This window comes from Eschrichtius robustus, chromosome 20 (genome assembly GCF_028021215.1).
Source record: "Eschrichtius robustus isolate mEscRob2 chromosome 20, mEscRob2.pri, whole genome shotgun sequence".
NCBI lineage: Eukaryota > Metazoa > Chordata > Mammalia > Artiodactyla > Eschrichtiidae > Eschrichtius > Eschrichtius robustus.
This window is the reverse complement of record NC_090843.1, coordinates 30,800,195-30,872,283: the sequence shown is the minus strand read 5'-3', so window position 1 is coordinate 30,872,283 and position 72,089 is coordinate 30,800,195.

The window sequence follows — 72,089 nt, the reverse complement described above, 5'->3', positions numbered from 1 at the left end:
TCAAACCTCACTCATGATCCCAGGCCACATATTTCCACACTGAAACCTCAGTCATTTTCCCAGGCCACAGGTATCCAGAATCAAACCTCAGTCATATTCCCAGGACCCATGGTTCCAGAATCAAACCTCACTCATGTTCCCCCGCCACAGGGTTCCACATTCAAACCTCAGTCATGTTCCCAGGACACAGGTTTCCAGAATCAAACCGATTTCATGTTCCCAGGCAACAGGGTACCAGAATCCAAACCGATGTCATGTTCCTAGGCCACAGGATTCCACAATCTAACATCAGTCATGTTCCCAGACCAATGGTTTCCAGAATCAAACCTCAATGATGTTCCCAGGACACAAGTTTCCAGAATCAAACCAATGTCAAGTTCCCAGGCCATGGGTTTCCAGTACCAGGCCACAGTCATATTTCCAGGGCACAGGGTTCCACAATCAAATCTCAGTCATGTTCACAGGACACAGGTGTCCAGAATCAAACCTCAGTCATGTTCCCAGGGAACAGGGTTCCAGAACCAAACCTCAGTCATGTTCCCAGTCCACAGGGTTTCAGAATCATCCACTGTCATGTTCCCAGGCCAGAGTGTTCCACCATCAAACCTCACTCATGATCCCAGGCCACATATTTCCACAACGAAACCTCAGTCATTTTCCCAGGCCACAGGTATCCAGAATCAAACCTCAGTCATATTCCCAGGACCCATGGTTCCAGAATCAAACCTCACTCATGTTCCCCCGCCACAGGGTTCCACATTCAAACCTCAGTCATGTTCCCAGGACACAGGTTTCCAGAATCAAAACGATTTCATTTTCCCAGGCAACAGGGTATCAGTATCAAAAACGATGTCATGTTCCCAGGCCACTGGGTCCCACCATCAAACCTCAGTCCTGTTGCCAGGCCACAGCGTTCTACCATCAATCCTCAGTCATGTTCCCAAGCCTGAGGGTTCCACAGTCAAACCTCTGTCAAGTTGCCAGGACACAGGGTTCAACCATCAAACCTCAGTCATGTTCCCAGGAAACAGGGTTCTAGCATCAAACCAATGTCATGTTCCCAGGCCACGGGCTTCCAGTATCAGGCCTCAGTCATGTTCCCAGTGCACAGGGTTCCACCATCAAACCTCAGTCCTGTTGCCAGTCCACAGGTTTCTGCGATGAAATCAGAGTCAAGTTCCCAGGCCACAGGGTTCCTCCATGAAACCTCAGTCATGTTCCCAGGCCACAGGGTTCCTCCATCAAACCTCAGTCATGTTCCCAGGCCACAGGTTCCACAATCTAACATCAGTCATATTCCCAGACCAATGGTTTCCAGAATCAAACCTCAAACATGTTCCCAGGACACAGGGTTCCAGAATCAAACCAATGTCAACTTCCCAGACCATGGGTTTCCAGTACCAGGCCACAGTCATGTTTCCAGGGCACAGGGTTCCACAATCAAACCTCAGTCATGTTGCCAGTCCACAGGTTTCTGCCATCAAACCTCAGTCAAGTTCCCAGGCCACAGGGTTCCAGAAGGAAGCCTCAGTCATTTTGCCAGGCCAGAGTGTTCCACCATCAAACCTCACTCATGATCCCAGGCCACATATTTCCACAACGAAAACCTCAGTTATTTTCCCTGGTCACAGATTTCCACAATCAAACCTCAGTCATATTCCCAGGACACATGGTTCCAGAATCAAACCTCAGTCATGTTCGCAGGCCACAGGGTTCCACTATCAACCCTCAGTCATGTTCCCAGGACAAAGGTGTGCAGAATCAAACCTCAGTCATGTTCCCAGGGAAAAGGATTCCAGAAACAAACCTCAGTCATGTTGCCAGGCCACAGGATTCCACCATCAAACCTCAGACATGTTCCCAGGCCACAGGGTTCCAGAATCAAACCGTTCTCATGTTCCCAGGCCACAGGGTTCCAGAATCCACTGATGTCATGATTCCAGGCCCCAGGGTTCCAGACTCAATCCTCAGTTATGTTCCCAGGCCAAAGGGTTCCAGAACAAAGCCTCAGTCAGGTTGCCAGGGCACAGTATTCCACAATCTAAACAGATTTCATGTTCCCAGGTCACAGGTTTCCAGAATCACGCCTCAGTCATGTTCCCAGGCCACAGGAAACCAGAATCAAACCTCAGTCATGTTGCCAGGCCATAGGGTACCACCATCAAACCTCAGTCCTATTCGCAGACCACAGGTTTCCAGAATCAAACTAATTTCATGTTCCCAGGCAACAGGGTACCAGAATCCAAACCGATGTCATGTTCGCAGGCCACAGGATTCCACAATCTAACATCAGTCATATTCCCAGGCCAATGTTTCCAGAATCAAACCTCATCATATTCCCAGGACCCATGGTTCCAGAATCAAACCTCAGTCATGTTCCCAGGACACAGGGTTCCAGAATAAAACCTCAGTCATGTTCCCTGGAAACAGGTTTCAAAAAAAAACCCCGTCATGTTCCCAGGACACAGGGTACCTGAATCAAGTCTCACTCATATTCCCAGGCCACAGGCTTCCAGAATTAAACCTCAGACACAGTCCCAGGCCACAGGTTTCCAAAATCAAACCTCAGTACTGTTGCCAGGCCACGGTTCCACCATCAAGCCTCAGTCATGTTCCCAGGCCAGAGTGTTCCACAATCAAACCTAAGTCATCTTTCCAGGCCACAGGATTCCACCATCAAACCTCAGTCCTTTTGACAGGCCACAGGGTTCCACCATCAAGCCTCAGTCATGTTCCCAAGCCTGAGGGTTCCACAATCAAACCTCTGTCATGTTGCCAGGCCACAGGGTTCAACCATCAAACCTCAGTAACGTTCCCAGGAAACAGGGTTCCAGAATCAAACCAATGTCATGTTCCCAGGCCACGGGGTTCCAGTATCAGGCCTCAGTCATATTCCCAGTGCACAGGGTTCCACCATCAAACCGCAGTCATGTTGCCAGGCCACAGGTTTCTGCGATCAAATCAGAGTCAAGCTCCCAGGCCACAGGGTTCCAGAATCAAGCCTCAGTCATGTTGCCAGGCCACAGGGTACCACCATCAAACCTCAGTCATGTTCCCAGGCCACAGTGTTCCTCCATCAAACCTCAGTCATGTTCCCAGGCCACAGGATCCACAGTCTAACATCAGTCATGTTCCCAGACCAATGGTTTCCAGAATCAAACCTCCATCATGTTCCCAGGACACAGGGTTCCAGAATCAACCAATGTCAAGTTCCCAGGCCATGGGTTTCCAGTACCAGGCCACAGTCATGTTTCCAGGGCACAGGGTTCCACAATCAAACCACAGTCATGTTTCCACTCCACAGGTTTCTGCCACCAAACCTCAGTCAAGTTCCCAGGCCACAGGGTTCCAGAATCAAGCCTCAGTCATTTTGCCAGGCCAGAGTGTTCCACCATCAAACCTCACTCATGATCCCAGGCCACATATTTCCACAACGAAACCTCAGTCATTTTCCCAGGCCACAGTTATCCAGAATCAAACCTCAGTCATATTCCCAGGACCCATGGTTCCAGAATGAAACCTCACTCATGTTCCCCCGCCACAGGGTTCCACATTCAAACCTCAGTCAGGTTCCCAGGACACAGGTTTCCAGAATCAAACCGATTTCATGTTCCCAGGCAACAGGGTACCAGAATCCAAACCGATGTCATGTTCCCAGGCCACAGGATTCCACAATCTAACATCAGTCATGTTCCCAGACCAATGGTTTCCAGAATCAAACCTCAATGATGTTCCCAGGACACAAGGTTCCAGAATCAAACCAATGTCAAGTTCCCAGGCCATGGGTTTCCAGTACCAGGCCACAGTCATATTTCCAGGGCACAGCGTTCCACAATCAAATCTCAGTCATGTTCACAGGACACAGGTGTCCAGAATCAAACCTCAGTCATGTTCCCAGGGAACAGGGTTCCAGAACCAAACCTCAGTCATGTTCCCAGGCCACAGGGTTCCAGAATCAATCCTCAGTTATGTTCCCAGGCCAAAGGGTTCCAGAACCAAGCCTCAGTCAGGTTGCCAGGGCACAGTATTGCACAATCTAAACAGATTTCATGTTCCCAGGTCACAGGTTTCCAGAATCACGCCTCAGTCATGTTCCCAGGCCACAGGAAACCAGAATCAAACCTCAGTCATGTTGCCAGGCCATAGGGTACCACCATCAAACCTCAGTCATATTCGCAGACCACAGGTTTCCAGAATCAAACTAATTTCATGTTCCCAGGCAACAGGGTACCAGAATCCAAACCGATGTCATGTTCGCAGGCCACAGGATTCCACAATCTAACATCAGTCATATTCCCAGGCCAATGGTTTCCAGAATCAAACCTCATCATATTCCCAGGCCCCATGGCTCCTGAATCAAACCTCAGTCATGTTCCCAGGACACAGGGTTCCAGATTAAAACCTCAGTCATGTTCCCTGGAAACAGGTTTCAAAAAAAAACCCCCAGTCATGTTCCCAGGACACAGGGTACCTGAATCAAGTCTCACTCATATTCCCAGGCCACAGGCTTCCAGAATTAAACCTCAGACACAGTCCCAGGCCACAGGTTTCCAAAATCAAACCTCAGTACAGTTGCCAGGCCACGGTTCCACCATCAAGCCTCAGTCATGTTCCCAGGCCAGAGTGTTCCACAATCAAACCTAAGTCATCTTTCCAGGCCACAGGATTCCACCATCAAACCTCAGTCCTTTTGCCAGGCCACAGGGTTCCACCATCAAGCCTCAGTCATGTTCCCAAGCCTGAGGGTTCCACAATCAAAACTCTGTCATGTTGCCAGGCCACAGGGTTCAACCATCAAACCTCAGTCACGTTCCCAGGAAACAGGGTTCCAGAATCAAACCAATGTCATGTTCCCAGGCCACGGGGTTCCAGTATCAGGCCTCAGTCATATTCCCAGTGCACAGGGTTCCACCATCAAACCGCAGTCATGTTGCCAGGCCACAGGTTTCTGCGATCAAATCAGAGTCAAGTTCCCAGGCCACAGGGTTCCAGAATCAAGCCTCAGTCATGTTGCCAGGCCACAGGGTACCACCATCAAACCTCAGTCATGTTCCCAGGTCACAGTGTTCCTCCATCAAACCTCAGTCATGTTCCCAGGCCACAGGATCCACAGTCTAACATCAGTCATGTTCCCAGACCAATGGTTTCCAGAATCAAACCTCCATCATGTTCCCAGGACACAGGGTTCCAGAATCAACCAATGTCAAGTTCCCAGGCCATGGGTTTCCAGTACCAGGCCACAGTCATGTTTCCAGGGCACAGGGTTCCACAATCAAACCTCATTCATATTGCCAGTCCACAGGTTTCTGCCATCAAACCTCAGTCAAGTTCCCAGGCCACAGGGTTCCAGAATCAAGCCTCAGTCATTTTGCCAGGCCAGAGTGCTGCACCATCAAACCTCACTCATGATCCCAGGCCACATATTTCCACAACGAAACCTCAGTCATTTTCCCAGGCCACAGGTATCCAGAATCAAACCTCAGTCATATTCCCAGGACCCATGGTTCCAGAATGAAACCTCACTCATGTTCCCCCGCCACAGGGTTCCACATTCAAACCTCAGTCATGTTCCCAGGACACAGGTTTCCAGAATCAAAACGATTTCATGTTCCCAGGCAACAGGGTATCAGAATCAAAAACGATGTCATGTTCCCAGGCCACTGGGTCCCACCATCAAACCTCAGTCCTGTTGCCAGGCCACAGCGTTCTACCATCAATCCTCAGTCATGTTCCCAAGCCTGAGGGTTCCACAGTCAAACCTCTGTCAAGTTGCCAGGACACAGGGTTCAACCATCAAACCTCAGTCATGTTCCCAGGAAACAGGGTTCTAGAATCAAACCAATGTCATGTTCCCAGGCCACGGGGTTCCAGTATCAGGCCTCAGTCATGTTCCCAGTGCACAGGGTTCCACCATCAAACCTCAGTCCTGTTGCCAGTCCACAGGTTTCTGCGATGAAATCAGAGTCAAGTTCCCAGGCCACAGGGTTCCTCCATGAAACCTCAGTCATTTTCCCAGGCCACAGGTTTCCTCCATCAAACCTCAGTCATGTTCCCAGGCCACAGGTTCCACAATCTAACATCAGTCATATTCCCAGACCAATGGTTTCCAGAATCAAACCTCAAACATGTTCCCAGGACACAGGGTTCCAGAATCAAACCAATGTCAAATTCCCAGACCATGGGTTTCCAGTACCAGGCCACAGTCATGTTTCCAGGGCACAGGTTTCCACAATCAAACCTCAGTCATGTTGCCAGTCCACAGGTTTCTGCCATCAAACCTCAGTCAAGTTCCCAGGCCACAGGGTTCCAGAATGAAGCCTCAGTCATTTTGCCAGGCCAGAGTGTTCCACCATCAAACCTCACTCATGATCCCAGGCCACATATTTCCACAACGAAAACCTCAGTTATTTTCCCTGGTCACAGATTTCCACAATTAAAACCTCAGTCATATTCCCAGGACACATGGTTCCAGAATCAAACCTCAGTCATGTTCGCAGGCCACAGGGTTCCACTATCAAACCTCAGTCATGTTCCCAGGACAAAAGTGTGCAGAATCAAACCTCAGTCATGTTCCCAGGGAAAAGAATTCCAGAAACAAACCGCAGTCATTTTGCCAGGCCACAGGATTCCACCATCAAACGTCAGACATGTTCCCAGGCCACAGGGTTCCAGAATCAAACCGTTCTCATGTTCCCAGGCCACAGGGTTCCAGAATCCACTGATGTCATGATTCCAGGCCCCAGGGTTCCAGAATCAATCCTCAGTTATGTTCCCAGGCCAAAGGGTTCCAGAACCAAGCCTCAGTCAGGTTGCCAGGGCACAGTATTGCACAATCTAAACAGATTTCATGTTCCCAGGTCACAGGTTTCCAGAATCACGCCTCAGTCATGTTCCCAGGCCACAGGAAACCAGAATCAAACCTCAGTCATGTTGCCAGGCCGTAGGGTACCACCATCAAACCTCAGTCATATTCGCAGACCACAGGTTTCCAGAATCAAACTAATTTCATGTTCCCAGGCAACAGGGTACCAGAATCCAAACCGATGTCATGTACGCAGGCCAAAGAATTCCACAATATAACATCAGTCATGTTCCCAGGCCAATGGTTGCCAGAATCAAACCTCAGTCATATTCCCAGGCCCCATGGTTCCAGAATCAAACGTCAGTCATGTTCCCAGGACACAGGGTTCCTGAATCAAGTCTCACTCATATTCCCAGGCTACAGGCTTCCAGAATTAAACCTCAGACATATTCCCAGGACCCATGGTTCCAGAATCAAACCTCAGTCATGTTCCCAGGACACAGGGTTCCAGAATAAAACCTCAGTCATGTTCCCTGGAAACAGGTTTCAAAATAAAACCCCCAGTCATGTTCCCAGGACACAGGGTACCTGAATCAAGTCTCACTCATATTCCCAGGCCACAGGCTTCCAGAATTAAACCTCAGACACAGTCCCAGGCCACAGGTTTCCAAAATCAAACCTCAGTACTGTTGCCAGGCCACGGTTCCACCATCAAGCCTCAGTCATGTTCCCAGGCCAGAGTGTTCCACAATCAAACCTAAGTCATCTTTCCAGGCCACAGGATTCCACCATCAAACCTCAGTCCTTTTGACAGGCCACAGGGTTCCACCATCAAGCCTCAGTCATGTTCCCAAGCCTGAGGGTTCCACAATCAAACCTCTGTCATGTTGCCAGGCCACAGGGTTCAACCATCAAACCTCAGTAACGTTCCCAGGAAACAGGGTTCCAGAATCAAACCAATGTCATGTTCCCAGGCCACGGGGTTCCAGTATCAGGCCTCAGTCATATTCCCAGTGCACAGGGTTCCACCATCAAACCGCAGTCATGTTGCCAGGCCACAGGTTTCTGCGATCAAATCAGAGTCAAGCTCCCAGGCCACAGGGTTCCAGAATCAAGCCTCAGTCATGTTGCCAGGCCACAGGGTACCACCATCAAACCTCAGTCATGTTCCCAGGCCACAGTGTTCCTCCATCAAACCTCAGTCATGTTCCCAGGCCACAGGATCCACAGTCTAACATCAGTCATGTTCCCAGACCAATGGTTTCCAGAATCAAACCTCCATCATGTTCCCAGGACACAGGGTTCCAGAATCAACCAATGTCAAGTTCCCAGGCCATGGGTTTCCAGTACCAGGCCACAGTCATGTTTCCAGGGCACAGGGTTCCACAATCAAACCACAGTCATGTTTCCACTCCACAGGTTTCTGCCACCAAACCTCAGTCAAGTTCCCAGGCCACAGGGTTCCAGAATCAAGCCTCAGTCATTTTGCCAGGCCAGAGTGTTCCACCATCAAACCTCACTCATGATCCCAGGCCACATATTTCCACAACGAAACCTCAGTCATTTTCCCAGGCCACAGTTATCCAGAATCAAACCTCAGTCATATTCCCAGGACCCATGGTTCCAGAATGAAACCTCACTCATGTTCCCCCGCCACAGGGTTCCACATTCAAACCTCAGTCAGGTTCCCAGGACACAGGTTTCCAGAATCAAACCGATTTCATGTTCCCAGGCAACAGGGTACCAGAATCCAAACCGATGTCATGTTCCCAGGCCACAGGATTCCACAATCTAACATCAGTCATGTTCCCAGACCAATGGTTTCCAGAATCAAACCTCAATGATGTTCCCAGGACACAAGGTTCCAGAATCAAACCAATGTCAAGTTCCCAGGCCATGGGTTTCCAGTACCAGGCCACAGTCATATTTCCAGGGCACAGCGTTCCACAATCAAATCTCAGTCATGTTCACAGGACACAGGTGTCCAGAATCAAACCTCAGTCATGTTCCCAGGGAACAGGGTTCCAGAACCAAACCTCAGTCATGTTCCCAGGCCACAGGGTTCCAGAATCAATCCTCAGTTATGTTCCCAGGCCAAAGGGTTCCAGAACCAAGCCTCAGTCAGGTTGCCAGGGCACAGTATTGCACAATCTAAACAGATTTCATGTTCCCAGGTCACAGGTTTCCAGAATCACGCCTCAGTCATGTTCCCAGGCCACAGGAAACCAGAATCAAACCTCAGTCATGTTGCCAGGCCATAGGGTACCACCATCAAACCTCAGTCATATTCGCAGACCACAGGTTTCCAGAATCAAACTAATTTCATGTTCCCAGGCAACAGGGTACCAGAATCCAAACCGATGTCATGTTCGCAGGCCACAGGATTCCACAATCTAACATCAGTCATATTCCCAGGCCAATGGTTTCCAGAATCAAACCTCATCATATTCCCAGGCCCCATGGCTCCTGAATCAAACCTCAGTCATGTTCCCAGGACACAGGGTTCCAGATTAAAACCTCAGTCATGTTCCCTGGAAACAGGTTTCAAAAAAAAACCCCCAGTCATGTTCCCAGGACACAGGGTACCTGAATCAAGTCTCACTCATATTCCCAGGCCACAGGCTTCCAGAATTAAACCTCAGACACAGTCCCAGGCCACAGGTTTCCAAAATCAAACCTCAGTACAGTTGCCAGGCCACGGTTCCACCATCAAGCCTCAGTCATGTTCCCAGGCCAGAGTGTTCCACAATCAAACCTAAGTCATCTTTCCAGGCCACAGGATTCCACCATCAAACCTCAGTCCTTTTGCCAGGCCACAGGGTTCCACCATCAAGCCTCAGTCATGTTCCCAAGCCTGAGGGTTCCACAATCAAAACTCTGTCATGTTGCCAGGCCACAGGGTTCAACCATCAAACCTCAGTCACGTTCCCAGGAAACAGGGTTCCAGAATCAAACCAATGTCATGTTCCCAGGCCACGGGGTTCCAGTATCAGGCCTCAGTCATATTCCCAGTGCACAGGGTTCCACCATCAAACCGCAGTCATGTTGCCAGGCCACAGGTTTCTGCGATCAAATCAGAGTCAAGTTCCCAGGCCACAGGGTTCCAGAATCAAGCCTCAGTCATGTTGCCAGGCCACAGGGTACCACCATCAAACCTCAGTCATGTTCCCAGGTCACAGTGTTCCTCCATCAAACCTCAGTCATGTTCCCAGGCCACAGGATCCACAGTCTAACATCAGTCATGTTCCCAGACCAATGGTTTCCAGAATCAAACCTCCATCATGTTCCCAGGACACAGGGTTCCAGAATCAACCAATGTCAAGTTCCCAGGCCATGGGTTTCCAGTACCAGGCCACAGTCATGTTTCCAGGGCACAGGGTTCCACAATCAAACCTCATTCATATTGCCAGTCCACAGGTTTCTGCCATCAAACCTCAGTCAAGTTCCCAGGCCACAGGGTTCCAGAATCAAGCCTCAGTCATTTTGCCAGGCCAGAGTGCTGCACCATCAAACCTCACTCATGATCCCAGGCCACATATTTCCACAACGAAACCTCAGTCATTTTCCCAGGCCACAGGTATCCAGAATCAAACCTCAGTCATATTCCCAGGACCCATGGTTCCAGAATGAAACCTCACTCATGTTCCCCCGCCACAGGGTTCCACATTCAAACCTCAGTCATGTTCCCAGGACACAGGTTTCCAGAATCAAAACGATTTCATGTTCCCAGGCAACAGGGTATCAGAATCAAAAACGATGTCATGTTCCCAGGCCACTGGGTCCCACCATCAAACCTCAGTCCTGTTGCCAGGCCACAGCGTTCTACCATCAATCCTCAGTCATGTTCCCAAGCCTGAGGGTTCCACAGTCAAACCTCTGTCAAGTTGCCAGGACACAGGGTTCAACCATCAAACCTCAGTCATGTTCCCAGGAAACAGGGTTCTAGAATCAAACCAATGTCATGTTCCCAGGCCACGGGGTTCCAGTATCAGGCCTCAGTCATGTTCCCAGTGCACAGGGTTCCACCATCAAACCTCAGTCCTGTTGCCAGTCCACAGGTTTCTGCGATGAAATCAGAGTCAAGTTCCCAGGCCACAGGGTTCCTCCATGAAACCTCAGTCATTTTCCCAGGCCACAGGTTTCCTCCATCAAACCTCAGTCATGTTCCCAGGCCACAGGTTCCACAATCTAACATCAGTCATATTCCCAGACCAATGGTTTCCAGAATCAAACCTCAAACATGTTCCCAGGACACAGGGTTCCAGAATCAAACCAATGTCAAATTCCCAGACCATGGGTTTCCAGTACCAGGCCACAGTCATGTTTCCAGGGCACAGGTTTCCACAATCAAACCTCAGTCATGTTGCCAGTCCACAGGTTTCTGCCATCAAACCTCAGTCAAGTTCCCAGGCCACAGGGTTCCAGAATGAAGCCTCAGTCATTTTGCCAGGCCAGAGTGTTCCACCATCAAACCTCACTCATGATCCCAGGCCACATATTTCCACAACGAAAACCTCAGTTATTTTCCCTGGTCACAGATTTCCACAATTAAAACCTCAGTCATATTCCCAGGACACATGGTTCCAGAATCAAACCTCAGTCATGTTCGCAGGCCACAGGGTTCCACTATCAAACCTCAGTCATGTTCCCAGGACAAAAGTGTGCAGAATCAAACCTCAGTCATGTTCCCAGGGAAAAGAATTCCAGAAACAAACCGCAGTCATTTTGCCAGGCCACAGGATTCCACCATCAAACGTCAGACATGTTCCCAGGCCACAGGGTTCCAGAATCAAACCGTTCTCATGTTCCCAGGCCACAGGGTTCCAGAATCCACTGATGTCATGATTCCAGGCCCCAGGGTTCCAGAATCAATCCTCAGTTATGTTCCCAGGCCAAAGGGTTCCAGAACCAAGCCTCAGTCAGGTTGCCAGGGCACAGTATTGCACAATCTAAACAGATTTCATGTTCCCAGGTCACAGGTTTCCAGAATCACGCCTCAGTCATGTTCCCAGGCCACAGGAAACCAGAATCAAACCTCAGTCATGTTGCCAGGCCGTAGGGTACCACCATCAAACCTCAGTCATATTCGCAGACCACAGGTTTCCAGAATCAAACTAATTTCATGTTCCCAGGCAACAGGGTACCAGAATCCAAACCGATGTCATGTACGCAGGCCAAAGAATTCCACAATATAACATCAGTCATGTTCCCAGGCCAATGGTTGCCAGAATCAAACCTCAGTCATATTCCCAGGCCCCATGGTTCCAGAATCAAACGTCAGTCATGTTCCCAGGACACAGGGTTCCTGAATCAAGTCTCACTCATATTCCCAGGCTACAGGCTTCCAGAATTAAACCTCAGACATATTCCCAGGACCCATGGTTCCAGAATCAAACCTCAGTCATGTTCCCAGGACACAGGGTTCCAGAATAAAACCTCAGTCATGTTCCCTGGAAACAGGTTTCAAAATAAAACCCCCAGTCATGTTCCCAGGACACAGGGTACCTGAATCAAGTCTCACTCATATTCCCAGGCCACAGGCTTCCAGAATTAAACCTCAGACACAGTCCCAGGCCACAGGTTTCCAAAATCAAACCTCAGTACTGTTGCCAGGCCACGGTTCCACCATCAAGCCTCAGTCATGTTCCCAGGCCAGAGTGTTCCACAATCAAACCTAAGTCATCTTTCCAGGCCACAGGATTCCACCATCAAACCTCAGTCCTTTTGCCAGGCCACAGGGTTCCACCATCAAGCCTCAGTCATGTTCCCAAGCCTGAGGGTTCCACAATCAAACCTCTGTCATGTTGCCAGGCCACAGGGTTCAACCATCAAACCTCAGTCACGTTCCCAGGAAACAGGGTTCCAGAATCAAACCAATGTCATGTTCCCAGGCCACGGGGTTCCAGTATCAGGCCTCAGTTATATTCCCAGTGCACAGGGTTCCACCATCAAACCTCAGTCCTGTTGCCAGTCCACAGGTTTCTGCGATGAAATCAGAGTCAAGTTCCCAGGACACAGGGTTCCTCCATGAAACCTCAGTCATGTTCCCAGGCCACAGGGTTCCTCCATCAAACCTCAGTCATGTTCCCAGGCCACAGGTTCCACAATCTAACATCAGTCATATTCCCAGACCAATGGTTTCCAGAATCAAACCTCAAACATGTTCCCAGGACACAGGGTTCCAGAATCAAACCAATGTCAACTTCCCAGACCATGGGTTTCCAGTACCAGGCCACAGTCATGTTTCCAGGGCACAGGGTTCCACAATCAAACCTCAGTCATGTTGCCAGTCCACAGGTTTCTGCCATCAAACCTCAGTCAAGTTCCCAGGCCACAGGGTTCCAGAATGAAGCCTCAGTCATTTTGCCAGGCCAGAGTGTTCCATCATCAAACCTCACTCATGATCCCAGGCCACATATTTCCACAACGAAAACCTCAGTCATTTTCCCTGGTCACAGATTTCCACAATCAAACCTCTGTCATATTCCCAGGACACATGGTTCCAGAATCAAACCTCAGTCATGTTCGCAGGCCACAGGGTTCCACTGTCAAACCTCAGTCATGTTCCCAGGACAAAGGTGTGCAGAATCAAACCTCAGTCATGTTCCCAGGGAAAAGGATTCCAGAAACAAACCTCAGTCATGTTGCCAGGCCACAGGATTCCACCATCAAACCTCAGACATGTTCCCAGGCCACAGGGTTCCAGAATCAAACCGTTCTCATGTTCCCAGGCCACAGGGTTCCAGAATCCACTGATGTCATGATTCCAGGCCTCAGGGTTCCAGAATCAATCCTCATTTATGTTCCCAGGCCAAAGGGTTCCAGAACCAAGCCTCAGTCAGGTTGCCAGGGCACAGTATTCCAAAATCTAAACAGATTTCATGTTCCCAGGTCACAGGTTTCCAGAATCACGCCTCAGTCATGTTCCCAGGCCACAGGAAACCAGAATCAAACCTCAGTCATGTTGCCAGGCCATAGGGTACCACCATCAAACCTCAGTCATATTCGCAGACCACAGGTTTCCAGAATCAAACTAATTTCATGTTCCCAGGCAACAGGGTACCAGAATCCAAACCGATGTCATGTTCGCAGGCCACACGATTCCACAATCTAACATCAGTCATGTTCCCAGGCCAATGGTTTCCAGAATCAAACCTCAGTCATATTCCCAGGCCCCATGGTTCCAGAATCAAACCTCAGTCATGTTCCCAGGACACAGGGTTCCAGAATAAAACCTCAGTCATGTTCCCTGGAAACAGGTTTCAAAAAAAAACCCCCAGTCATGTTCCCAGGACACAGGGTACCTGAATCAAGTCTCACTCATATTCCCAGGCCACAGGCTTCCAGAATTAAACCTCAGACACAGTCCCAGGCCACAGGTTTCCAAAATCAAACCTCAGTACTGTTGCCAGGCCACGGTTCCACCATCAAGCCTCAGTCATGTTCCCAGGCCAGAGTGTTCCACAATCAAACCTAAGTCATCTTTCCAGGCCACAGGATTCCACCATCAAACCTCAGTCCTTTTGCCAGGCCACAGGGTTCCACCATCAAGCCTCAGTCATGTTCCCAAGCCTGAGGGTTCCACAATCAAACCTCTGTCATGTTGCCAGGCCACAGGGTTCAACCATCAAACCTCAGTCATGTTCCCAGGAAACAGGGTTCCAGAATCAAACCAATGTCATGTTCCCAGGCCACGGGGTTCCAGTATCAGGCCTCAGTCATATTCCCAGTGCACAGGGTTCCACCATCAAACCGCAGTCATGTTGCCAGGCCACAGGTTTCTGCGATCAAATCAGAGTCAAGTTCCCAGGCCACAGGGTTCCAGAATCAAGCCTCAGTCATGTTGCCAGGCCACAGGGTACCACCATCAAACCTCAGTCATGTTCCCAGGTCACAGTGTTCCTCCATCAAACCTCAGTCATGTTCCCAGGCCACAGGATCCACAGTCTAACATCAGTCATGTTCCCAGACCAATGGTTTCCAGAATCAAACCTCAATCATGTTCCCAGGACACAGGGTTCCAGAATCAACCAATGTCAAGTTCCCAGGCCATGGGTTTCCAGTATCAGGCCACAGTCATGTTTCCAGGGCACAGGGTTCCACAATCAAACCTCATTCATGTTGCCAGTCCACAGGTTTCTGCCATCAAACCTCAGTCAAGTTCCCAGGCCACAGGGTTCCAGAATCAAGACTCAGTCATTTTGCCAGGCCAGAGTGTTCCACCATCAAACCTCACTCAGGATCCCAGGCCACATATTTCCACAACGAAACCTCAGTCATTTTCCCAGGCCACAGGTATCCAGAATCAAACCTCAGTCATATTCCCAGGACCCATGGTTCCACAATGAAACCTCACTCATGTTCCCCCGCCACAGGGTTCCACATTCAAACCTCAGTCATGTTCCCAGGACACAGGTTTCCAGAATCAAAACGATTTCATGTTCCCAGGCAACAGTGTATCAGAATCAAAAACGATGTCATGTTCCCAGGCCACTGGGTCCCACCATCAAACCTCAGTCCTGTTGCCAGACCACAGCGTTTCACCATCAATCCTCAGTCATATTCCCAAGCCTGAGGGTTCCACAGTCAAACCTCTGTCAAGTTGCCAGGACACAGGGTTCAACCATCAAACCTCAGTCATGTTCCCAGGAAACAGGATTCTAGAATCAAACCAATGTCATGTTCCCAGGCCACGGGGTTCCAGTATCAGGCCTCAGTCATGTTCCCAGTGCACAGGGTTCCACCATCAAACCTCAGTCCTGTTGCCAGTCCACAGGTTTCTGCGATGAAATCAGAGTCAAGTTCCCAGGCCACAGGGTTCCTCCATGAAACCTCAGTCATGTTCCCAGGCCACAGGGTTCCTCCATCAAACCTCAGTCATGTTCCCAGGCCACAGGTTCCACAATCTAACATCAGTCATATTCCCAGACCAATGGTTTCCAGAATCAAACCTCAAACATGTTCCCAGGACACAGGGTTCCAGAATCAAACCAATGTCAACTTCCCAGACCATGGGTTTCCAGTACCAGGCCACAGTCATGTTTCCAGGGCACAGGGTTCCACAATCAAACCTCAGTCATGTTGCCAGTCCACAGGTTTCTGCCACCAAACCTCAGTGAAGTTCCCAGGCCACAGGGTTCCAGAATCAAGCCTCAGTCATTTTGCCAGGCCAGAGTGTTCCACCATCAAACCTCACTCATGATCCCAGGCCACATATTTCCACAACGAAACCTCAGTCATTTTCCCAGGCCACAGGTATCCAGAATCAAACCTCAGTCATATTCCCAGGACCCATGGTTCCAGAATCAAACCTCACTCATGTTCCCCCGCCACAGGGTTCCACAATCAAACCTCAGTCATGTTGCCAGTCCACAGGTTTCTGCCATCAAACCTCAGTCAAGTTCCCAGGCCACAGGGTTCCAGAATGAAGCCTCAGTCATTTTGCCAGGCCAGAGTGTTCCATCATCAAACCTCACTCATGATCCCAGGCCACATATTTCCACAACGAAAACCTCAGTCATTTTCCCTGGTCACAGATTTCCACAATCAAACCTCTGTCATATTCCCAGGACACATGGTTCCAGAATCAAACCTCAGTCATGTTCGCAGGCCACAGGGTTCCACTGTCAAACCTCAGTCATGTTCCCAGGACAAAGGTGTGCAGAATCAAACCTCAGTCATGTTCCCAGGAAAAAGGATTCCAGAAACAAACCTCAGTCATGTTGCCAGGCCACAGGATTCCACCATCAAACCTCAGACATGTTCCCAGGCCACAGGGTTCCAGAATCAAACCGTTCTCATGTTCCCAGGCCACAGGGTTCCAGAATCCACTGATGTCATGATTCCAGGCCTCAGGGTTCCAGAATCAATCCTCATTTATGTTCCCAGGCCAAAGGGTTCCAGAACCAAGCCTCAGTCAGGTTGCCAGGGCACAGTATTCCAAAATCTAAACAGATATCATGTTCCCAGGTCACAGGTTTCCAGAATCACGCCTCAGTCATGTTCCCAGGCCACAGGAAACCAGAATCAAACCTCAGTCATGTTGCCAGGCCATAGGGTACCACCATCAAACCTCAGTCATATTCGCAGACCACAGGTTTCCAGAATCAAACTAATTTCATGTTCCCAGGCAACAGGGTACCAGAATCCAAACCGATGTCATGTTCGCAGGCCACAGGATTCCACAATCTAACATCAGTCATGTTCCCAGGCCAATGGTTTCCAGAATCAAACCTCAGTCATATTCCCAGGCCCCATGGTTCCAGAATCAAACCTCAGTCATGTTCCCAGGACACAGGGTTCCAGAATAAAACCTCAGTCATATTCCCTGGAAACAGGTTTCAAAAAAAAACCCCCAGTCATGTTCCCAGGACACAGGGTATCTGAATCAAGTCTCACTCATATTCCCAGGCCACAGGCTTCCAGAATTAAACCTCAGACACAGTCCCAGGCCACAGTTTTCCAAAATCAAACCTCAGTACTGTTGCCAGGCCACGGTTCCACCATCAAGCCTCAGTCATGTTCCCAGGCCAGAGTGTTCCACAATCTAACATCAGTCATATTCCCAGACCAATGGTTTCCAGAATCAAACCTCAAACATGTTCCCAGGACACAGGGTTCCAGAATCAAACCAATGTCAACTTCCCAGACCATGGGTTTCCAGTACCAGGCCACAGTCATGTTTCCAGGGCACAGGGTTCCACAATCAAACCTCAGTCATGTTGCCAGTCCACAGGGTTCAACCATCAAACCTCAGTCATGTTCCCAGGAAACAGGATTCTAGAATCAAACCAATGTCATGTTCCCAGGCCACGGAGTTCCAGTATCAGGCCTCAGTCATGTTCCCAGTGCACAGGGTTCCACCATCAAACCTCAGTCCTGTTGCCAGTCCACAGGTTTCTGCGATGAAATCAGAGTCAATTTCCCAGGCCACAGGTTTCCTCCATGAAACCTCAGTCATGTTCCCAGGCCACAGGGTTCCTCCATCAAACCTCAGTCATGTTCCCAGGCCACAGGTTCCACAATCTAACATCAGTCATATTCCCAGACCAATGGTTTCCAGAATCAAACCTCAAACATGTTCCCAGGACACAGGGTTCCAGAATCAAACCAATGTCAACTTCCCAGACCATGGGTTTCCAGTACCAGGCCACAGTCATGTTTCCAGGGCACAGCGTTCCACAATCAAACCTCAGTTATGTTGCCAATCCACAGGTTTCTGCCATCAAACCTCAGTCAAGTTCCCAGGCCACAGGGTTCCAGAATGAAGCCTCAGTCATTTTGCCAGGCCAGAGTGTTCCACCATCAAACCTCACTCATGATCCCAGGCCACATATTTCCACAACGAAAACCTCAGTTATTTTCCCTGGTCACAGATTTCCACAATCAAACCTCAGTCATATTCCCAGGACACATGGTTCCAGAATCAAACCTCAGTCATGTTCGCAGGCCACAGGATTCCACTATCAAACCTCAGTCATGTTCCCAGGACAAAGGTGTGCAGAATCAAACCTCAGTCATGTTCCCAGGGAAAAGGATTCCAGAAACAAACCTCAGTCATGTTGCCAGGGAACAGGGTTCCACCATCAAACCTCAGACATGTTCCCAGGCCATAGGGTTCCAGAATCAAACCGTTCTCATGTTCCCAGGCCACAGGGTTCCAGAATCCACTGATGTCATGATTCCAGGCCCCAGGGTTCCAGAATCAATCCTCAGTTATGTTCCCAGGCCAAAGGGTTCCAGAACCAAGCCTCAGTCAGGTTGCCAGGGCACAGTATTCCACAATCTAAACAGATTTCATGTTCCCAGGTCACAGGTTTCCAGAATCACGCCTCAGTCATGTTCCCAGGCCACAGGAAACCAGAATCAAACCTCAGTCATGTTGCCAGGCCATAGGGTACCACCATCAAACCTCAGTCCTATTCGCAGACCACAGGTTTCCAGAATCAAACTAATTTCATGTTCCCAGGCAACAGGGTACCAGAATCCAAACCGATGTCATGTTCCCAGGCCACAGGATTCCACAATCTAACATCAGTCATGTTCCCAGGCCAATGGTTTCCAGAATCAAACCTCAGTCATATTCCCAGGCCCCATGGTTCCAGAATCAAACCTCAGTCATGTTCCCAGGACACAGGGTTCCAGAATAAAACCTCAGTCATGTTCCCTGGAAACAGGTTTCAAAAAAAAACCCCCAGTCATGTTCCCAGGACACAGGGTACCTGAATCAAGTCTCACTCATATTCCCAGGCCACAGGCTTCCAGAATTAAACCTCAGACACAGTCCCAGGCCACAGGTTTCCAAAATCAAACCTCAGTACTGTTGCCAGGCCACGGTTCCACCATCAAGCCTCAGTCATGTTCCCAGGCCAGAGTGTTCCACAATCAAACCTAAGTCATCTTTCCAGGCCACAGGATTCCACCATCAAACCTCAGTCCTTTTGCCAGGCCACAGGGTTCCACCATCAAGCCTCAGTCATGTTCCCAAGCCTGAGGGTTCCACAATCAAACCTCTGTCATGTTGCCAGGCCACAGGGTTCAACCATCAAACCTCAGTCACGTTCCCAGGAAACAGGGTTCCAGAATCAAACAAATGTCATGTTCCCAGGCCACGGGGTTCCAGTATCAGGCCTCAGTCATATTCCCAGTGCACAGGGTTCCACCATCAAACCGCAGTCATGTTGCCAGTCCACAGGTTTCTGCGATCAAATCAGAGTCAAGTTCCCAGGCCACAGGGTTCCAGAATCAAGCCTCAGTCATGTTGCCAGGCCACAGGGTACCACCATCAAACCTCAGTCAGGTTCCCAGGTCACAGTGTTCCTCCATCAAACCTCAGTCATGTTCCCAGGCCACAGGATCCACAGTCTAACATCAGTCATGTTCCCAGACCAATGGTTTCCAGAATCAAACCTCCATCATGTTCCCAGGACACAGGGTTCCAGAATCAACCAATGTCAAGTTCCCAGGCCATGGGTTTCCAGTACCAGGCCATAGTCATTTTTCCAGGGCACAGGGTTCCACAATCAAACCTCATTCATGTTGCCAGTCCACAGGTTTCCGCCATCAAACCTCAGTGAAGTTCCCAGGCCACAGGGTTCCAGAATCAAGTCTCAGTCATTTTGCCAGGCAAGAGTGTTCCACCATCAAACCTCACTCATGATCCCAGGCCACATATTTCCACAACGAAACCTCAGTCATTTTCCCAGGCCACAGGTATCCAGAATCAAACCTCAGTCATATTCCCAGGACCCATGGTTCCAGAATCAAACCTCACTCATGTTCCCCCGCCACAGGGTTCCACATTCAAACCTCAGTCATGTTCCCAGGACACAGGTTTCCAGAATCAAAACGATTTCATGTTCCCAGGCAACAGGGTATCAGAATCAAAAACGATGTCATGTTCCCAGGCCACTGGGTCCCACCATCAAACCTCAGTCCTGTTGCCAGGCCACAGCGTTCTACCATCAATCCTCAGTCATGTTCCCAAGCCTGAGGGTTCCACAGTCAAAACTCTGTCAAGTTGCCAGGACACAGGGTTCAACCATTAAACCTCAGTCATGTTCCCAGGAAACAGGGTTCCAGAATCAAACCAATGTCATGTTCCCAGGCCACGGGGTTCCAGTATCAGGCCTCAGTCATGTTCCCAGTGCACAGGGTTCCACCATCAAACCTCAGTCCTGTTGCCAGTCCACAGGTTTCTGCGATGAAATCAGAGTCAAGTTCCCAGGCCACAGGGTTCCTCCATGAAACCTCAGTCATGTTCCCAGGCCACAGGGTTCCTCCATCAAACCTCAGTCATGTTCCCAGGCCACAGGTTCCACAATCTAACATCAGTCATATTCCCAGACCAATGGTTTCCAGAATCAAACCTCAAACATGTTCCCAGGACAAAGGGTTCCAGAATCAAACCAATGTCAACTTCCCAGACCATGGGTTTCCAGTACCAGGCCACAGTCATGTTTCCAGGGCACAGGGTTCCACAATCAAACCTCAGTCATGTTGCCAGTCCACAGGTTTCTGCCATCAAACCTCAGTCAAGTTCCCAGGCCACAGGGTTCCAGAATGAAGCCTCAGTCATTTTGCCAGGCCAGAGTGTTCCACCATCAAACCTCACTCATGATCCCAGGCCACATATTTCCACAACGAAAACCTCAGTTATTTTCCCTGGTCACAGATTTCCACAATCAAACCTCAGTCATATTCCCAGGACACATGGTTCCAGAATCAAACCTCAGTCATGTTCGCAGGCCACAGGGTTCCACTGTCAAACCTCAGTCATGTTCCCAGGACAAAGGTGTGCAGAATCAAACCTCAGTCATGTTCCCAGGGAAAAGGATTCCAGAAACAAACCTCAGTCATGTTGCCAGGCCACAGGATTCCACCATCAAACCTCAGACATGTTCCCAGGCCACAGGGTTCCAGAATCAAACCGTTCTCATGTTCCCAGGCCACAGGGTTCCAGAATCCACTGATGTCATAATTCCAGGCCCCACGGTTCCAGAATCAATCCTCAGTTATGTTCCCAGGCCAAAGGGTTCCAGAACCAAGCCTCAGTCAGGTTGCCAGGGCACAGTATTGCACAATCTAAACAGATTTCATGTTCCCAGGTCACAGGTTTCCAGAATCACGCCTCAGTCATGTTCCCAGGCCACAGGAAACCAGAATCAAACCTCAGTCATGTTGCCAGGCCATAGGGTACCACCATCAAACCTCAGTCATATTCGCAGACCACAGGTTTCCAGAATCAAACTAATTTCATGTTCCCAGGCAACAGGGTACCAGAATCCAAACCGATGTCATGTTCCCAGGCCACAGGATTCCACAATCTAACATCAGTCATGTTCCCAGGACAATGGTTTCCAGAATCAAACCTCAGTCATATTCCCAGGCCCCATGGTTCCAGAATCAAACCTCAGTCATGTTCCCAGGACACAGGGTTCCAGAATAAAACCTCAGTCATGTTCCCTGGAAACAGGTTTCAAAAAAAAAACCCCAGTCATGTTCCCAGGACACAGGGTACCTGAATCAAGTCTCACTCATATTCCCAGGCCACAGGCTTCCAGAATTAAACCTCAGACACAGTCCCAGGCCAGAGGTTTCCAAAATCAAACCTCAGTACTGTTGCCAGGCCACGGTTCCACCATCAAGCCTCAGTCATGTTCCCAGGCCAGAGTGTTCCACAATCAAACCTAAGTCATCTTTCCAGGCCACAGGATTCCATCATCAAACCTCAGTCCTTTTGCCAGGCCACAGGGTTCCACCATCAAGCCTCAGTCATGTTCCCAAGCCTGAGGGTTCCACAATCAAACCTCTGTCATGTTGCCAGGCCACAGGGTTCAACCATCAAACCTCAGTCATGTTCCCAGGAAACAGGGTTCCAGAATCAAACCAATGTCATGTTCCCAGGCCACGGGGTTCCAGTATCAGGCCTCAGTCATATTCCCAGTGCACAGGGTTCCACCATCAAACCGCAGTCATGTTGCCAGGCCACAGGTTTCTGCGATCAAATCAGAGTCAAGTTCCCAGGCCACAGGGTTCCAGAATCAAGCCTCAGTCATGTTGCCAGGCCACAGGGTACCACCATCAAACCTCAGTCATGTTCCCAGGTCACAGTGTTCCTCCATCAAACCTCAGTCATGTTCCCAGGCCACAGGATCCACAGTCTAACATCAGTCATGTTCCCAGACCAATGGTTTCCAGAATCAAACCTCAATCATGTTCCCAGGACACAGGGTTCCAGAATCAACCAATGTCAAGTTCCCAGGCCATGGGTTTCCAGTATCAGGCCACAGTCATGTTTCCAGGGCACAGGGTTCCACAATCAAACCTCATTCATGTTGCCAGTCCACAGGTTTCTGCCATCAAACCTCAGTCAAGTTCCCAGGCCACAGGGTTCCAGAATCAAGACTCAGTCATTTTGCCAGGCCAGAGTGTTCCACCATCAAACCTCACTCAGGATCCCAGGCCACATATTTCCACAACGAAACCTCAGTCATTTTCCCAGGCCACAGGTATCCAGAATCAAACCTCAGTCATATTCCCAGGACCCATGGTTCCACAATGAAACCTCACTCATGTTCCCCCGCCACAGGGTTCCACATTCAAACCTCAGTCATGTTCCCAGGACACAGGTTTCCAGAATCAAAACGATTTCATGTTCCCAGGCAACAGTGTATCAGAATCAAAAACGATGTCATGTTCCCAGGCCACTGGGTCCCACCATCAAACCTCAGTCCTGTTGCCAGACCACAGCGTTTCACCATCAATCCTCAGTCATATTCCCAAGCCTGAGGGTTCCACAGTCAAACCTCTGTCAAGTTGCCAGGACACAGGGTTCAACCATCAAACCTCAGTCATGTTCCCAGGAAACAGGATTCTAGAATCAAACCAATGTCATGTTCCCAGGCCACGGGGTTCCAGTATCAGGCCTCAGTCATGTTCCCAGTGCACAGGGTTCCACCATCAAACCTCAGTCCTGTTGCCAGTCCACAGGTTTCTGCGATGAAATCAGAGTCAAGTTCCCAGGCCACAGGGTTCCTCCATGAAACCTCAGTCATGTTCCCAGGCCACAGGGTTCCTCCATCAAACCTCAGTCATGTTCCCAGGCCACAGGTTCCACAATCTAACATCAGTCATATTCCCAGACCAATGGTTTCCAGAATCAAACCTCAAACATGTTCCCAGGACACAGGGTTCCAGAATCAAACCAATGTCAACTTCCCAGACCATGGGTTTCCAGTACCAGGCCACAGTCATGTTTCCAGGGCACAGGGTTCCACAATCAAACCTCAGTCATGTTGCCAGTCCACAGGTTTCTGCCACCAAACCTCAGTGAAGTTCCCAGGCCACAGGGTTCCAGAATCAAGCCTCAGTCATTTTGCCAGGCCAGAGTGTTCCACCATCAAACCTCACTCATGATCCCAGGCCACATATTTCCACAACGAAACCTCAGTCATTTTCCCAGGCCACAGGTATCCAGAATCAAACCTCAGTCATATTCCCAGGACCCATGTTTCCAGAATCAAACCTCACTCATGTTCCCCCGCCACAGGGTTCCACAATCAAACCTCAGTCATGTTGCCAGTCCACAGGTTTCTGCCATCAAACCTCAGTCAAGTTCCCAGGCCACAGGGTTCCAGAATGAAGCCTCAGTCATTTTGCCAGGCCAGAGTGTTCCATCATCAAACCTCACTCATGATCCCAGGCCACATATTTCCACAACGAAAACCTCAGTCATTTTCCCTGGTCACAGATTTCCACAATCAAACCTCTGTCATATTCCCAGGACACATGGTTCCAGAATCAAACCTCAGTCATGTTCGCAGGCCACAGGGTTCCACTGTCAAACCTCAGTCATGTTCCCAGGACAAAGGTGTGCAGAATCAAACCTCAGTCATGTTCCCAGGGAAAAGGATTCCAGAAACAAACCTCAGTCATGTTGCCAGGCCACAGGATTCCACCATCAAACCTCAGACATGTTCCCAGGCCACAGGGTTCCAGAATCAAACCGTTCTCATGTTCCCAGGCCACAGGGTTCCAGAATCCACTGATGTCATGATTCCAGGCCTCAGGGTTCCAGAATCAATCCTCATTTATGTTCCCAGGCCAAAGGGTTCCAGAACCAAGCCTCAGTCAGGTTGCCAGGGCACAGTATTCCAAAATCTAAACAGATATCATGTTCCCAGGTCACAGGTTTCCAGAATCACGCCTCAGTCATGTTCCCAGGCCACAGGAAACCAGAATCAAACCTCAGTCATGTTGCCAGGCCATAGGGTACCACCATCAAACCTCAGTCCTATTCGCAGACCACAGGTTTCCAGAATCAAACTAATTTCATGTTCCCAGGCAACAGGGTACCAGAATCCAAACCGATGTCATGTTCGCAGGCCACAGGATTCCACAATCTAACATCAGTCATGTTCCCAGGCCAATGGTTTCCAGAATCAAACCTCAGTCATATTCCCAGGCCCCATGGTTCCAGAATCAAACCTCAGTCATGTTCCCAGGACACAGGGTTCCAGAATAAAACCTCAGTCATATTCCCTGGAAACAGGTTTCAAAAAAAAACCCCCAGTCATGTTCCCAGGACACAGGGTATCTGAATCAAGTCTCACTCATATTCCCAGGCCACAGGCTTCCAGAATTAAACCTCAGACACAGTCCCAGGCCACAGTTTTCCAAAATCAAACCTCAGTACTGTTGCCAGGCCACGGTTCCACCATCAAGCCTCAGTCATGTTCCCAGGCCAGAGTGTTCCACAATCTAACATCAGTCATATTCCCAGACCAATGGTTTCCAGAATCAAACCTCAAACATGTTCCCAGGACACAGGGTTCCAGAATCAAACCAATGTCAACTTCCCAGACCATGGGTTTCCAGTACCAGGCCACAGTCATGTTTCCAGGGCACAGGGTTCCACAATCAAACCTCAGTCATGTTGCCAGTCCACAGGGTTCAACCATCAAACCTCAGTCATGTTCCCAGGAAACAGGATTCTAGAATCAAACCAATGTCATGTTCCCAGGCCACGGAGTTCCAGTATCAGGCCTCAGTCATGTTCCCAGTGCACAGGGTTCCACCATCAAACCTCAGTCCTGTTGCCAGTCCACAGGTTTCTGCGATGAAATCAGAGTCAATTTCCCAGGCCACAGGGTTCCTCCATGAAACCTCAGTCATGTTCCCAGGCCACAGGGTTCCTCCATCAAACCTCAGTCATGTTCCCAGGCCACAGGTTCCACAATCTAACATCAGTCATATTCCCAGACCAATGGTTTCCAGAATCAAACCTCAAACATGTTCCCAGGACACAGGGTTCCAGAATCAAACCAATGTCAACTTCCCAGACCATGGGTTTCCAGTACCAGGCCACAGTCATGTTTCCAGGGCACAGCGTTCCACAATCAAACCTCAGTTATGTTGCCAATCCACAGGTTTCTGCCATCAAACCTCAGTCAAGTTCCCAGGCCACAGGGTTCCAGAATGAAGCCTCAGTCATTTTGCCAGGCCAGAGTGTTCCACCATCAAACCTCACTCATGATCCCAGGCCACATATTTCCACAACGAAAACCTCAGTTATTTTCCCTGGTCACAGATTTCCACAATCAAACCTCAGTCATATTCCCAGGACACATGGTTCCAGAATCAAACCTCAGTCATGTTCGCAGGCCACAGGATTCCACTATCAAACCTCAGTCATGTTCCCAGGACAAAGGTGTGCAGAATCAAACCTCAGTCATGTTCCCAGGGAAAAGGATTCCAGAAACAAACCTCAGTCATGTTGCCAGGGAACAGGGTTCCACCATCAAACCTCAGACATGTTCCCAGGCCATAGGGTTCCAGAATCAAACCGTTCTCATGTTCCCAGGCCACAGGGTTCCAGAATCCACTGATGTCATGATTCCAGGCCCCAGGGTTCCAGAATCAATCCTCAGTTATGTTCCCAGGCCAAAGGGTTCCAGAACCAAGCCTCAGTCAGGTTGCCAGGGCACAGTATTCCACAATCTAAACAGATTTCATGTTCCCAGGTCACAGGTTTCCAGAATCACGCCTCAGTCATGTTCCCAGGCCACAGGAAACCAGAATCAAACCTCAGTCATGTTGCCAGGCCATAGGGTACCACCATCAAACCTCAGTCCTATTCGCAGACCACAGGTTTCCAGAATCAAACTAATTTCATGTTCCCAGGCAACAGGGTACCAGAATCCAAACCGATGTCATGTTCCCAGGCCACAGGATTCCACAATCTAACATCAGTCATGTTCCCAGGCCAATGGTTTCCAGAATCAAACCTCAGTCATATTCCCAGGCCCCATGGTTCCAGAATCAAACCTCAGTCATGTTCCCAGGACACAGGGTTCCAGAATAAAACCTCAGTCATGTTCCCTGGAAACAGGTTTCAAAAAAAAACCCCCAGTCATGTTCCCAGGACACAGGGTACCTGAATCAAGTCTCACTCATATTCCCAGGCCACAGGCTTCCAGAATTAAACCTCAGACACAGTCCCAGGCCACAGGTTTCCAAAATCAAACCTCAGTACTGTTGCCAGGCCACGGTTCCACCATCAAGCCTCAGTCATGTTCCCAGGCCAGAGTGTTCCACAATCAAACCTAAGTCATCTTTCCAGGCCACAGGATTCCACCATCAAACCTCAGTCCTTTTGCCAGGCCACAGGGTTCCACCATCAAGCCTCAGTCATGTTCCCAAGCCTGAGGGTTCCACAATCAAACCTCTGTCATGTTGCCAGGCCACAGGGTTCAACCATCAAACCTCAGTCACGTTCCCAGGAAACAGGGTTCCAGAATCAAACAAATGTCATGTTCCCAGGCCACGGGGTTCCAGTATCAGGCCTCAGTCATATTCCCAGTGCACAGGGTTCCACCATCAAACCGCAGTCATGTTGCCAGGCCACAGGTTTCTGCGATCAAATCAGAGTCAAGTTCCCAGGCCACAGGGTTCCAGAATCAAGCCTCAGTCATGTTGCCAGGCCACAGGGTACCACCATCAAACCTCAGTCAGGTTCCCAGGTCACAGTGTTCCTCCATCAAACCTCAGTCATGTTCCCAGGCCACAGGATCCACAGTCTAACATCAGTCATGTTCCCAGACCAATGGTTTCCAGAATCAAACCTCCATCATGTTCCCAGGACACAGGGTTCCAGAATCAACCAATGTCAAGTTCCCAGGCCATGGGTTTCCAGTACCAGGCCATAGTCATTTTTCCAGGGCACAGGGTTCCACAATCAAACCTCATTCATGTTGCCAGTCCACAGGTTTCCGCCATCAAACCTCAGTGAAGTTCCCAGGCCACAGGGTTCCAGAATCAAGTCTCAGTCATTTTGCCAGGCAAGAGTGTTCCACCATCAAACCTCACTCATGATCCCAGGCCACATATTTCCACAACGAAACCTCAGTCATTTTCCCAGGCCACAGGTATCCAGAATCAAACCTCAGTCATATTCCCAGGACCCATGGTTCCAGAATCAAACCTCACTCATGTTCCCCCGCCACAGGGTTCCACATTCAAACCTCAGTCATGTTCCCAGGACACAGGTTTCCAGAATCAAAACGATTTCATGTTCCCAGGCAACAGGGTATCAGAATCAAAAACGATGTCATGTTCCCAGGCCACTGGGTCCCACCATCAAACCTCAGTCCTGTTGCCAGGCCACAGCGTTCTACCATCAATCCTCAGTCATGTTCCCAAGCCTGAGGGTTCCACAGTCAAAACTCTGTCAAGTTGCCAGGACACAGGGTTCAACCATTAAACCTCAGTCATGTTCCCAGGAAACAGGGTTCCAGAATCAAACCAATGTCATGTTCCCAGGCCACGGGGTTCCAGTATCAGGCCTCAGTCATGTTCCCAGTGCACAGGGTTCCACCATCAAACCTCAGTCCTGTTGCCAGTCCACAGGTTTCTGCGATGAAATCAGAGTCAAGTTCCCAGGCCACAGGGTTCCTCCATGAAACCTCAGTCATGTTCCCAGGCCACAGGGTTCCTCCATCAAACCTCAGTCATGTTCCCAGGCCACAGGTTCCACAATCTAACATCAGTCATATTCCCAGACCAATGGTTTCCAGAATCAAACCTCAAACATGTTCCCAGGACAAAGGGTTCCAGAATCAAACCAATGTCAACTTCCCAGACCATGGGTTTCCAGTACCAGGCCACAGTCATGTTTCCAGGGCACAGGGTTCCACAATCAAACCTCAGTCATGTTGCCAGTCCACAGGTTTCTGCCATCAAACCTCAGTCAAGTTCCCAGGCCACAGGGTTCCAGAATGAAGCCTCAGTCATTTTGCCAGGCCAGAGTGTTCCACCATCAAACCTCACTCATGATCCCAGGCCACATATTTCCACAACGAAAACCTCAGTTATTTTCCCTGGTCACAGATTTCCACAATCAAACCTCAGTCATATTCCCAGGACACATGGTTCCAGAATCAAACCTCAGTCATGTTCGCAGGCCACAGGGTTCCACTGTCAAACCTCAGTCATGTTCCCAGGACAAAGGTGTGCAGAATCAAACCTCAGTCATGTTCCCAGGGAAAAGGATTCCAGAAACAAACCTCAGTCATGTTGCCAGGCCACAGGATTCCACCATCAAACCTCAGACATGTTCCCAGGCCACAGGGTTCCAGAATCAAACCGTTCTCATGTTCCCAGGCCACAGGGTTCCAGAATCCACTGATGTCATAATTCCAGGCCCCACGGTTCCAGAATCAATCCTCAGTTATGTTCCCAGGCCAAAGGGTTCCAGAACCAAGCCTCAGTCAGGTTGCCAGGGCACAGTATTGCACAATCTAAACAGATTTCATGTTCCCAGGTCACAGGTTTCCAGAATCACGCCTCAGTCATGTTCCCAGGCCACAGGAAACCAGAATCAAACCTCAGTCATGTTGCCAGGCCATAGGGTACCACCATCAAACCTCAGTCATATTCGCAGACCACAGGTTTCCAGAATCAAACTAATTTCATGTTCCCAGGCAACAGGGTACCAGAATCCAAACCGATGTCATGTTCCCAGGCCACAGGATTCCACAATCTAACATCAGTCATGTTCCCAGGACAATGGTTTCCAGAATCAAACCTCAGTCATATTCCCAGGCCCCATGGTTCCAGAATCAAACCTCAGTCATGTTCCCAGGACACAGGGTTCCAGAATAAAACCTCAGTCATGTTCCCTGGAAACAGGTTTCAAAAAAAAAACCCCAGTCATGTTCCCAGGACACAGGGTACCTGAATCAAGTCTCACTCATATTCCCAGGCCACAGGCTTCCAGAATTAAACCTCAGACACAGTCCCAGGCCAGAGGTTTCCAAAATCAAACCTCAGTACTGTTGCCAGGCCACGGTTCCACCATCAAGCCTCAGTCATGTTCCCAGGCCAGAGTGTTCCACAATCAAACCTAAGTCATCTTTCCAGGCCACAGGATTCCATCATCAAACCTCAGTACTTTTGCCAGGCCACAGGGTTCCACCATCAAGCCTCAGTCATGTTCCCAAGCCTGAGGGTTCCACAATCAAACCTCTGTCATGTTGCCAGGCCACAGGGTTCAACCATCAAACCTCAGTCATGTTCCCAGGAAACAGGGTTCCAGAATCAAACCAATGTCATGTTCCCAGGCCACGGGGTTCCAGTATCAGGCCTCAGTCATATTCGCAGTGCACAGGGTTCCACCATCAAACCGCACTCATGTTGCCAGTCCACAGGTTTCTGCGATCAAATCAGAGTCAATTTCCCAGGCCACAGGGTTCCAGAATCAAGCCTCAGTCATGTTGCCAAGCCACAGGGTACCACCATCAAACCTCAGTCATGTTCCCAGGTCACAGTGTTCCTCCATCAAACCTCAGTCATGTTCCCAGGCCACAGGTTCCACAGTCTAACATCAGTCATGTTCCCAGACCAATGGTTGCCAGAATCAAACCTCAGTCATATTCCCAGGCCCCATGGTTCCAGAATCAAACGTCAGTCATGTTCCCAGGACACAGGGTTCCTGAATCAAGTCTCACTCATATTCCCAGGCTACAGGCTTCCATAATTAAACCTCAGACATATTCCCAGGCCAGAGGTTTCCACAATCAAACCTCAGTTCTTTTGCCAGGCCACGGTTCCACCATCAGGCCTCAGTCATGTTCCCAGGCCAGAGTGTTCCACAATCAAACCTAAGTCATCTTTCCAGGCCACAGGATTCCACCATCAAACCTCAGTCCTGTTGCCAGGCCACAGGGTTCCACCATCAAGCCTCAGTCATGTTCCCAAGCCTGAGGGTTCCACAATCAAACCTCTGTCATGTTGCCAGGCCACAGTGTTCAACCATCAAAACTCAGTCACGTTCCCAAGGAAACAGGGTTCCAGAATCAAACCAATGTCATGTTCCCAGGCCACGGGGTTCCAGTATCAGGCCTCAGTCATGTTCCCAGTGCACAGGGTTCCACCATGAAACCGCAGTCATGTTGCCAGTCCACAGGTTTCTGCGATCAAATCAGAGTCAAGTTCCAGGCAACAGGGTTCCAGAATCAAGCCTCAGTCATGTTGCCAGGCCACAGGGTACCACCATCAAACCTCAGTCATGTTCCCAGGCCACAGGTTTCCTCCATCAAACCTCAGTCATGTTCCCAGGCCACAGGGTTCCTCCATCAAACCGCAATCATGTTCACAGGACACAGGGTTCCAGAATCAACCAATGTCAAGTTCCCAGGCCATGGGTTTCCAGTACCAGGCCTCAGTCATGTTTCCAGGGCACAGGGTTCCACAATCAAACCTCCGTCATGTTGCCAGTCCACAGGTTTCTGCCATCAAACCTCAGTCAATTTCCCAGGCCACAGATTTCCACAATCAAACCTCAGTCATATTCCCAGGACACATGGCTCCAGAATCAAACTCAGTCATGTTCGCAGGCCACAGGGTTCCACTATGAAACCTCAGTCATGTTCCCAGGACAAAGGTGTGCAGAATCAAACCTCAGTCATGTTCCCAGGGAAAAGGATTCCAGAAACACACCTCAGTCATGTTGCCAGGCCACAGGATTCCACCATCAAACCTCAGACATGTTCCCAGGCCACGGGGTTCCAGAATCAAACCTTTCTCATATTCCCAGGCCACAGGGTTCCAGAATCCACTGATGTCATGTTTCCAGGCCCCAGGGTTCCAGAATCAATCCTCAGTTATGTTCCCAGGCTACAGGTTTCCAGAATAAAACCTCAGTCATGTTCTCAGTCCACAGGATTCCAGAACCAAGCCTCAGTCAGGTTCCCAGGTCACATTATTGGACAATGTAAGAAGATGTCATGTTGCCAGGCCACAGGTTTCCAGAATCACGCCTCAGTCATGTTCCCAGGCCACAGGAATCCAGAATGAAACCTCAGTCATGTTGCCAGGCCATAGGGTACCACCATAAAACCTCAGTCATATTCCCAGACCACAGGTTTCCAGAATCAAACCTCAGTCATATTCCCAGGCCACATGGTTCCAGAATCAAACCTCAGACATGTTCTCAGGACACAGGGTTCCAGAATAAAACCTCAGTCATGTTCCCTGGACACAGCATTCAAACATAAAACCCTAGTCATGTTCCCAGGCCACAGGGTTCCAGAATCAAGCCTCACTCATATTCCCAGGAAACAGGGTTCCACAATTAAACCTCAGTCATATTCCCAGGCCAGAGGTTTCCACAATCAAACCTCAGTACTGTTGCCAGGCCATGATTCCACCATCAAGCCTCAGTCTTGTTCCCAGGCCAGAGTGTTCCACAATCAAACCTAAGTCATCTTGCCAGGCCACAGGATTCCAGCATCAAACTTCAGTCCTGTTGCCAGGTCACAGGTTTCCACCATCAAACCTCAGTCATGTTCCAAAACCTGAGGGTTCCACAATCAAATCTCAGTCATGTTCACAGGACACAGGTGTCCAGAATCAAACCTCAGTCATGTTCCCAGGGAACAGGGTTCCAGAACCAAACCTCAGTCATTTTCCCAGGCCACAGGGTTTCAGAATCAAACCACAGTCATGTTCCCAGGCCAGAGGGTTCCACAATCCAACCTCAGTCATGTTTCCAGGCCCCAGGGTTCCAGAATCAATCCTCAGTTATGTTCCCAGGCCAAAGGGTTCCAGAACCAAGCCTCAGTCATGTTGCCAGGGCACAGTATTCCACAATCTAAACAGATTTCATGTTCCCAGGTCACAGGTTTCCAGAATCACGCCTCAGTCATGTTCCCAGGCCACAGGAAACCAGAATCAAACCTCAGTCATGTTGCCAGGCCATAGGATACCACCATCAAACCTCAGTCATATTCGCAGACCACAGGTTTCCAGAATCAAACTAATTTCATGTTCCCAGGCAACAGGGTACCAGAATCCAAACCGATGTCATGTACGCAGACCAAAGAATTCCACAATCTAACATCAGTCATGTTCCCAGGCCAATGGTTTCCAGAATCAAACCTCAGTCATATTCCCAGGCCCCATGGTTCCAGAATCAAACGTCAGTCATGTTCCCAGGACACAGGGTTCCTGAATCAAGTCTCACTCATATTCCCAGGCTACAGGCTTCCAGAATTAAACCTCAGACATATTCCCAGGCCAGAGGTTTCCACAATCAAACCTCAGTACTGTTGCCAGGCCACGGTTCCACCATCAAGCCTCAGTCATGTTCCCAGGCCAGAGTGTTCCACAATCAAACCTAAGTCATCTTTCCAGGCCACAGGATTCCACCATCAAACCTCAGTCCTGTTGCCAGGCCACAGGGTTCCACCATCAAGCCTCAGTCATGTTCCCAAGCCTGAGGGTTCCACAATCAAACCTCTGTCATGTTGCCAGGCCACAGGGTTCAACCATCAAACCTCAGTCACGTTCCCAGGAAACAGGGTTCCAGAATCAAACCAATGTCATGTTCCCAGGCCACGGGGTTCCAGTATCAGGCCTCAGTCATGTTCCCAGTGCACAGGGTTCCACCATGAAACCGCAGTCATGTTGCCAGTCCACATGTTTCTGCGATCAAATCAGAGTCGATTCCAGGCAACAGGGTTCCAGAATCAAGCCTCAGTCATGTTGCCAGGCCACAGGGTACCACCATCAAACCTCAGTCATGTTCCCCGGCCACAGGTTTCCGCCATCAAACCTCAGTCATGTTCCCAGGCCACAGGGTTCCTCCATCAAACCTCAATCATGTTCCCAGGACACAGGGTTCCAGAATCAACCAATGTCAAGTTCCCAGGCCATGGGTTTCCAGTACCCGGCCTCAGTCATGTTTCCAGGGCACAGGGTTCCACAATCAAACCTCCGTCATGTTGCCAGTCCACAGTTTTCTGCCATCAAACCTCAGTCAAGTTCCCAGGCCACAGTTTTCCACAATCAAACCTCAGTCATATTCCCAGGACACATGGTTCCAGAATCAAACGTCCGTCAAGTTCGCAGGCCACAGTGTTCCACTATCAAACCTCAGTCATGTTCCCAGGACAAAGGTGTGCAGAATCAAACCTCAGTCATGTTCCCAGGGAAAAGGATTCCAGAAACAAACCTCAGTCATGTTGCCAGGCCACAGGATTCCACCATCAAACCTCAGACATGTTCCCAGGCCACAGGGTTCCAGAATCAAACCGTTCTCATGTTCCCAGGCCACAGGGTTCCAGAATCCACTGATGTCATGTTTCCAGGCCCCAGGGTTCCAGAATCAATCCTCAGTTATGTTCCCAGGCTACAGGTTTCCAGAATAAAACCTCAGTCATGTTCTCAGTCAACAGGATTCCAGAACCAAGCCTCAGTCAGGTTCCCAGGTCACATTATTGGACAATGTAAGCAGATGTCATGTTGCCAGGCCACAGGTTTCCAGAATCACGCCTCAGTCATGTTCCCAGGCCACAGGAATCCAGAATGAAACCTCAGTCATGTTGCCAGGCCAAAGGGTACCACCATCAAACCTCAGTCATATTCCCAGACCACAGGTTTCCAGAATCAAACCTCAGTCATATTCCCAGGCCACATGGTTCCAGAATCAAACCTCAGACATGTTCTCAGGACACAGGGTTCCAGAATAAAACCTCAGTCATGTTCCCTGGACATAGCATTCAAAAATAAAACCCTAGTCATGTTCCCAGGCCACAGGGTTCCAGAATCAAGCCTCACTCATATTCCCAGGAAACAGGGCTCCACAATTAAACCTCAGTCATATTCCCAGGCCAGAGGGTTCCACAATCAAACCTCAGTACTGTTGCCAGGCCATGATTCCACCATCAAGCCTCAGTCATGTTCCCAGGCCAGAGTGTTCCACAATCAAACCTAAGTCATCTTGCCAGGCCACAGGATTCCAGCATCAAACTTCAGTCCTGTTGCCAGGCCACAGGTTTCCGCCATCAAACCTCAGTCATGTTCCAAATCCTGAGGGTTCCACAATCAAATCTCAGTCATGTTCACAGGACACAGGTGTCCAGAATCAAACCGTTCTCATGTTCCCAGGCCACAGGGTTCCAGAATCCACTGATGTCATAATTCCAGGCCCCAGGGTTCCAGAATCAATCCTCAGTTATGTTCCCAGGCCAAAGGGTTCCAGAACCAAGCCTCAGTCAGGTTGCCAGGGCACAGTATTGCACAGTCTAAACAGATTTCATGTTCCCAGGTCACAGGTTTCCAGAATCACGCCTCAGTCATGTTCCCAGGCCACAGGAAACCAGAATCAAACCTCAGTCATGTTGCCAGGCCATAGGGTACCACCATCAAACCTCAGTCATATTCGCAGACCACAGGTTTCCAGAATCAAACTAATTTCATGTTCCCAGGCAACAGGGTACCAGAATCCAAACCGATGTCATGTTCGCAGGCCACAGGATTCCACAATCTAACATCAGTCATGTTCCCAGGCCAATGGTTTCAAGAATCAAACCTCAGTCATATTCCCAGGCCCCATGGTTCCAGAATCAAACCTCAGTCATGTTCCCAGGACACAGGGTTCCAGAATAAAACCTCAGTCATGTTCCCTGGAAACAGGTTTCAAAAAAAAAACCCCAGTCATGTTCCCAGGACACAGGGTACCTGAATCAAGTCTCACTCATATTCCCAGGCCACAGGCTTCCAGAATTAAACCTCAGACACAGTCCCAGGCCACAGGTTTCCAAAATCAAACCTCAGTACTGTTGCCAGGCCACGGTTCCACCATCAAGCCTCAGTCATGTTCCCAGGCCAGAGTGTTCCACAATCAAACCTAAGTCATCTTTCCAGGCCACAGGATTCCACCATCAAACCTCAGTCTTTTTGCCAGGCCACAGGGTTCCACCATCAAGCCTCAGTCATGTTCCCAAGCCTGAGGGTTCCACAATCAAACCTCTGTCATGTTGCCAGGCCACAGGGTTCAACCATCAAACCTCAGTCATGTTCCCAGGAAACAGGGTTCCAGAATCAAACAAATGTCATGTTCCCAGGCCACGGGGTTCCAGTATCAGGCCTCAGTCATATTCCCAGTGCACAGGGTTCCACCATCAAACCGCAGTCATGTTGCCAGGCCACAGGTTTCTGCGATCAAATCAGAGTCAAGTTCCCAGGCCACAGGGTTCCAGAATCAAGCCTCAGTCATGTTGCCAGGCCACAGGGTACCACCATCAAACCTCAGTCATGTTCCCAGGTCACAGTGTTCCTCCATCAAACCTCAGTCATGTTCCCAGGCCACAGGATCCACAGTCTAACATCAGTCATGTTCCCAGACCAATGGTTTCCAGAATCAAACCTCCATCATGTTCCCAGGACACAGGGTTCCAGAATCAACCAATGTAAAGTTCCCAGGCCATGGGTTTCCAGTACCAGGCCACAGTCATGTTTCCAGGGTACAGGGTTCCACAATCAAACCACAGTCATGTTTCCACTCCACAGGTTTCTGCCACCAAACCTCAGTCAAGTTCCCAGGCCACAGGGTTCCAGAATCAAGCCTCAGTCATTTTGCCAGGCCAGAGTGTTCCACCATCAAACCTCACTCATGATCCCAGGCCACATATTTCCACAAAGAAACCTCAGTCATTTTCCCAGGCCACAGGTATCCAGAATCAAACCTCAGTCATATTCCCAGGACCCATGGTTCCAGAATCAAACCTCACTCATGTTCCCCCGCCACAGGGTTCCACATTCAAACCTCAGTCATGTTCCCAGGACACAGGTTTCCAGAATCAAAACAATTTCATGTTCCCAGGCAACAGGTTATCAGAATCAAAAACGATGTCATGTTCCCAGGCTACTGGGTCCCACCATCAAACCTCAGTCCTGTTGCCAGGCCACAGCGTTCTACCATCAATCCTCAGTCATGTTCCCAAGCCTGAGGGTTCCACAGTCAAACCTCTGTCAAGTTGCCAGGACACAGGGTTCCACCATCAAACCTCAGTCCTGTTGCCAGTCCACAGGTTTCTGCGATGAAATCAGAGTCAAGTTCCCAGGACACAGGGTTCCTCCATGAAACCTCAGTCATGTTCCCAGGCCACAGGGTTCCTCCATCAAACCTCAGTCATGTTCCCAGGCCACAGGTTCCACAATCTAACATCAGTCATATTCCCAGACCAATGGTTTCCAGAATCAAACCTCAAACATGTTCCCAGGACACAGGGTTCCAGAATCAAACCAATGTCAACTTCCCAGACCATGGGTTTCCAGTACCAGGCCACAGTCATGTTTCCAGGGCACAGGGTTCCACAATCAAACCTCATTCATGTTGCCAGTCCACAGGTTTCTGCCATCAAACCTCAGTCAAGTTCCCAGGCCACAGGGTTCCAGAATCAAGCCTCAGTCATTTTGCCAGGCCAGAGTGTTCCACCATCAAACGTCACTCATGATCCCAGGCCACATATTTCCACAACGAAACCTCAGTCATTTTCCCAGGCCACAGGTATCCAGAATCAAACCTCAGTCATATTCCCAGGACCCATGGATCCAGAATGAAACCTCACTCATGTTCCCCCGCCACAGGGTTCCACATTCAAACCTCAGTCATGTTCCCAGGACACAGGTTTCCAGAATCAAAACGATTTCATGTTCCCAGGCAACAGGGTATCAGAATCAAAAACGATGTCATGTTCCCAGGCCACTGGGTCCCACCATCAAACCTCAGTCCTGTTGCCAGGCCACAGCGTTCTACCATCAATCCTCAGTCATGTTCCCAAGCCTGAGGGTTCCACAGTCAAAACTCTGTCAAGTTGCCAGGACACAGGGTTCAACCATTAAACCTCAGTCATGTTCCCAGGAAACAGGGTTCCAGAATCAAACCAATGTCATGTTCCCAGGCCACGGGGTTCCAGTATCAGGCCTCAGTCATGTTCCCAGTGCACAGGGTTCCACCATCAAACCTCAGTCCTGTTGCCAGTCCACAGGTTTCTGCGATGAAATCAGAGTCAAGTTCCCAGGCCACAGGGTTCCTCCATGAAACCTCAGTCATGTTCCCAGGCCACAGGGTTCCTCCATCAAACCTCAGTCATGTTCCCAGGCCACAGGTTCCACAATCTAACATCAGTCATATTCCCAGACCAATGGTTTCCAGAATCAAACCTCAAACATGTTCCCAGGACAAAGGGTTCCAGAATCAAACCAATGTCAACTTCCCAGACCATGGGTTTCCAGTACCAGGCCACAGTCATGTTTCCAGGGCACAGGGTTCCACAATCAAACCTCAGTCATGTTGCCAGTCCACAGGTTTCTGCCATCAAACCTCAGTCAAGTTCCCAGGCCACAGGGTTCCAGAATGAAGCCTCAGTCATTTTGCCAGGCCAGAGTGTTCCACCATCAAACCTCACTCATGATCCCAGGCCACATATTTCCACAACGAAAACCTCAGTTATTTTCCCTGGTCACAGATTTCCACAATCAAACCTCAGTCATATTCCCAGGACACATGGTTCCAGAATCAAACCTCAGTCATGTTCGCAGGCCACAGGGTTCCACTGTCAAACCTCAGTCATGTTCCCAGGACAAAGGTGTGCAGAATCAAACCTCAGTCATGTTCCCAGGGAAAAGGATTCCAGAAACAAACCTCAGTCATGTTGCCAGGCCACAGGATTCCACCATCAAACCTCAGACATGTTCCCAGGCCACAGGGTTCCAGAATCAAACCGTTCTCATGTTCCCAGGCCACAGGGTTCCAGAATCCACTGATGTCATAATTCCAGGCCCCACGGTTCCAGAATCAATCCTCAGTTATGTTCCCAGGCCAAAGGGTTCCAGAACCAAGCCTCAGTCAGGTTGCCAGGGCACAGTATTGCACAATCTAAACAGATTTCATGTTCCCAGGTCACAGGTTTCCAGAATCACGCCTCAGTCATGTTCCCAGGCCACAGGAAACCAGAATCAAACCTCAGTCATGTTGCCAGGCCATAGGGTACCACCATCAAACCTCAGTCATATTCGCAGACCACAGGTTTCCAGAATCAAACTAATTTCATGTTCCCAGGCAACAGGGTACCAGAATCCAAACCGATGTCATGTTCCCAGGCCACAGGATTCCACAATCTAACATCAGTCATGTTCCCAGGACAATGGTTTCCAGAATCAAACCTCAGTCATATTCCCAGGCCCCATGGTTCCAGAATCAAACCTCAGTCATGTTCCCAGGACACAGGGTTCCAGAATAAAACCTCAGTCATGTTCCCTGGAAACAGGTTTCAAAAAAAAAACCCCAGTCATGTTCCCAGGACACAGGGTACCTGAATCAAGTCTCACTCATATTCCCAGGCCACAGGCTTCCAGAATTAAACCTCAGACACAGTCCCAGGCCAGAGGTTTCCAAAATCAAACCTCAGTACTGTTGCCAGGCCACGGTTCCACCATCAAGCCTCAGTCATGTTCCCAGGCCAGAGTGTTCCACAATCAAACCTAAGTCATCTTTCCAGGCCACAGGATTCCATCATCAAACCTCAGTCCTTTTGCCAGGCCACAGGGTTCCACCATCAAGCCTCAGTCATGTTCCCAAGCCTGAGGGTTCCACAATCAAACCTCTGTCATGTTGCCAGGCCACAGGGTTCAACCATCAAACCTCAGTCATGTTCCCAGGAAACAGGGTTCCAGAATCAAACCAATGTCATGTTCCCAGGCCACGGGGTTCCAGTATCAGGCCTCAGTCATATTCCCAGTGCACAGGGTTCCACCATCAAACCGCAGTCATGTTGCCAGGCCACAGGTTTCTGCGATCAAATCAGAGTCAAGTTCCCAGGCCACAGGGTTCCAGAATCAAGCCTCAGTCATGTTGCCAGGCCACAGGGTACCACCATCAAACCTCAGTCATGTTCCCAGGTCACAGTGTTCCTCCATCAAACCTCAGTCATGTTCCCAGGCCACAGGATCCACAGTCTAACATCAGTCATGTTCCCAGACCAATGGTTTCCAGAATCAAACCTCAATCATGTTCCCAGGACACAGGGTTCCAGAATCAACCAATGTCAAGTTCCCAGGCCATGGGTTTCCAGTATCAGGCCACAGTCATGTTTCCAGGGCACAGGGTTCCACAATCAAACCTCATTCATGTTGCCAGTCCACAGGTTTCTGCCATCAAACCTCAGTCAAGTTCCCAGGCCACAGGGTTCCAGAATCAAGACTCAGTCATTTTGCCAGGCCAGAGTGTTCCACCATCAAACCTCACTCAGGATCCCAGGCCACATATTTCCACAACGAAACCTCAGTCATTTTCCCAGGCCACAGGTATCCAGAATCAAACCTCAGTCATATTCCCAGGACCCATGGTTCCACAATGAAACCTCACTCATGTTCCCCCGCCACAGGGTTCCACATTCAAACCTCAGTCATGTTCCCAGGACACAGGTTTCCAGAATCAAAACGATTTCATGTTCCCAGGCAACAGTGTATCAGAATCAAAAACGATGTCATGTTCCCAGGCCACTGGGTCCCACCATCAAACCTCAGTCCTGTTGCCAGACCACAGCGTTTCACCATCAATCCTCAGTCATATTCCCAAGCCTGAGGGTTCCACAGTCAAACCTCTGTCAAGTTGCCAGGACACAGGGTTCAACCATCAAACCTCAGTCATGTTCCCAGGAAACAGGATTCTAGAATCAAACCAATGTCATGTTCCCAGGCCACGGGGTTCCAGTATCAGGCCTCAGTCATGTTCCCAGTGCACAGGGTTCCACCATCAAACCTCAGTCCTGTTGCCAGTCCACAGGTTTCTGCGATGAAATCAGAGTCAAGTTCCCAGGCCACAGGGTTCCTCCATGAAACCTCAGTCATGTTCCCAGGCCACAGGGTTCCTCCATCAAACCTCAGTCATGTTCCCAGGCCACAGGTTCCACAATCTAACATCAGTCATATTCCCAGACCAATGGTTTCCAGAATCAAACCTCAAACATGTTCCCAGGACACAGGGTTCCAGAATCAAACCAATGTCAACTTCCCAGACCATGGGTTTCCAGTACCAGGCCACAGTCATGTTTCCAGGGCACAGGGTTCCACAATCAAACCTCAGTCATGTTGCCAGTCCACAGGTTTCTGCCACCAAACCTCAGTGAAGTTCCCAGGCCACAGGGTTCCAGAATCAAGCCTCAGTCATTTTGCCAGGCCAGAGTGTTCCACCATCAAACCTCACTCATGATCCCAGGCCACATATTTCCACAACGAAACCTCAGTCATTTTCCCAGGCCACAGGTATCCAGAATCAAACCTCAGTCATATTCCCAGGACCCATGTTTCCAGAATCAAACCTCACTCATGTTCCCCCGCCACAGGGTTCCACAATCAAACCTCAGTCATGTTGCCAGTCCACAGGTTTCTGCCATCAAACCTCAGTCAAGTTCCCAGGCCACAGGGTTCCAGAATGAAGCCTCAGTCATTTTGCCAGGCCAGAGTGTTCCATCATCAAACCTCACTCATGATCCCAGGCCACATATTTCCACAACGAAAACCTCAGTCATTTTCCCTGGTCACAGATTTCCACAATCAAACCTCTGTCATATTCCCAGGACACATGGTTCCAGAATCAAACCTCAGTCATGTTCGCAGGCCACAGGGTTCCACTGTCAAACCTCAGTCATGTTCCCAGGACAAAGGTGTGCAGAATCAAACCTCAGTCATGTTCCCAGGGAAAAGGATTCCAGAAACAAACCTCAGTCATGTTGCCAGGCCACAGGATTCCACCATCAAACCTCAGACATGTTCCCAGGCCACAGGGTTCCAGAATCAAACCGTTCTCATGTTCCCAGGCCACAGGGTTCCAGAATCCACTGATGTCATGATTCCAGGCCTCAGGGTTCCAGAATCAATCCTCATTTATGTTCCCAGGCCAAAGGGTTCCAGAACCAAGCCTCAGTCAGGTTGCCAGGGCACAGTATTCCAAAATCTAAACAGATATCATGTTCCCAGGTCACAGGTTTCCAGAATCACGCCTCAGTCATGTTCCCAGGCCACAGGAAACCAGAATCAAACCTCAGTCATGTTGCCAGGCCATAGGGTACCACCATCAAACCTCAGTCATATTCGCAGACCACAGGTTTCCAGAATCAAACTAATTTCATGTTCCCAGGCAACAGGGTACCAGAATCCAAACCGATGTCATGTTCGCAGGCCACAGGATTCCACAATCTAACATCAGTCATGTTCCCAGGCCAATGGTTTCCAGAATCAAACCTCAGTCATATTCCCAGGCCCCATGGTTCCAGAATCAAACCTCAGTCATGTTCCCAGGACACAGGGTTCCAGAATAAAACCTCAGTCATATTCCCTGGAAACAGGTTTCAAAAAAAAACCCCCAGTCATGTTCCCAGGACACAGGGTATCTGAATCAAGTCTCACTCATATTCCCAGGCCACAGGCTTCCAGAATTAAACCTCAGACACAGTCCCAGGCCACAGTTTTCCAAAATCAAACCTCAGTACTGTTGCCAGGCCACGGTTCCACCATCAAGCCTCAGTCATGTTCCCAGGCCAGAGTGTTCCACAATCTAACATCAGTCATATTCCCAGACCAATGGTTTCCAGAATCAAACCTCAAACATGTTCCCAGGACACAGGGTTCCAGAATCAAACCAATGTCAACTTCCCAGACCATGGGTTTCCAGTACCAGGCCACAGTCATGTTTCCAGGGCACAGGGTTCCACAATCAAACCTCAGTCATGTTGCCAGTCCACAGGGTTCAACCATCAAACCTCAGTCATGTTCCCAGGAAACAGGATTCTAGAATCAAACCAATGTCATGTTCCCAGGCCACGGAGTTCCAGTATCAGGCCTCAGTCATGTTCCCAGTGCACAGGGTTCCACCATCAAACCTCAGTCCTGTTGCCAGTCCACAGGTTTCTGCGATGAAATCAGAGTCAATTTCCCAGGCCACAGGGTTCCTCCATGAAACCTCAGTCATGTTCCCAGGCCACAGGGTTCCTCCATCAAACCTCAGTCATGTTCCCAGGCCACAGGTTCCACAATCTAACATCAGTCATATTCCCAGACCAATGGTTTCCAGAATCAAACCTCAAACATGTTCCCAGGACACAGGGTTCCAGAATCAAACCAATGTCAACTTCCCAGACCATGGGTTTCCAGTACCAGGCCACAGTCATGTTTCCAGGGCACAGCGTTCCACAATCAAACCTCAGTTATGTTGCCAATCCACAGGTTTCTGCCATCAAACCTCAGTCAAGTTCCCAGGCCACAGGGTTCCAGAATGAAGCCTCAGTCATTTTGCCAGGCCAGAGTGTTCCACCATCAAACCTCACTCATGATCCCAGGCCACATATTTCCACAACGAAAACCTCAGTTATTTTCCCTGGTCACAGATTTCCACAATCAAACCTCAGTCATATTCCCAGGACACATGGTTCCAGAATCAAACCTCAGTCATGTTCGCAGGCCACAGGATTCCACTATCAAACCTCAGTCATGTTCCCAGGACAAAGGTGTGCAGAATCAAACCTCAGTCATGTTCCCAGGGAAAAGGATTCCAGAAACAAACCTCAGTCATGTTGCCAGGGAACAGGGTTCCACCATCAAACCTCAGACATGTTCCCAGGCCATAGGGTTCCAGAATCAAACCGTTCTCATGTTCCCAGGCCACAGGGTTCCAGAATCCACTGATGTCATGATTCCAGGCCCCAGGGTTCCAGAATCAATCCTCAGTTATGTTCCCAGGCCAAAGGGTTCCAGAACCAAGCCTCAGTCAGGTTGCCAGGGCACAGTATTCCACAATCTAAACAGATTTCATGTTCCCAGGTCACAGGTTTCCAGAATCACGCCTCAGTCATGTTCCCAGGCCACAGGAAACCAGAATCAAACCTCAGTCATGTTGCCAGGCCATAGGGTACCACCATCAAACCTCAGTCCTATTCGCAGACCACAGGTTTCCAGAATCAAACTAATTTCATGTTCCCAGGCAACAGGGTACCAGAATCCAAACCGATGTCATGTTCCCAGGCCACAGGATTCCACAATCTAACATCAGTCATGTTCCCAGGCCAATGGTTTCCAGAATCAAACCTCAGTCATATTCCCAGGCCCCATGGTTCCAGAATCAAACCTCAGTCATGTTCCCAGGACACAGGGTTCCAGAATAAAACCTCAGTCATGTTCCCTGGAAACAGGTTTCAAAAAAAAACCCCCAGTCATGTTCCCAGGACACAGGGTACCTGAATCAAGTCTCACTCATATTCCCAGGCCACAGGCTTCCAGAATTAAACCTCAGACACAGTCCCAGGCCACAGGTTTCCAAAATCAAACCTCAGTACTGTTGCCAGGCCACGGTTCCACCATCAAGCCTCAGTCATGTTCCCAGGCCAGAGTGTTCCACAATCAAACCTAAGTCATCTTTCCAGGCCACAGGATTCCACCATCAAACCTCAGTCCTTTTGCCAGGCCACAGGGTTCCACCATCAAGCCTCAGTCATGTTCCCAAGCCTGAGGGTTCCACAATCAAACCTCTGTCATGTTGCCAGGCCACAGGGTTCAACCATCAAACCTCAGTCACGTTCCCAGGAAACAGGGTTCCAGAATCAAACAAATGTCATGTTCCCAGGCCACGGGGTTCCAGTATCAGGCCTCAGTCATATTCCCAGTGCACAGGGTTCCACCATCAAACCGCAGTCATGTTGCCAGGCCACAGGTTTCTGCGATCAAATCAGAGTCAAGTTCCCAGGCCACAGGGTTCCAGAATCAAGCCTCAGTCATGTTGCCAGGCCACAGGGTACCACCATCAAACCTCAGTCAGGTTCCCAGGTCACAGTGTTCCTCCATCAAACCTCAGTCATGTTCCCAGGCCACAGGATCCACAGTCTAACATCAGTCATGTTCCCAGACCAATGGTTTCCAGAATCAAACCTCCATCATGTTCCCAGGACACAGGGTTCCAGAATCAACCAATGTCAAGTTCCCAGGCCATGGGTTTCCAGTACCAGGCCATAGTCATTTTTCCAGGGCACAGGGTTCCACAATCAAACCTCATTCATGTTGCCAGTCCACAGGTTTCCGCCATCAAACCTCAGTGAAGTTCCCAGGCCACAGGGTTCCAGAATCAAGTCTCAGTCATTTTGCCAGGCAAGAGTGTTCCACCATCAAACCTCACTCATGATCCCAGGCCACATATTTCCACAACGAAACCTCAGTCATTTTCCCAGGCCACAGGTATCCAGAATCAAACCTCAGTCATATTCCCAGGACCCATGGTTCCAGAATCAAACCTCACTCATGTTCCCCCGCCACAGGGTTCCACATTCAAACCTCAGTCATGTTCCCAGGACACAGGTTTCCAGAATCAAAACGATTTCATGTTCCCAGGCAACAGGGTATCAGAATCAAAAACGATGTCATGTTCCCAGGCCACTGGGTCCCACCATCAAACCTCAGTCCTGTTGCCAGGCCACAGCGTTCTACCATCAATCCTCAGTCATGTTCCCAAGCCTGAGGGTTCCACAGTCAAAACTCTGTCAAGTTGCCAGGACACAGGGTTCAACCATTAAACCTCAGTCATGTTCCCAGGAAACAGGGTTCCAGAATCAAACCAATGTCATGTTCCCAGGCCACGGGGTTCCAGTATCAGGCCTCAGTCATGTTCCCAGTGCACAGGGTTCCACCATCAAACCTCAGTCCTGTTGCCAGTCCACAGGTTTCTGCGATGAAATCAGAGTCAAGTTCCCAGGCCACAGGGTTCCTCCATGAAACCTCAGTCATGTTCCCAGGCCACAGGGTTCCTCCATCAAACCTCAGTCATGTTCCCAGGCCACAGGTTCCACAATCTAACATCAGTCATATTCCCAGACCAATGGTTTCCAGAATCAAACCTCAAACATGTTCCCAGGACAAAGGGTTCCAGAATCAAACCAATGTCAACTTCCCAGACCATGGGTTTCCAGTACCAGGCCACAGTCATGTTTCCAGGGCACAGGGTTCCACAATCAAACCTCAGTCATGTTGCCAGTCCACAGGTTTCTGCCATCAAACCTCAGTCAAGTTCCCAGGCCACAGGGTTCCAGAATGAAGCCTCAGTCATTTTGCCAGGCCAGAGTGTTCCACCATCAAACCTCACTCATGATCCCAGGCCACATATTTCCACAACGAAAACCTCAGTTATTTTCCCTGGTCACAGATTTCCACAATCAAACCTCAGTCATATTCCCAGGACACATGGTTCCAGAATCAAACCTCAGTCATGTTCGCAGGCCACAGGGTTCCACTGTCAAACCTCAGTCATGTTCCCAGGACAAAGGTGTGCAGAATCAAACCTCAGTCATGTTCCCAGGGAAAAGGATTCCAGAAACAAACCTCAGTCATGTTGCCAGGCCACAGGATTCCACCATCAAACCTCAGACATGTTCCCAGGCCACAGGGTTCCAGAATCAAACCGTTCTCATGTTCCCAGGCCACAGGGTTCCAGAATCCACTGATGTCATAATTCCAGGCCCCACGGTTCCAGAATCAATCCTCAGTTATGTTCCCAGGCCAAAGGGTTCCAGAACCAAGCCTCAGTCAGGTTGCCAGGGCACAGTATTGCACAATCTAAACAGATTTCATGTTCCCAGGTCACAGGTTTCCAGAATCACGCCTCAGTCATGTTCCCAGGCCACAGGAAACCAGAATCAAACCTCAGTCATGTTGCCAGGCCATAGGGTACCACCATCAAACCTCAGTCATATTCGCAGACCACAGGTTTCCAGAATCAAACTAATTTCATGTTCCCAGGCAACAGGGTACCAGAATCCAAACCGATGTCATGTTCCCAGGCCACAGGATTCCACAATCTAACATCAGTCATGTTCCCAGGACAATGGTTTCCAGAATCAAACCTCAGTCATATTCCCAGGCCCCATGGTTCCAGAATCAAACCTCAGTCATGTTCCCAGGACACAGGGTTCCAGAATAAAACCTCAGTCATGTTCCCTGGAAACAGGTTTCAAAAAAAAAACCCCAGTCATGTTCCCAGGACACAGGGTACCTGAATCAAGTCTCACTCATATTCCCAGGCCACAGGCTTCCAGAATTAAACCTCAGACACAGTCCCAGGCCAGAGGTTTCCAAAATCAAACCTCAGTACTGTTGCCAGGCCACGGTTCCACCATCAAGCCTCAGTCATGTTCCCAGGCCAGAGTGTTCCACAATCAAACCTAAGTCATCTTTCCAGGCCACAGGATTCCATCATCAAACCTCAGTACTTTTGCCAGGCCACAGGGTTCCACCATCAAGCCTCAGTCATGTTCCCAAGCCTGAGGGTTCCACAATCAAACCTCTGTCATGTTGCCAGGCCACAGGGTTCAACCATCAAACCTCAGTCATGTTCCCAGGAAACAGGGTTCCAGAATCAAACCAATGTCATGTTCCCAGGCCACGGGGTTCCAGTATCAGGCCTCAGTCATATTCGCAGTGCACAGGGTTCCACCATCAAACCGCACTCATGTTGCCAGTCCACAGGTTTCTGCGATCAAATCAGAGTCAATTTCCCAGGCCACAGGGTTCCAGAATCAAGCCTCAGTCATGTTGCCAAGCCACAGGGTACCACCATCAAACCTCAGTCATGTTCCCAGGTCACAGTGTTCCTCCATCAAACCTCAGTCATGTTCCCAGGCCACAGGTTCCACAGTCTAACATCAGTCATGTTCCCAGACCAATGGTTGCCAGAATCAAACCTCAGTCATATTCCCAGGCCCCATGGTTCCAGAATCAAACGTCAGTCATGTTCCCAGGACACAGGGTTCCTGAATCAAGTCTCACTCATATTCCCAGGCTACAGGCTTCCATAATTAAACCTCAGACATATTCCCAGGCCAGAGGTTTCCACAATCAAACCTCAGTTCTTTTGCCAGGCCACGGTTCCACCATCAGGCCTCAGTCATGTTCCCAGGCCAGAGTGTTCCACAATCAAACCTAAGTCATCTTTCCAGGCCACAGGATTCCACCATCAAACCTCAGTCCTGTTGCCAGGCCACAGGGTTCCACCATCAAGCCTCAGTCATGTTCCCAAGCCTGAGGGTTCCACAATCAAACCTCTGTCATGTTGCCAGGCCACAGTGTTCAACCATCAAAACTCAGTCACGTTCCCAAGGAAACAGGGTTCCAGAATCAAACCAATGTCATGTTCCCAGGCCACGGGGTTCCAGTATCAGGCCTCAGTCATGTTCCCAGTGCACAGGGTTCCACCATGAAACCGCAGTCATGTTGCCAGTCCACAGGTTTCTGCGATCAAATCAGAGTCAAGTTCCAGGCAACAGGGTTCCAGAATCAAGCCTCAGTCATGTTGCCAGGCCACAGGGTACCACCATCAAACCTCAGTCATGTTCCCAGGCCACAGGTTTCCTCCATCAAACCTCAGTCATGTTCCCAGGCCACAGGGTTCCTCCATCAAACCGCAATCATGTTCACAGGACACAGGGTTCCAGAATCAACCAATGTCAAGTTCCCAGGCCATGGGTTTCCAGTACCAGGCCTCAGTCATGTTTCCAGGGCACAGGGTTCCACAATCAAACCTCCGTCATGTTGCCAGTCCACAGGTTTCTGCCATCAAACCTCAGTCAATTTCCCAGGCCACAGATTTCCACAATCAAACCTCAGTCATATTCCCAGGACACATGGCTCCAGAATCAAACTCAGTCATGTTCGCAGGCCACAGGGTTCCACTATGAAACCTCAGTCATGTTCCCAGGACAAAGGTGTGCAGAATCAAACCTCAGTCATGTTCCCAGGGAAAAGGATTCCAGAAACACACCTCAGTCATGTTGCCAGGCCACAGGATTCCACCATCAAACCTCAGACATGTTCCCAGGCCACGGGGTTCCAGAATCAAACCTTTCTCATATTCCCAGGCCACAGGGTTCCAGAATCCACTGATGTCATGTTTCCAGGCCCCAGGGTTCCAGAATCAATCCTCAGTTATGTTCCCAGGCTACAGGTTTCCAGAATAAAACCTCAGTCATGTTCTCAGTCCACAGGATTCCAGAACCAAGCCTCAGTCAGGTTCCCAGGTCACATTATTGGACAATGTAAGAAGATGTCATGTTGCCAGGCCACAGGTTTCCAGAATCACGCCTCAGTCATGTTCCCAGGCCACAGGAATCCAGAATGAAACCTCAGTCATGTTGCCAGGCCATAGGGTACCACCATAAAACCTCAGTCATATTCCCAGACCACAGGTTTCCAGAATCAAACCTCAGTCATATTCCCAGGCCACATGGTTCCAGAATCAAACCTCAGACATGTTCTCAGGACACAGGGTTCCAGAATAAAACCTCAGTCATGTTCCCTGGACACAGCATTCAAACATAAAACCCTAGTCATGTTCCCAGGCCACAGGGTTCCAGAATCAAGCCTCACTCATATTCCCAGGAAACAGGGTTCCACAATTAAACCTCAGTCATATTCCCAGGCCAGAGGTTTCCACAATCAAACCTCAGTACTGTTGCCAGGCCATGATTCCACCATCAAGCCTCAGTCTTGTTCCCAGGCCAGAGTGTTCCACAATCAAACCTAAGTCATCTTGCCAGGCCACAGGATTCCAGCATCAAACTTCAGTCCTGTTGCCAGGTCACAGGTTTCCACCATCAAACCTCAGTCATGTTCCAAAACCTGAGGGTTCCACAATCAAATCTCAGTCATGTTCACAGGACACAGGTGTCCAGAATCAAACCTCAGTCATGTTCCCAGGGAACAGGGTTCCAGAACCAAACCTCAGTCATTTTCCCAGGCCACAGGGTTTCAGAATCAAACCACAGTCATGTTCCCAGGCCAGAGGGTTCCACAATCCAACCTCAGTCATGTTTCCAGGCCCCAGGGTTCCAGAATCAATCCTCAGTTATGTTCCCAGGCCAAAGGGTTCCAGAACCAAGCCTCAGTCATGTTGCCAGGGCACAGTATTCCACAATCTAAACAGATTTCATGTTCCCAGGTCACAGGTTTCCAGAATCACGCCTCAGTCATGTTCCCAGGCCACAGGAAACCAGAATCAAACCTCAGTCATGTTGCCAGGCCATAGGATACCACCATCAAACCTCAGTCATATTCGCAGACCACAGGTTTCCAGAATCAAACTAATTTCATGTTCCCAGGCAACAGGGTACCAGAATCCAAACCGATGTCATGTACGCAGACCAAAGAATTCCACAATCTAACATCAGTCATGTTCCCAGGCCAATGGTTTCCAGAATCAAACCTCAGTCATATTCCCAGGCCCCATGGTTCCAGAATCAAACGTCAGTCATGTTCCCAGGACACAGGGTTCCTGAATCAAGTCTCACTCATATTCCCAGGCTACAGGCTTCCAGAATTAAACCTCAGACATATTCCCAGGCCAGAGGTTTCCACAATCAAACCTCAGTACTGTTGCCAGGCCACGGTTCCACCATCAAGCCTCAGTCATGTTCCCAGGCCAGAGTGTTCCACAATCAAACCTAAGTCATCTTTCCAGGCCACAGGATTCCACCATCAAACCTCAGTCCTGTTGCCAGGCCACAGGGTTCCACCATCAAGCCTCAGTCATGTTCCCAAGCCTGAGGGTTCCACAATCAAACCTCTGTCATGTTGCCAGGCCACAGGGTTCAACCATCAAACCTCAGTCACGTTCCCAGGAAACAGGGTTCCAGAATCAAACCAATGTCATGTTCCCAGGCCACGGGGTTCCAGTATCAGGCCTCAGTCATGTTCCCAGTGCACAGGGTTCCACCATGAAACCGCAGTCATGTTGCCAGTCCACATGTTTCTGCGATCAAATCAGAGTCGATTCCAGGCAACAGGGTTCCAGAATCAAGCCTCAGTCATGTTGCCAGGCCACAGGGTACCACCATCAAACCTCAGTCATGTTCCCCGGCCACAGGTTTCCGCCATCAAACCTCAGTCATGTTCCCAGGCCACAGGGTTCCTCCATCAAACCTCAATCATGTTCCCAGGACACAGGGTTCCAGAATCAACCAATGTCAAGTTCCCAGGCCATGGGTTTCCAGTACCCGGCCTCAGTCATGTTTCCAGGGCACAGGGTTCCACAATCAAACCTCCGTCATGTTGCCAGTCCACAGTTTTCTGCCATCAAACCTCAGTCAAGTTCCCAGGCCACAGTTTTCCACAATCAAACCTCAGTCATATTCCCAGGACACATGGTTCCAGAATCAAACGTCCGTCAAGTTCGCAGGCCACAGTGTTCCACTATCAAACCTCAGTCATGTTCCCAGGACAAAGGTGTGCAGAATCAAACCTCAGTCATGTTCCCAGGGAAAAGGATTCCAGAAACAAACCTCAGTCATGTTGCCAGGCCACAGGATTCCACCATCAAACCTCAGACATGTTCCCAGGCCACAGGGTTCCAGAATCAAACCGTTCTCATGTTCCCAGGCCACAGGGTTCCAGAATCCACTGATGTCATGTTTCCAGGCCCCAGGGTTCCAGAATCAATCCTCAGTTATGTTCCCAGGCTACAGGTTTCCAGAATAAAACCTCAGTCATGTTCTCAGTCAACAGGATTCCAGAACCAAGCCTCAGTCAGGTTCCCAGGTCACATTATTGGACAATGTAAGCAGATGTCATGTTGCCAGGCCACAGGTTTCCAGAATCACGCCTCAGTCATGTTCCCAGGCCACAGGAATCCAGAATGAAACCTCAGTCATGTTGCCAGGCCAAAGGGTACCACCATCAAACCTCAGTCATATTCCCAGACCACAGGTTTCCAGAATCAAACCTCAGTCATATTCCCAGGCCACATGGTTCCAGAATCAAACCTCAGACATGTTCTCAGGACACAGGGTTCCAGAATAAAACCTCAGTCATGTTCCCTGGACATAGCATTCAAAAATAAAACCCTAGTCATGTTCCCAGGCCACAGGGTTCCAGAATCAAGCCTCACTCATATTCCCAGGAAACAGGGCTCCACAATTAAACCTCAGTCATATTCCCAGGCCAGAGGGTTCCACAATCAAACCTCAGTACTGTTGCCAGGCCATGATTCCACCATCAAGCCTCAGTCATGTTCCCAGGCCAGAGTGTTCCACAATCAAACCTAAGTCATCTTGCCAGGCCACAGGATTCCAGCATCAAACTTCAGTCCTGTTGCCAGGCCACAGGTTTCCGCCATCAAACCTCAGTCATGTTCCAAATCCTGAGGGTTCCACAATCAAATCTCAGTCATGTTCACAGGACACAGGTGTCCAGAATCAAACCGTTCTCATGTTCCCAGGCCACAGGGTTCCAGAATCCACTGATGTCATAATTCCAGGCCCCAGGGTTCCAGAATCAATCCTCAGTTATGTTCCCAGGCCAAAGGGTTCCAGAACCAAGCCTCAGTCAGGTTGCCAGGGCACAGTATTGCACAGTCTAAACAGATTTCATGTTCCCAGGTCACAGGTTTCCAGAATCACGCCTCAGTCATGTTCCCAGGCCACAGGAAACCAGAATCAAACCTCAGTCATGTTGCCAGGCCATAGGGTACCACCATCAAACCTCAGTCATATTCGCAGACCACAGGTTTCCAGAATCAAACTAATTTCATGTTCCCAGGCAACAGGGTACCAGAATCCAAACCGATGTCATGTTCGCAGGCCACAGGATTCCACAATCTAACATCAGTCATGTTCCCAGGCCAATGGTTTCAAGAATCAAACCTCAGTCATATTCCCAGGCCCCATGGTTCCAGAATCAAACCTCAGTCATGTTCCCAGGACACAGGGTTCCAGAATAAAACCTCAGTCATGTTCCCTGGAAACAGGTTTCAAAAAAAAAACCCCAGTCATGTTCCCAGGACACAGGGTACCTGAATCAAGTCTCACTCATATTCCCAGGCCACAGGCTTCCAGAATTAAACCTCAGACACAGTCCCAGGCCACAGGTTTCCAAAATCAAACCTCAGTACTGTTGCCAGGCCACGGTTCCACCATCAAGCCTCAGTCATGTTCCCAGGCCAGAGTGTTCCACAATCAAACCTAAGTCATCTTTCCAGGCCACAGGATTCCACCATCAAACCTCAGTCTTTTTGCCAGGCCACAGGGTTCCACCATCAAGCCTCAGTCATGTTCCCAAGCCTGAGGGTTCCACAATCAAACCTCTGTCATGTTGCCAGGCCACAGGGTTCAACCATCAAACCTCAGTCATGTTCCCAGGAAACAGGGTTCCAGAATCAAACAAATGTCATGTTCCCAGGCCACGGGGTTCCAGTATCAGGCCTCAGTCATATTCCCAGTGCACAGGGTTCCACCATCAAACCGCAGTCATGTTGCCAGGCCACAGGTTTCTGCGATCAAATCAGAGTCAAGTTCCCAGGCCACAGGGTTCCAGAATCAAGCCTCAGTCATGTTGCCAGGCCACAGGGTACCACCATCAAACCTCAGTCATGTTCCCAGGTCACAGTGTTCCTCCATCAAACCTCAGTCATGTTCCCAGGCCACAGGATCCACAGTCTAACATCAGTCATGTTCCCAGACCAATGGTTTCCAGAATCAAACCTCCATCATGTTCCCAGGACACAGGGTTCCAGAATCAACCAATGTAAAGTTCCCAGGCCATGGGTTTCCAGTACCAGGCCACAGTCATGTTTCCAGGGTACAGGGTTCCACAATCAAACCACAGTCATGTTTCCACTCCACAGGTTTCTGCCACCAAACCTCAGTCAAGTTCCCAGGCCACAGGGTTCCAGAATCAAGCCTCAGTCATTTTGCCAGGCCAGAGTGTTCCACCATCAAACCTCACTCATGATCCCAGGCCACATATTTCCACAAAGAAACCTCAGTCATTTTCCCAGGCCACAGGTATCCAGAATCAAACCTCAGTCATATTCCCAGGACCCATGGTTCCAGAATCAAACCTCACTCATGTTCCCCCGCCACAGGGTTCCACATTCAAACCTCAGTCATGTTCCCAGGACACAGGTTTCCAGAATCAAAACAATTTCATGTTCCCAGGCAACAGGTTATCAGAATCAAAAACGATGTCATGTTCCCAGGCTACTGGGTCCCACCATCAAACCTCAGTCCTGTTGCCAGGCCACAGCGTTCTACCATCAATCCTCAGTCATGTTCCCAAGCCTGAGGGTTCCACAGTCAAACCTCTGTCAAGTTGCCAGGACACAGGGTTCCACCATCAAACCTCAGTCCTGTTGCCAGTCCACAGGTTTCTGCGATGAAATCAGAGTCAAGTTCCCAGGACACAGGGTTCCTCCATGAAACCTCAGTCATGTTCCCAGGCCACAGGGTTCCTCCATCAAACCTCAGTCATGTTCCCAGGCCACAGGTTCCACAATCTAACATCAGTCATATTCCCAGACCAATGGTTTCCAGAATCAAACCTCAAACATGTTCCCAGGACACAGGGTTCCAGAATCAAACCAATGTCAACTTCCCAGACCATGGGTTTCCAGTACCAGGCCACAGTCATGTTTCCAGGGCACAGGGTTCCACAATCAAACCTCAGTCATGTTGCCAGTCCACAGGTTTCTGCCATCAAACCTCAGTCAAGTTCCCAGGCCACAGGGTTCCAGAATGAAGCCTCAGTCATTTTGCCAGGCCAGAGCGTTCCACCATCAAACCTCACTCATGATCCCAGGCCACATATTTCCACAACGAAAACCTCAGTTATTTTCCCTGGTCACAGATTTCCACAATCAAACCTCAGTCATATTCCCAGGACACATGGTTCCAGAATCAAACCTCAGTCATGTTCGCAGGCCACAGGGTTCCACTGTCAAACCTCAGTCATGTTCCCAGGACAAAGGTGTGTAGAATCAAACCTCAGTCATGTTCCCAGGGAAAAGGATTCCAGAAACAAACCTCAGTCATGTTGCCAGGCCACAGGATTCCACCATCAAACCTCAGACATGTTCCTAGGCCACAGGGTTCCAGAATCAAACCGTTCTCATGTTCCCAGGCCACAGGGTTCCAGAATCCACTGATGTCATAATTCCAGGCCCCAGGGTTCCAGAATCAATCCTCAGTTATGTTCCCAGGCCAAAGGGTTCCAGAACCAAGCCTCAGTCAGGTTGCCAGGGCACAGTATTCCACAATCTAAACAGATTTCATGTTCCCAGGTCACAGGTTTCCAGAATCACGCCTCAGTCATGTTCCCAGGCCACAGGAAACCAGAATCAAACCTCAGTCATGTAGCCAGGCCATAGGGTACCACCATCAAACCTCAGTCCTATTCGCAGACCACAGGTTTCCAGAATCAAACTAATTTCATGTTCCCAGGCAACAGGGTACCAGAATCCAAACCGATGTCATGGTCCCAGGCCACAGGATTCCACAATCTAACATCAGTCATGTTCCCAGGCCAATGGTTTCCAGAATCAACCTCAGTCATATTCCCAGGCCCCATGGTTCCAGAATCAAACCTCAGTCATGTTCCCAGGACACAGGGTTCCAGAATAAAACCTCAGTCATGTTCCCTGGAAACAGGTTTCAAAAAAAAAACCCCAGTCATTTTCCCAGGACACAGGGAACCTGAATCAAGTCTCACTCATATTCCCAGGCCACAGGCTTCCAGAATTAAACCTCAGACACAGTCCCAGGCCACAGGTTTCCAAAATCAAACCTCAGTACTGTTGCCAGGCCACGGTTCCACCATCAAGCCTCAGTCATGTTCCCAGGCCAGAGTGTTCCACAATCAAACCTAAGTCATCTTTCCAGGCCACAGGATTTCACCATCAAACCTCAGTCCTTTTGCCAGGCCACAGGGTTCCACCATCAAGCCTCAGTCATGTTCCCAAGCCTGAGGGTTCCACAATCAAACCTCTGTCATGTTGCCAGGCCACAGGGTTCAACCATCAAACCTCAGTCATGTTCCCAGGAAACAGGGTTCCAGAATCAAACCAATGTCATGTTCCCAGGCCACGGGGTTCCAGTATCAGGCCTCAGTCATATTCCCAGTGCACAGGGTTCCACCATCAAACCGCAGTCATGTTGCCAGGCCACAGGTTTCTGCGATCAAATCAGAGCCAAGTTCCCAGGCCACAGGGTTCCAGAATCAAGCCTCAGTCATGTTGCCAGGCCACAGGGTACCACCATCAAACCTCAGTCATGTTCCCAGGTCACAGTGTTCCTCCATCAAACCTCAGTCATGTTCCCAGGCCACAGGATCCACAGTCTAACATCAGTCATGTTCCCAGACCAATGGTTGCCAGAATCAAACCTCAGTCATATTCCCAGGCCCCATGGTTCCAGAATCAAACGTCAGTCATGTTCCCAGGACACAGGGTTCCTGAATCAAGTCTCACTCATATTCCCAGGCTACAGGCTTCCAGAATTAAACCTCAGACATATTCCCAGGCCAGAGGTTTCCACAATCAAACCTCAGTTCTTTTGCCAGGCCACGGTTCCACCATCAAGCCTCAGTCATGTTCCCAGGCCAGAGTGTTCCACAATCAAACCTAAGTCATCTTTCCAGGCCACAGGATTCCACCATCAAACCTCAGTCCTGTTGCCAGGCCACAGGGTTCCACCATCAAGCCTCAGTCATGTTCCCAAGCCTGAGGGTTCCACAATCAAACCTCTGTCATGTTGCCAGGCCACAGTGTTCAACCATCAAACCTCAGTCACGTTCCCAAGGAAACAGGGTTCCAGAATCAAACCAATGTCATGTTCCCAGGCCACGGGGTTCCAGTATCAGGCCTAAGTCATGTTCCCAGTGCACAGGGTTCCACCATGAAACCGCAGTCATGTTGCCAGTCCACAGGTTTCTGCGATCAAATCAGAGTCAAGTTCCAGGCAACAGGGTTCCAGAATCAAGCCTCAGTCATGTTGCCAGGCCACAGGGTACCACCAGGAAACCTCAGTCATGTTCCCAGGCCACAGGTTTCCTCCATCAAACCTCAGTCATGTTCCCAGGCCACAGGGTTCCTCCATCAAACCGCAATCATGTTCACAGGACACAGAGTTCCAGAATCAACCAATGTCAAGTTCCCAGGCCATGGGTTTCCAGTACCAGGCCTCAGTCATGTTTCCAGGGCACAGGGTTCCACAATCAAACCTCCGTCATGTTGCCAGTCCACAGGTTTCTGCCATCAAACCTCAGTCAAGTTCCCAGGCCACAGATTTCCACAATCAAACCTCAGTCATATTCCCAGGACACATGGCTCCAGAATCAAACTCAGTCATGTTCGCAGGCCACAGGGTTCCACTATGAAACCTCAGTCATGTTCCCAGGACAAAGGTGTGCAGAATCAAACCTCAGTCATGTTCCCAGGGAAAAGGATTCCAGAAACACACCTCAGTCATGTTGCCAGGCCACAGGATTCCACCATCAAACCTCAGACATGTTCCCAGGCCACGGGGTTCCAGAATCAAACCTTTCTCATATTCCCAGGCCACAGGGTTCCAGAATCCACTGATGTCATGTTTCCAGGCCCCAGGGTTCCAGAATCAATCCTCAGTTATGTTCCCAGGCTACAGGTTTCCAGAATAAAACCTCAGTCATGTTCTCAGTCCACAGGATTCCAGAACCAAGCCTCAGTCAGGTTCCCAGGTCACATTATTGGACAATGTAAGCAGATGTCATGTTGCCAGGCCACAGGTTTCCAGAATCACGCCTCAGTCATGTTCCCAGGCCACAGGAATCCAGAATGAAACCTCAGTCATGTTGCCAGGCCATAGGGTACCACCATAAAACCTCAGTCATATTCCCAGACCACAGGTTTCCAGAATCAAACCTCAGTCATATTCCCAGGCCACATGGTTCCAGAATCAAACCTCAGACATGTTCTCAGGACACAGGGTTCCAGAATAAAACCTCAGTCATGTTCCCTGGACACAGCATTCAAACATAAAACCCTAGTCATGTTCCCAGGACACAGGGTTCCAGAATCAAGCCTCACTCATATTCCCAGGAAACAGGGTTCCACAATTAAACCTCAGTCATATTCCCAGGCCAGAGGGTTCCACAATCAAACCTCAGTACTGTTGCCAGGCCATGATTCCACCATCAAGCCTCAGTCTTGTTCCCAGGCCAGAGTGTTCCACAATCAAACCTAAGTCATCTTGCCAGGCCACAGGATTCCAGCATCAAACTTCAGTCCTGTTGCCAGGCCACAGGTTTCCACCATCAAATCTCAGTCACGTTCCCAGGAAACAGGGTTCCAGAATCAAACCAATGTCATGTTCCCAGGCCACGGGGTTCCAGTATCAGGCCTCAGTCATATTCCCAGTGCACAGGGTTCCACCATGAAACCGCAGTCATGTTGCCAGTCCACATGTTTCTGCGATCAAATCAGAGTCGATTCCAGGCAACAGGGTTCCAGAATCAAGCCTCAGTCATGTTGCCAGGACACAGGGTACCACCATCAAACCTCAGTCATGTTCCCCGGCCACAGGTTTCCGCCATCAAACCTCAGTCATGTTCCCAGGCCACAGGGTTCCTCCATCAAACCGCAATCATGTTCCCAGGACACAGGGTTCCAGAATCAACCAATGTCAAGTTCCCAGGCCATGGGTTTCCAGTACCCGGCCTCAGTCATGTTTCCAGGGCACAGGGTTCCACAATCAAACCTCCATCATGTTGCCAGTCCACAGGTTTCTGCCATCAAACCTCAGTCAAGTTCCCAGGCCACAGTTTTCCACAATCAAACCTCAGTCATATTCCCAGGACACATGGTTCCTGAATCAAACGTCCGTCAAGTTCGCAGGCCACAGTGTTCCACTATCAAACCTCAGTCATGTTCCCAGGACAAAGGTGTGCAGAACCAAACCTCAGTGATGTTCCCAGGGAAAAGGATTCCAGAAACGAACCTCAGTCATGTTGCCAGGCCACAGGATTCCACCATCAAACCTCAGATATGTTCCCAGGACATAGGGTTCCAGAATCAAACCGTTCTCATGTTCCCAGGCCACACGGTTCCAGAATCCACTGATGTCATGTTTCCAGGCCCCAGGGTTTCCAGAATCAATCCTCAGTTATGTTCCCAGGCTACAGGTTTCCAGAATAAAACCTCAGTCATGTTCTCAGTCCACAGGATTCCAGAACCAAGCCTCAGTCAGGTTCCCAGGGCACATTATTGGACAATGTAAGCAGATGTCATGTTGCCAGGACACAGGTTTCCAGAATCACGCCTCAGTCATGTTCCCAGGCCACAGGGATCCAGAATGAAACCTCAGTCATGTTGCCAGGCCATAGGGTACCACCATCAAACCTCAGTCATATTCCCAGACCACAGGTTTCCAGAATCACCCCGATTTCATGTTCCCAGGCAACAGGGTACCAGAATCCAAACCGATGTCATGTTCCCAGGCCACAGGATTCCACAATCTAACATCAGTCATGTTCCCAGGGCAATGGTTTCCAGAATCAAACCTCAGTCATATTCCCAGGCCACATGGTTCCAGAATCAAACCTCAGACATGTTCTCAGGACACAGGGTTCCAAAATAAAACCTCAGTCATGTTCCCTGGACACAGCATTCAAACATAAAACCCTAGTCATGTTCCCAGGCCACAGGGTTCCAGAATCAAGGCTCACTCATATTCCCAGGAAACAGGGTTCCACAATTAAACCTCACTCATATTCCCAGGCCAGAGGGTTCCACAATCAAACCTCAGTCATGTTGCCAGGCCATGATTCCACCATCAAGCCTCAGTCATGTTCCCAGGCCAGAGTGTTCCACAATCAAACCTAAGTCATCTGGCCAGGCCACAGGATTCCAGCATCAAACTTCAGTCCTGTTGCCAGGCCACAGGTTTCCACCATCAAGCCTCAGTCATGTTCCCAAGCCTGAGGGTTCCACAATCAAACCTCTGTCATGTTGCCAGGCCACAGGGTTCAACCATCAAACCTCAGTCATGTTCCCAGGAAACAGGGTTCCAGAATCAAACCAATGTCATGTTCCCAGGCCACGGGGTTCCAGTATCAGGCCTCATTCATATTCCCAGTGCACAGGGTTCCACCATCAAACCGCAGTCATGTTGCCAGTCCACAGGTTTCTGCGATCAAATCAGAGTCAATTTCCCAGGCCACAGGGTTCCAGAATCAAGCCTCAGTCATGTTGCCAGGCCACAGGGTACCACCATCAAACCTCAGTCATGTTCCCAGGTCACAGTGTTCCTCCATCAAACCTCAGTCATGTTCCCAGGCCACAGGATCCACAGTCTAACATCAGTCATGTTCCCAGACCAATGGTTTCCAGAATCAAACCTCAATCATGTTCCCAGGACACAGGGTTCCAGAATCAACCAATGTCAAGTTCCCAGGCCATGGGTTTCCAGTACCAGGCCACAGTCATGTTTCCAGGGCACAGGGTTCCACAATCAAACCTCATTCATGTTGCCAGTCCACAGGTTTCTGCCATCAAACCTCAGTCAAGTTCCCAGGCCACAGGGTTCCAGAATCAAGCCTCAGTCATTTTGCCAGGCTAGAGTGTTCCACCATCAAACCTCACTCATGATCCCAGGCCACATATTTCCACAACGAAACCTCAGTCATTTTCCCAGGCCACAGGTATCCAGAATCAAACCTCAGTCATATTCCCAGGACCCATGGTTCCAGAATCAAACCTCACTCATGTTCCCCCGCCACAGGGTTCCACATTCAAACCTCAGTCATGTTCCCAGGACACAGGTTTCCAGAATCAAAACGATTTCATGTTCCCAGGCAACAGGGTATCAGAATCAAAAACGATGTCATGTTCCCAGGCCACTGGGTCCCACCATCAAACCTCAGTCCTGTTGCCAGGCCACAGCGTTCTACCATCAATCCTCAGTCATGTTCCCAAGCCTGAGGGTTCCACAGTCAAACCTCTGTCAAGTTGCCAGGACACAGGGTTCAACCATCAAACCTCAGTCATGTTCCCAGGAAACAGGGTTCTAGAATCAAACCAATGTCATGTTCCCAGGCCACGGGGTTCCAGTATCAGGCCTCAGTCATGTTCCCAGTGCACAGGGTTCCACCATCAAACCTCAGTCCTGTTGCCAGTCCACAGGTTTCTGCGATGAAATCAGAGTCAAGTTCCCAGGCCACAGGGTTCCTCCATGAAACCTCAGTCATGTTCCCAGGCCACAGGGTTCCTCCATCAAACCTCAGTCATGTTCCCAGGCCACAGGTTCCACAATCTAACATCAGTCATATTCCCAGACCAATGGTTTCCAGAATCAAACCTCAAACATGTTCCCAGGACAAAGGGTTCCAGAGTCAAACCAATGTCAACTTCCCAGACCATGGGTTTCCAGTACCAGGCCACAGTCATGTTTCCAGGGCACAGGGTTCCACAATCAAACCTCAGTCATGTTGCCAGTCCACAGGTTTCTGCCATCAAACCTCAGTCAAGTTCCCAGGCCACAGGGTTCCAGAATGAAGCCTCAGTCATTTTGCCAGGCCAGAGTGTTCCACCATCAAACCTCACTCATGATCCCAGGCCACATATTTCCACAACGAAAACCTCAGTCATTTTCCCTGGTCACAGATTTCCACAATCAAACCTCTGCCATATTCCCAGGACACATGGTTCCAGAATCAAACCTCAGTCATGTTCGCAGGCCACAGGGTTCCACTATCATACCTCAGTCATGTTCCCAGGACAAAGGTGTGCAGAATCAAACCTCAGTCATGTTCCCAGGGAAAAGGATTCCAGAAACAAACCTCAGTCATGTTGCCAGGGAACAGGGTTCCACCATCAAACCTCAGACATGTTCCCAGGCCACAGGGTTCCAGAATCAAACCGTTCTCATGTTCCCAGGCCACAGGGTTCCAGAATCCACTGATGTCATGATTCCAGGCCCCAGGGTTCCAGAATCAATCCTCAGTTATGTTCCCAGGCCAAAGGGTTCCAGAACCAAGCCTCAGTCAGGTTGCCAGGGCACAGTATTCCACAATCTAAACAGATTTCATGTTCCCAGGTCACAGGTTTCCAGAATCACGCCTCAGTCATGTTCCCAGGCCACAGGAAACCAGAATCAAACCTCAGTCATGTTGCCAGGCCATAGGGTACCACCATCAAACCTCAGTCCTATTCGCAGACCACAGGTTTCCAGAATCAAACTAATTTCATGTTCCCAGGCAACAGGGTACCAGAATCCAAACCGATGTCATGTTCCCAGGCCACAGGATTCCACAATCTAACATCAGTCATGTTCCCAGGCCAATGGTTTCCAGAATCAAACCTCAGTCATATTCCCAGGCCCCATGGTTCCAGAATCAAACCTCAGTCATGTTCCCAGGACACAGGGTTCCAGAATAAAACCTCAGTCATGTTCCCTGGAAACAGGTTTCAAAAAAAAACCCCCAGTCATGTTCCCAGGACACAGGGTACCTGAATCAAGTCTCACTCATATTCCCAGGCCACAGGCTTCCAGAATTAAACCTCAGACACAGTCCCAGGCCAAAGGTTTCCAAAATCAAACCTCAGTACTGTTGCCAGGCCACGGTTCCACCATCAAGCCTCAGTCATGTTCCCAGGCCAGAGTGTTCCACAATCAAACCTAAGTCATCTTTCCAGGCCACAGGATTCCACCATCAAACCTCAGTCCTTTTGCCAGGCCACAGGGTTCCACCATCAAGCCTCAGTCATGTTCCCAAGCCTGAGGGTTCCACAATCAAACCTCTGTCATGTTGCCAGGCCACAGGGTTCAACCATCAAACCTCAGTCACGTTCCCAGGAAACAGGGTTCCAGAATCAAACAAATGTCATGTTCCCAGGCCACGGGGTTCCAATATCAGGCCTCAGTCATATTCCCAGTGCACAGGGTTCCACCATCAAACCGCAGTCATGTTGCCAGTCCACAGGTTTCTGCGATGAAATCAGAGTCAAGTTCCCAGGCCACAGGGTTCCAGAATCAAGCCTCAGTCATGTTGCCAGGCCACAGGGTACCACCATCAAACCTCAGTCATGTTCCCAGGTCACAGTGTTCCTCCATCAAACCTCAGTCATGTTCCCAGGCCACAGGATCCACAGTCTAACATCAGTCATGTTCCCAGACCAATGGTTTCCAGAATCAAACCTCCATCATGTTCCCAGGACACAGGGTTCCAGAATCAACCAATGTCAAGTTCCCAGGCCATGGGTTTCCAGTACCAGGCCATAGTCATGTTTCCAGGGCACAGGGTTCCACAATCAAACCTCATTCATGTTTCCAGTCCACAGGTTTCTGCCATCAAACCTCAGTCAAGTTCCCAGGCCACAGGGTTCCAGAATCAAGCCTCAGTCATTTTGCCAGGCCAGAGTGTTCCACCATCAAACCTCACTCAGGATCCCAGGCCACATATTTCCACAACGAAACCTCAGTCATTTTCCCAGGCCACAGGTATCCAGAATCAAACCTCAGTCATATTCCCAGGACCCATGGTTCCAGAATCAAACCTCACTCATGTTCCCCCGCCACAGGGTTCCACATTAAAACCTCAGTCATGTTCCCAGGACACAGGTTTCCAGAATCAAAACAATTTCATGTTCCCAGGCAACAGGGTATCAGAATCAAAAACGATGTCATGTTCCCAGGCTACTGGGTCCCACCATCAAACCTCAGTCCTGTTGCCAGGCCACAGCGTTCTACCATCAATCCTCAGTCATGTTCCCAAGCCTGAGGGTTCCACAGTCAAACCTCTGTCAAGTTGCCAGGACACAGGGTTCAACCATCAAACCTCAGTCATGTTCCCAGGACACAGGGTTCTAGAATCAAACCAATGTCATGTTCCCAGGTCACGGGGTTCCAGTATCAGGCCTCAGTCATGTTTCCCAGTGCACAGGGTTCCACCATCAAACCTCAGTCCTGTTGCCAGTCCACAGGTTTCTGCGATGAAATCAGAGTCAAGTTCCCAGGACACAGGGTTCCTCCATGAAACCTCAGTCATGTTCCCAGGCCACAGGGTTCCTCCATCAAACCTCAGTCATGTTCCCAGGCCACAGGTTCCACAATCTAACATCAGTCATATTCCCAGACCAATGGTTTCCAGAATCAAACCTCAAACATGTTCCCAGGACACAGGGTTCCAGAATCAAACCAATGTCAACTTCCCAGACCATGGGTTTCCAGTACCAGGCCACAGTCATGTTTCCAGGGCACAGGGTTCCACAATCAAACCTCAGTCATGTTGCCAGTCCACAGGTTTCTGCCATCAAACCTCAGTCAAGTTCCCAGGCCACAGGGTTCCAGAATGAAGCCTCAGTCATTTTGCCAGGCCAGAGTGTTCCACCATCAAACCTCACTCATGATCCCAGGCCACATATTTCCACAACGAAAACCTGTTATTTTCCCTGGTCACAGATTTCCACAATCAAACCTCAGTCATATTCCCAGGACACATGGTTCCAGAATCAAACCTCAGTCATGTTCGCAGGCCACAGGGTTCCACTGTCAAACCTCAGTCATGTTCCCAGGACAAAGGTGTGCAGAATCAAACCTCAGTCATGTTCCCAGGGAAAAGGATTCCAGAAACAAACCTCAGTCATGTTGCCAGGCCACAGGATTCCACCATCAAACCTCAGACATGTTCCCAGGCCACAGGGTTCCAGAATCAAACCGTTCTCATGTTCCCAGGCCACAGGGTTCCAGAATCCACTGATGTCATAATTCCAGGCCCCAGGGTTCCAGAATCAATCCTCAGTTATGTTCCCAGGCCAAAGGGTTCCAGAACCAAGCCTCAGTCAGGTTGCCAGGGCACAGTATTGCACAATCTAAACAGATTTCATGTTCCCAGGTCACAGGTTTCCAGAATCACGCCTCAGTCATGTTCCCAGGCCACAGGAAACCAGAATCAAACCTCAGTCATGTTGCCAGGCCATAGGGTACCACCATCAAACCTCAGTCATATTCGCAGACCACAGGTTTCCAGAATCAAACTAATTTCATGTTCCCAGGCAACAGGGTACCAGAATCCAAACCGATGTCATGTTCCCAGGCCACAGGATTCCACAATCTAACATCAGTCATGTTCCCAGGACAATGGTTTCCAGAATCAAACCTCAGTCATATTCCCAGGCCCCATGGTTCCAGAATCAAACCTCAGTCATGTTCCCAGGACACAGGGTTCCAGAATAAAACCTCAGTCATGTTCCCTGGAAACAGGTTTCAAAAAAAAACCCCCAGTCATGTTCCCAGGACACAGGGTACCTGAATCAAGTCTCACTCATATTCCCAGGCCACAGGCTTCCAGAATTAAACCTCAGACACAGTCCCAGGCCACAGGTTTGCAAAATCAGACCTCAGTACTGTTGCCAGGCCACGGTTCCACCATCAAGCCTCAGTCATGTTCCCAGGCCAGAGTGTTCCACAATCAAACCTAAGTCATCTTTCCAGGCCACAGGATTCCACCATCAAACCTCAGTACTTTTGCCAGGCCACAGGGTTCCACCATCAAGCCTCAGTCATGTTCCCAAGCCTGAGGGTTCCACAATCAAACCTCTGTCATGTTGCCAGGCCACAGGGTTCAACCATCAAACCTCAGTCATGTTCCCAGGAAACAGGGTTCCAGAATCAAACCAATGTCATGTTCCCAGGCCACGGGGTTCCAGTATCAGGCCTCAGTCATATTCCCAGTGCACAGGGTTCCACCATCAAACCGCAGTCATGTTGCCAGTCCACAGGTTTCTGAGATCAAATCAGAGTCAAGTTCCCAGGCCACAGGGTTCCAGAATCAAGCCTCAGTCATGTTGCCAGGCCACAGGGTACCACCATCAAAACTCAGTCATGTTCCCAGTTCACAGTGTTCCTCCATCAAACCTCAGTCATGTTCCCAGGCCACAGGATCCACAGTCTAACATCAGTCATGTTCCCAGACCAATGGTTTCCAGAATCAAACCTCAATCATGTTCCCAGGACACAGGGTTCCAGAATCAACCAATGTCAAGTTCCCAGGCCATGGGTTTCCAGTACCAGGCCACAGTCATGTTTCCAGGGCACAGGGTTCCACAATCAAACCTCATTCATGTTGCCAGTCCACAGGTTTCTGCCATCAAACCTCAGTCAAGTTCCCAGGCCACAGGGTTCCAGAATCAAGCCTCAGTCATTTTGCCAGGCCAGAGTGTTCCACCATCAAACCTCACTCAGGATCCCAGGCCACATATTTCCACAACGAAACCTCAGTCATTTTCCCAGGCCACAGGTATCCAGAATCAAACCTCAGTCATATTCCCAGGACCCATGGTTCCAGAATCAAACCTCACTCATGTTCCCCCGCCACAGGGTTCCACATTCAAACCTCAGTCATGTTCCCAGGACACAGGTTTCCAGAATCAAAACGATTTCATGTTCCCAGGCAACAGGGTATCAGAATCAAAAACGATGTCATGTTCCCAGGCCAGAGGGTCCCACCATCAAACCTCAGTCCTGTTGCCAGGCCACAGCGTTCTACCATCAATCCTCAGTCATGTTCCCAAGCCTGAGGGTTCCACAGTCAAACCTCTGTCAAGTTGCCAGGACACAGGGTTCAACCATCAAACCTCAGTCATGTTCCCAGGAAACAGGGTTCTAGAATCAAACCAAAGTCATGTTCCCAGGCCACGGGGTTCCAGTATCAGGCCTCAGTCATGTTCCCAGTGCACAGGGTTCCACCATCAAACCTCAGTCCTGTTGCCAGTCCACAGGTTTCTGCGATGAAATCAGAGTCAAGTTCCCAGGCCACAGGGTTCCTGCACTAAACCTCAGTCATGTTCCCAGGCCACAGGGTTCCTCCATCAAACCTCAGTCATGTTCCCAGGCCACAGGTTCCACAATCTAACATCAGTCATATTCCCAGACCAATGGTTTCCAGAATCAAACCTCAAACATGTTCCCAGGACACAGGGTTCCAGAATCAAACCAATGTCAACTTCCCAGACCATGGGTTTCCAGTACCAGGCCACAGTCATGTTTCCAGGGCACAGGGTTCCACAATCAAACCTCAGTCATGTTGCCAGTCCACAGGTTTCTGCCATCAAACCTCAGTCAAGTTCCCAGGCCACAGGGTTCCAGAATCAAGCCTCAGTCATTTTGCCAGGCCAGAGTGTTCCACCATCAAACCTCACTCATGATCCCAGGCCACATATTTCCACAACGAAAACCTCAGGTATTTTCCCTGGTCACAGATTTCCACAATCAAACCTCAGTCATATTCCCAGGACACATGGTTCCAGAATCAAACCTCAGTCATGTTCGCAGGCCACAGGGTTCCACTATCAAACCTCAGTCATGTTCCCAGGACAAAAGTGTGCAGAATCAAACCTCAGTCATGTTCCCAGGGAAAAGGATTCCAGAAACAAACCTCAGTCATGTTGCCAGGCCACAGGATTCCACCATCAAACCTCAGACATGTTCCCAGGCCACAGTGTTCCAGAATCAAACCGTTCTCATGTTCCCAGGCCACAGGGTTCCAGAATCCACTGATGTCATGTTTCCAGGCCCCAGGGTTCCAGAATCAATCCTCAGTTATGTTCCCAGGCTACAGGTTTCCAGAATAAAACCTCAGTCATGTTCTCAGTCAACAGGATTCCAGAACCAAGCCTCAGTCAGGTTCCCAGGTCACATTATTGGACAATGTAAGCAGATGTCATGTTGCCAGGCCACAGGTTTCCAGAATCACGCCTCAGTCATGTTCCCAGGCCACAGGAATCCAGAATGAAACCTCAGTCATGTTGCCAGGCCATAGGGTACCACCATCAAACCTCAGTCATATTCCCAGACCACAGGTTTCCAGAATCAAACCTCAGTCATATTCCCAGGCCACATGGTTCCAGAATCAAACCTCAGACATGTTCTCAGGACACAGGGTTCCAGAATAAAACCTCAGTCATGTTCCCTGGACATAGCATTCAAAAATAAAACCCTAGTCATGTTCCCAGGCCACAGGGTTCCAGAATCAAGCCTTACTCATATTCCCAGGAAACAGGGTTCCACAATTAAACCTCAGTCATATTCCCAGGCCAGAGGGTTCCACAATCAAACCTCAGTACTGTTGCCAGGCCATGATTCCACCATCAAGCCTCAGTCATGTTCCCAGGCCAGAGTGTTCCACAATCAAACCTAAGTCATCTTGCAAGGCCACAGGATTCCAGCATCAAACTTCAGTCCTGTTGCCAGGCCACAGGTTTCCGCCATCAAACCTCAGTCATGTTCCAAATCCTGAGGGTTCCACAATCAAATCTCAGTCATGTTCACAGGACACAGGTGTCCAGAATCAAACCGTTCTCATGTTCCCAGGCCACAGGGTTCCAGAATCCACTGATGTCATAATTCCAGGCCCCAGGGTTCCAGAATCAATCCTCAGTTATGTTCCCAGGCCAAAGGGTTCCAGAACCAAGCCTCAGTCAGGTTGCCAGGGCACAGTATTGCACAATCTAAACAGATTTCATGTTCCCAGGTCACAGGTTTCCAGAATCACGCCTCAGTCATGTTCCCAGGCCACAGGAAACCAGAATCAAACCTCAGTCATGTTGCCAGGCCATAGGGTACCACCATCAAACCTCAGTCATATTCGCAGACCACAGGTTTCCAGAATCAAACTAATTTCATGTTCCCAGGCAACAGGGTACCAGAATCCAAACCGATGTCATGTTCGCAGGCCACAGGATTCCACAATCTAACATCAGTCATGTTCCCAGGCCAATGGTTTCCAGAATCAAACCTCAGTCATATTCCCAGGCCCCATGGTTCCAGAATCAAACCTCAGTCATGTTCCCAGGACACAGGGTTCCAGAATAAAACCTCAGTCATGTTCACTGGAAACAGGTTTCAAAAAAAAAACCCCAGTCATGTTCCCAGGACACAGGGTACCTGAATCAAGTCTCACTCATATTCCCAGGACACAGGCTTCCAGAATTAAACCTCAGACACAGTCCCAGGCCACAGGTTTCCAAAATCAAACCTCAGTACTGTTGCCAGGCCACGGTTCCACCATCAAGCCTCAGTCATGTTCCCAGGCCAGAGTGTTCCACAATCAAACCTAAGTCATCTTTCCAGGCCACAGGATTCCACCATCAAACCTCAGTCCTTTTGCCAGGCCACAGGGTTCCACCATCAAGCCTCAGTCATGTTCCCAAGCCTGAGGGTTCCACAATCAAACCTCTGTCATGTTGCCAGGCCACAGGGTTCAACCATCAAACCTCAGTCATGTTCCCAGGAAACAGGGTTCCAGAATCAAACCAATGTCATGTTCCCAGGCCACGGGGTTCCAGTATCAGGCCTCAGTCATATTCCCAGTGCACAGGGTTCCACCATCAAACCGCAGTCATGTTGCCAGGCCACAGGTTTCTGAGATCAAATCAGAGTCAAGTTCCCAGGCCACAGGGTTCCAGAATCAAGCCTCAGTCATGTTGCCAGGCCACAGGGTACCACCATCAAACCTCAGTCATGTTCCCAGGTCACAGTGTTCCTCCATCAAACCTCAGTCATGTTCCCAGGCCACAGGATCCACAGTCTAACATCAGTCATGTTCCCAGACCAATGGTTTCCAGAATCAAACCTCAATCATGTTCCCAGGACACAGGGTTCCAGAATCAACCAATGTCAAGTTCCCAGGCCATGGGTTTCCAGTACCAGGCCACAGTCATGTTTCCAGGGCACAGGGTTCCACAATCAAACCTCATTCATGTTGCCAGTCCACAGGTTTCTGCCATCAAACCTCAGTCAAGTTCCCAGGCCACAGGGTTCCAGAATCAAGCCTCAGTCATTTTGCCAGGCCAGAGTGTTCCACCATCAAACCTCACTCATGATCCCAGGCCACATATTTCCACAACGAAACCTCAGTCATTTTCCCAGGCCACAGGTATCCAGAATCAAACCTCAGTCATATTCCCAGGACCCATGGTTCCAGAATCAAACCTCACTCATGTTCCCCCGCCACAGGGTTCCACATTCAAACCTCAGTCATGTTCCCAGGACACAGGTTTCCAGAATCAAAACGATTTCATGTTCCCAGGCAACAGGGTATCAGAATCAAAAACGATGTCATGTTCCCAGGCCACTGGGTCCCACCATCAAACCTCAGTCCTGTTGCCAGGCCACAGCGTTCTACCATCAATCCTCAGTCATGTTCCCAAGCCTGAGGGTTCCACAGTCAAACCTCTGTCAAGTTGCCAGGACACAGGGTTCAACCATCAAACCTCAGTCATGTTCCCAGGAAACAGGGTTCTAGAATCAAACCAATGTCATGTTCCCAGGCCACGGGGTTCCAGTATCAGGCCTCAGTCATGTTTCCCAGTGCACAGGGTTCCACCATCAAACCTCAGTCCTGTTGCCAGTCCACAGGTTTCTGCGATGAAATCAGAGTCAAGTTCCCAGGCCACAGGGTTCCTCCATGAAACCTCAGTCATGTTCCCAGGCCACAGGGTTCCTCCATCAAACCTCAGTCATGTTCCCAGGCCACAGGTTCCACAATCTAACATCAGTCATATTCCCAGACCAATGGTTTCCAGAATCAAACCTCAAACATGTTCCCAGGACACAGGGTTCCAGAATCAAACCAATGTCAACTTCCCAGACCATGGGTTTCCAATACCAGGCCACAGTCATGTTTCCAGGGCACAGGGTTCCACAATCAAACCTCAGTCATGTTGCCAGTCCACAGGTTTCTGCCATCAAACCTCAGTCAAGTTCCCAGGCCACAGGGTTCCAGAATGAAGCCTCAGTCATTTTGCCAGGCCAGAGTGTTCCACCATCAAACCTCACTCATGATCCCAGGCCACATATTTCCACAACGAAAACCTCAGTTATTTTCCCTGGTCACAGATTTCCACAATCAAACCTCAGTCATATTCCCAGGACACATGGTTCCAGAATCAAACCTCAGTCATGTTCGCAGGCCACAGGGTTCCACTATCAAACCTCAGTCATGTTCCCAGGACAAAAGTGTGCAGAATCAAACCTCAGTCATGTTCCCAGGGAAAAGGATTCCAGAAACAAACCTCAGTCATGTTGCCAGGCCACAGGATTCCACCATCAAACCTCAGACATGTTCCCAGGCCACAGTGTTCCAGAATCAAACCGTTCTCATGTTCCCAGGCCACAGGGTTCCAGAATCCACTGATGTCATGTTTCCAGGCCCCAGGGTTCCAGAATCAATCCTCAGTTATGTTCCCAGGCTACAGGTTTCCAGAATAAAACCTCAGTCATGTTCTCAGTCAACAGGATTCCAGAACCAAGCCTCAGTCAGGTTCCCAGGTCACATTATTGGACAATGTAAGCAGATGTCATGTTGCCAGGCCACAGGTTTCCAGAATCACGCCTCAGTCATGTTCCCAGGCCACAGGAATCCAGAATGAAACCTCAGTCATGTTGCCAGGCCAAAGGGTACCACCATCAAACCTCAGTCATATTCCCAGACCACAGGTTTCCAGAATCAAACCTCAGTCATATTCCCAGGCCACATGGTTCCAGAATCAAACCTCAGACATGTTCTCAGGACACAGGGTTCCAGAATAAAACCTCAGTCATGTTCCCTGGACATAGCATTCAAAAATAAAACCCTAGTCATGTTCCCAGGCCACAGGGTTCCAGAATCAAGCCTCACTCATATTCCCAGGAAACAGGGTTCCACAATTAAACCTCAGTCATATTCCCAGGCCAGAGGGTTCCACAATCAAACCTCAGTACTGTTGCCAGGCCATGATTCCACCATCAAGCCTCAGTCATGTTCCCAGGCCAGAGTGTTCCACAATCAAACCTAAGTCATCTTGCCAGGCCACAGGATTCCAGCATCAAACTTCAGTCCTGTTGCCAGGCCACAGGTTTCCGCCATCAAACCTCAGTCATGTTCCAAATCCTGAGGGTTCCACAATCAAATCTCAGTCATGTTCACAGGACACAGGTGTCCAGAATCAAACCGTTCTCATGTTCCCAGGCCACAGGGTTCCAGAATCCACTGATGTCATAATTCCAGGCCCCAGGGTTCCAGAATCAATCCTCAGTTATGTTCCCAGGCCAAAGGGTTCCAGAACCAAGCCTCAGTCAGGTTGCCAGGGCACAGTATTGCACAGTCTAAACAGATTTCATGTTCCCAGGTCACAGGTTTCCAGAATCAAAACAATTTCATGTTCCCAGGCAACAGGGTATCAGAATCAAAAACGATGTCATGTTCCCAGGCTACTGGGTCCCACCATCAAACCTCAGTCCTGTTGCCAGGCCACAGCGTTCTACCATCAATCCTCAGTCATGTTCCCAAGCCTGAGGGTTCCACAGTCAAACCTCTGTCAAGTTGCCAGGACACAGGGTTCAACCATCAAACCTCAGTCATGTTCCCAGGAAACAGGGTTCTAGAATCAAACCAATGTCATGTTCCCAGGTCACGGGGTTCCAGTATCAGGCCTCAGTCATGTTTCCCAGTGCACAGGGTTCCACCATCAAACCTCAGTCCTGTTGCCAGTCCACAGGTTTCTGCGATGAAATCAGAGTCAAGTTCCCAGGACACAGGGTTCCTCCATGAAACCTCAGTCATGTTCCCAGGCCACAGGGTTCCTCCATCAAACCTCAGTCATGTTCCCAGGCCACAGGTTCCACAATCTAAC